Raw genomic sequence first — 72,089 nt, 5'->3', positions numbered from 1 at the left:
CCTCAGCCCTGTGCTCAACACCAGGTTGAGGTAGACTCTGAGCAGTCCTGGTGAGGCCTAGGTCAGTCCTGATGTCTTCCGGGGGGCCTGGAACACAGAGGTACTCAGGGGTTCTAGAAGGAATGTGTACGAGGAGGCTCAGGGGAGTGATGACTTCTCCAGGTATGTTTTCCCTTTACAGGGAGAGGAGTAATACTGAAGACACAGAGTTATTATAAGGGTCAGCACTGCAGAGTCTGGGACATATCAGGTACTCAACAGATTCTAGTTTGAAAAGCAATTGTTTGATCAGATGTCTGTCAAATGAGTACATATTATTAATAAAAAGAACAAAGACCGAAGAGGAAAACAGCTCTGGGGGAAATGGGAACAGAGAGACGACACCAAAAATTAAAATTAAACAATTTTGATATGACATATGGCTTGTAATAAATGTAAAATTAGTATATAGTTGGCTTTTTTTTTAAGAGAGAGAGAGGGAGCACGAGGTGGGGGAGGGGCAGAGGGAGAGGAAGAGAAAGAATCTTAAGCAGGCTCCAAGCCCAGCTCAGAGCCTGACACAGGGCTCGATCTCACAACCCTGACATCATGACCTGGGCTGAAATCAAGAGTCGGATGCTTAATGGACTGAACCACCCAGGAACCCCCCTCCCCAAATTAGTATATAGCTTTAATTTCCAGCATATTACTTCAGCTGCCTTGCAGCCCTCCATTGCGGGAGGGTTAGTCCCCTGAGAGGATGAGCGACAGGGAGAACAGAACAGCTGCTGCATGAGGAGCTGAAATGAAGAAAGCAGGAGGGGGAAAGAGGACTGATGTGAAAAAGGATTAGAAGGATGCCTGAGTGGGCAAAAGGACCATCCATTCGATTTGCCTGGCGATGCATGAGGTGTTCTGATTTGGCTCATGTTGCCAGGGATATGCACAACACATCTCCTTACCTTAACTGCCACCCCTGAGTCCATCCCTAAGCCTTACGCTGCCCTCTGTCCCCCATTTCTACCTTCTGTCCCCCGCTTCACTCCATCCTCCAACTGGGTGAGGGCTGAGAATAAGTCTGTTTTTCCTCCTTGCTGGAAAATAATAGAATTTTCCATTTGCCCGACACTATTGTAAGCACTTTACATTTATTAAATCACTTAATCCCACGGCCATCCCATGCAGTGTGTACCATTTCATCCCCATTTTCGAAGAGGAGGAAGGGGGTAAGTAACCTGCAGAGGGCACACAGCTAGGGGCCGAGCTGGGATGCGAGCCAGGGCACTCTGGCTCCAGGGTCCTAGGTCTTAGCCACTGCTGTCTGTGGCCTTTCAGTGACAGCACACTAAAAGTTTGTTTGTGTTGATGGATGCTTCCAAATTTCGCTGCATGGAAGCAGGGACATCAGAAAGTCACAGAGCCCCCCAGTGGTATTGGCAGTGAATATGCACCTGGTCTTTCTTTCCCCCTCTGAAGTCCTGCCTCTCTTCCTCGGGATTCTCCCGCTCTTCTCCTCTTTCCCTTTTTCCTTCTCTCCTTTTATTTGCTGTCCCAATTTTCCATCCAGGCCTCAGGCCTGCCAGGGGAGGCAGCGTGATGAACCTGCCCCAACACCAACGCTCTGTTCCCCCGAACCGAACAGGGGCCCAGCTCTGCCGGGACCGAGCTGTGTGTGTCTCTGAGTTTCCACACCGAGGAATGAAGGAGTCAGGTTGGGAGAGAACGAATACTTATGTTTAACTATGTCATTTTATGATTCCAGTGATAACCAAGAGCATTTCTCTGACCCCTGTGGCAGAACATAGGGGACAGCTGGTCGCACTCTAGGTGAGAAAGAATGAAACACTAGCAGTAGGATAACGAAGTTGTTGGCTACAAGAGTGCCTGGCACCAGTGTTATCTTTGTCTTAATATTCTACGACTGGGCAACATGCATCAGGGTCCTGATGTGGCTGTGGTGAATTGAGCAGTTCTTTTTTTTTTTTTTTTTTAAAGATTTTATTTATTTATTTGACAGAGAGAGACACAGCAAGAGAGGGAACGCAAGCAGGGGAAGTGGGAGAGGGAGAGGCAGGCTTCCCGCGGAGCAGGGAGCCCTATGCGGGGCTCGATCCCAGGACCTGGAATCATGACCTGAGCCGAAGGCAGACGCCCAACGACTGAGCCACCCAGGTGCCCCAAATTGAGCAGTTCTTAAAGCCCTTCTATTTGAAAAGGTATGTAATCCATTATGGTCAAAAAGCATAGTTGTAAGGGTGGGCAGCTTCTAAGATGGTGCCCAGTGAGCCTCTCTTCCTGGTGTGCATGTCCTGTGTCATCCCCTCCCCTAGTGTAGATGAGAACTAGAGACTCATCTCTAACGAACATAATATGGCAAAAGTAGCGGGATGTCACCCCTGATATTAGGTTACAAAAAATTGAGGCTCCTTCTATCTTGCCATCTTGCGCTTCCCCTTGCTTGCTGGGAGGGGAGCCAGCTGCCATGTTGTGAGCTGCCCTATTAGAGGCCACAGTGAGGGAGGCTCCTGGCCAACAGCTCGTGAAGAGCTGAGTCGTGCCTCGGCCATCTGAGTGCGCGTGGAAGCAGGGTGCCCCCAGTTGAGCTGTGAGGTGACTCCAGTCCAGGCCTTGTGAGAGGTCCTGAGCCAGAGGACCCAACTCATCTGCCCCTGGTTTCTCAACCCACAGGAACTGGGAGATGATAAGTGTTTCTCATTATAAGCTATCAATTCATCACTGATACAGTTGTTTTTAAGTGCATTTCAGAACTCTGAATTCACATCTGACCGCACAAATCATGACTATTTCCTGGATGGGTGAGGGCCAAATGGATCAAATGGTAACTGGCATAAGATGCGGATGTGGTCTGGGTAAAGAAGCAAGTGTGGAAAACACATGAGACAACAGTGTGACTTGTCCGAGGTTAACTCTGACGGTCCCACACCCCAGAGCCTCACTTAGCTCCTACAGCCAAGCCCAGGGTCTGCCGTCCACTGTGACCACATAGAGCTGCTCATTCCTCTTCCTGGATGCCAGCCACAGCCTCAGCTGGGCCACACCTCTTGCAGCCTCAGAGCGGGTGACTGTTACCACCCTGGATAATGATAGGATGTGCTGTCACGGATGATACAGAACTAATAAGGGGATGTGCCGTTTCATGCATCACCTACCCAGTGAGCACTAGACAGTCCCCACAGATGCAAAGCACCAGTGGCTCTCGTGCCATCCCTCACCATCTGCCACATAACCACAGAGTTCTGTGTGCCTGCCTGGTGCCACTTGGGCACGTGTCGGAAGAGATGTGCCACCCAGTCTTCGCCTGGTGCTTAGCAACACAGTCCCCCTACACCTATCTAAAGAATATAACGCTCCAGCAATTGGAGGAAAATGTGACCTTAGTGGTTGCCATCTGTGGATTTCTTCTCTGGAAGCTTGTGAGTCATTAGGACCTTCTGCTTGGCTCAACCCACCCCCATGGTTGGGGAACCAACTTGGAAAGAGGAGGAACATTTTCAGTCATAATAAATGTGTTCCTTGGAGCCAACTTCTCCATCTGTTCAGTCTCTATCTATAAGAATTTACATAGGTTCTGGTGAATGGATGTGAGACTAGCTAAGGTCAATGTGCAATCAGCCACTGCACATGGGGTCATTAGGGACAGCAAACTGTTGTTCTGGAAAATGGAGATACTGAGAAACACTCTTGATATGTGCCCTTCATTGCTGGCTTAAGAGGGAACAGATGACAGGTACAATCAACATGTATTCACCGAGGAGACATGAAAGGAAATGTCTTCAGAAATGATACTCTGAGATCTAAATGAACGGTTGATCCAAAGGCTTTCTGATTTGGTGTTTCAGTTGAATTTTTTCAAGAAGAAAAAAAGGTGTTAGGTTAATAGACACATTGTATGTCATTTATATTTTCTTTTAGGCCTTGATTTAAATTTTACTTTAAGGTGTTCTACTATTTTTAAATGCCAGATATCTATAGGACATAAGGTTATTCAGTACCACCCTGCCCTGGGCCTCATGCTTTAGAAGGCCCTGCTCTGGCCCATCAGAGCCCATGTCACCCCCTCCTTCTCCTGGGCCACATCTGGGGATCCAGGATCTCCGAATCTCTTCAGGACCTGCAAGGGTCTCCTCCTCATACTCCTAACAGAGAACTGCTCTGCTGGTGGGCAGAACTGCAGGCCTGAAGAGTATACACCTTAGAAGTTCGCATCACAAGAAAAAACAAATTGTAACTATGTGTGGTGACATGTTAACTAGACTTATTGTGCTGACAATTTCACAATATATGCAAATATTGAATCATATTGTCTGCCTGAAACTAGTATGTTACATGTCAATTACATCTCAGTGAAAAAAAAGTAACTACTTTTTGTGAAGTGATGGATGTGTTAACCTTATTGTGGTGATTGTGTCACAATAGATAACATGTAGCAAAATAGCTCATTGTACACCTTAAACAGACATGATGTTATAGGCCAAATGTATCTTCATAAAGCTGGAAAACATTAACAACAACAACAAAAACTGGAAGTCTGATAAGTGGCTGATGCGTGGTGTGGACAGAACATGGCCACATGGATTGGGGTGTTCACCTATGTCTGCTTGAGGCCCTTGAAGGTTTATGACTAAGCCAAGGATGGGCCATGGGCTGGGGCCTGGGGCTGTTCTCGCCACCACATTCTGACACAGAACTACGAGAACTCTAAGTTCAAATGTGGATGTCAAGATCTTTATGAAGGTATCTTTGTCAAGACAGGAACACAGAACATATCTTATTTACACATGTGTTATGTGGACCTGCAACTGTATTCTTTCCCCAAGCACCCCTCCCCCATATATTAGGGGAGAGCCTAAAAGAATCTATTTCTACTGTAATGGGTATGCTGGTGTATTAAAACATACTGTTAGAATAATGAGGTTACTTCTGGATTTAAGTGATTTTGGTTTAGTAATGGTTCATACTTAAATGGATCTAATCTTAATTTTTTTTTTCTTAGCCGGGGAAGGAGAAGAGAGGCAGAATTATTGTTATAATAAAATTTTCTTGAATTGACTAATTTGATATAAGAAAGTGCTTTCCTAGTGTTCTTCCCTAGCTTGAAAAACTTACTGGGTTTTCATCCAAAACCTGTACTTAATGATAAATGTGTTTTTGCCCCTTAATGTTTTGATTATTCAGTTGGTTCATTGTCCAGGACTGTTGGTTTCTTGTTGTTGTTGTTCTTTGTTGTTTTATTTGAGCTGTTTTCATCCACCAAGAGTTTCTTTGAGATAGGAAGAGGTGGTAAAAATCAATTCACTTCACTTCCTGCTTCATTCTACTTGCTAAAATTAGAGGACCTTTATGTTAATAATTTAACACCTTATGGTATAACACAACATGAAACTATCATGCAAGAGTTTAAAATAATGAGACTGGGAAATGAGGAAAATATTTATAAGCCATACTTTAAATGAAAATAGTGGAGCACAAAATGATATGTGCACTATTATTGCAACTCTAAAAAGCATACAAGAGAAAAATCACATGCAATATGCTAAGTTCTATTAAGGTGTCAGAATTATGGGGGATTTTTAAATTAGGTTTAATAAGGTTTGACCAAACTTATCTTTCCAATAAAATATTTTTATTTAAAATTGGTCTCATCTCCAAAGCAGTAAGGAAGAAGTAAAACTTTCACTATTTGCCGGTGACATGATACTATATATAGAAACCCTCAGGACTCCACCAAAAAACTACTAGAACTGATAAATGAATTCAGTAAGGTTGCAGGATACAAAATCAATATATAGACATCTATTGCATTTCTATACACTAATAATGAAGCAGCAGAAAGAGAAATTTTAAAAACCAATCCCATTTACAATTGCACCAAAAACAATAAAATACCAAGGAATAAACTTGACCAACGTGGTGAGAGATCTGTACTATGAAAACTATAAAACACTGATGAAAGAAGTTGAAGATGACACAAAGAAATGGAAAGACATGGATTGGAAAAACAAATATTGTTAAAATGTCTATATTACTCAGAGCAGTCTACACATTTAACGCAATCTCTATCAAAATATGAACAGCATTTTTCACAGAACTAGAACAAACAATCCTAAAGCTTGTATGGAACCACAAAGGACCCGGAACAGCCAAGACAATCTTGAAAAAGAAAAAACTGCAGCTCTCACAATTCTAGACTTTGAGTTATATTGTAACTGTACTTAGTAAGTTATATTGTAAGCTGTAGTAATCAAAACAGTATGGTACTGGTCAAAAATAGACACACAGATCAATTGAACACAATAGAAAACCCAGAAATAAACCCACAATGATATGGTCAATTAATCTTTGACAAAGGAGGAAAGAATATGCAATGGGAAAAAGACAGTCTCTTCAACAACTGTGTTGGGAAAACTGGACAGCTACATGTAAAAGAATGAAACTGGACCACTTTCTTTCACCATACACAAAAATAAACTCAACACAGATTAAGGACATGAAACCATAAAAATCCTACAAGAGAGCACAGGCAGTAATTTCTCTGACACTGGTCATAGCAACATCTTTCTAGATCTCTCTCCTGAGGCAAACAAAAGGAAAGGAAACAAAAGGAAAACAAAAGCAAAAATAAAACTATTGGGACTACATCAAAATAAAAAGCTTCTACACAGTGAAGGAAACAATCAACAAAACTAAAAGGCAACCTATGGAATGAGAGAAGATATTTGCAAATGACATGTCCACTAAAGGGTTAGTATCCAAAATATGTAAAGAACTTACATGACTCAACACCCAAAACCCAAATAATCCTATTAAAAAATGAGCAGAAGACATGAACAGACATTTCTCCAAAGAAGACATACAGATGGCCAACAGACACATGAAAAGATGTTCATCATCACCACTTAACCATCAGGGAAATGCAAATCAAAACTATGATGAGATTTCACCTCACACCTGTCAGAATGGCTAAAATCAACAACACAAGAAACAACAGGTGTTGGAAAGGATGTGGAGAAAGGGGAACCCTCTTGCATTGTTGGTGGGAATGCAAACTGGTGCAACCACTGTGGAAAACAGTATGGAGGTTCCTCAAGAAGTTAAATATAGAACTATCCAGTAATCCCATTATTGGGTATTCACCCAAAGAATACAAAAACACTAATTCAAAGGGACACATGTGTCCCTATGTTTATAGCAGCATGATGTACAATAGCCAAGATATGGAAGCAGCCCCAGTGTCCATCGATTGGGGAATGGATAAAGAAGATGTGGTATATATTTGCAATGGAATATTATTCAGCCATGAAAAAGAATGAAATCTTGCCATTTGCAACAATATGGTTGGAGCTAGAGACTATAATACTAAGCAAAATAAGTTAGAGAGAGGCAAATACCATATGATTTCACTCACAAGTGGAATTTAAGAAATGAAACAAACGAGCAAAGGGGAAAAAAAGAGAAAGATAAATCCAAAAACCGACTCTTAACTATAGAGAACAAACACATGGTCACCAGAGGGGAGGTGGGTGGGGCGATGGGGGAAATAGGTGAAGGGGATTAATTAAACTGAATTATTAAACTTCTCTTGATGAGCACTGAGTAAATACATGGAACTGTGATTCACTATATTGTACACCTGAAACTAAGATAACACTGTATGTTAACTACCGTGGAATTTAAATTTTTATTTTTTATTTTTATTTATTTTTCTTAAAAGATTTTATTTATTTATTTGAGAGAGAGAGAATGAGAGAGAGCACACGAGAGGGGGGAGGGTCAGAGGGAGAAGCAGACTCCCCACCGAGCAGGGAGCCCGATGCGGGACTCGATCCAGGGACTCCAGGATCATGACCTGAGCCGAAGGCAGTCACTTAACCAACTGAGCCACCCAGGCGCCCGAATTTAAATTTTTAAAAATGTAAGTCAATGAAAAAAAAAAAAGTTGGTGTCTTTTCTCACTTTTCTTTTCCTTCTCTTCTCTCCTGTCATGCCCTAAACCAGACAGTGGTACCTTGGCCTTGGCACTGAAACTCGGAAGTAAGGCAGCTCATGGTCCTACTCCAAAGCCCAGGGACAGCGTGTCCCATGAATATGTGCCCTGAGGTGAGAGGGGCCTCTGCGTTCTGGTGATCTTCAAAAGATGGCCCAGAAATAGAACGCACCACAGTCATCTGACCCTACACTACAGGAAATATTTATCAGTGAGGCAAAGACTAGGTGCTTGCCTAAAGAACTCTCGGACATTCGGCCCTTTAGTGATTGTCTTTGGAAATGTGCAGTATTTTGAAATGGAAAAACCTAAAGGCAGAAACAAAAAACCACACAGGCTGAATACTTTGATATACTTTTGCTCATTACTGCATGCGTCTGTGTAAATGCATACAAATCCTATGTGATTTAGAAGGTATTTCTGATTAAAAAGCAGTATGAATGAGGCTTAATTTTTTAAAATGCCCAGATAGATTTTTGTCAAGTAAGATAGGTGTTCAATTCACGGGTACCATTTTGGATGAGTTAAATAAACAAATAAATCCTCACGACCATATGATTTTCCATTGTTAATCCGGTCTTACAGGTGACAAAACTGAGCCTTGGAAGAGTTCATAACTTCCTGAAAGGTCATATATTTGAACTGGCTTGTTTTGTTCCAAAGTCTCAGTTATTTCCACCACAGTACTAGTAAAGAAATTAATTCTATAAAATTAAACATATACATATATCCCAGAAATTACCTATTTTCCATATAATAGAAATTACACGTTTTATAGACATAACAGAATGCATGTATTACATATATAAAAAACTGAAATTATATACACAGCCACACATATACTGGCCCAGGAATACAGTTCCCAAAGAGAGGTCGCACTGGGAAAACCACTGATAAAACCGCAAAGCTTCCCATGGTGACTCTCTTTGAGAGGCACAAGGTCTGGTACTTTGGTGTTTTCATCACTCTGTTTTATTGTAATTTCTTGACTATGTCTGGCACATATTAGATGTTTAATAAATATTCGCTCGATGAACAAATGGACCATCAGCACAGAGAACTCATGGGCCTCTGGAACCGTGGCCTGTGTGCCAAGGGGAGGAGGACTGTATAGCACAAGGAACAAGGAGAACACCCTGCTAAATAACAGTAAGTTTAAAAACACATTAAGGGGCGCCTGGGTGGCTCAGTCGGTTAAGCGTCTGCCTTCGGCTCAGGTCAGGATCCCGGGGTCCTGGGATCGAGCCCCGCGTCGGGCTCCCTGCTCAGCGGGGAGTCTGCTTCTCCCTCTGCTCCTCCTTCCCCCAGTCCGAGCTCTCTCTCTCGCTCTAAATAAGTAAATAAAATCTTAAAAAACAAACACATTAAGCACAAAGATAGCACCAAAAAAACATCTTTCCTCAGCTACAGAGGAAGATTAAATCCCTGGGCCTAGGACAACAAAAATCAATGTATTCTCGGGAAACTGTTCCTTCCCCGCCTGCCACAGTTTCTGCCCTGTAACCCAGACTAAACTCCCTTTTACATTTCTTGAAGGAGTAGTCTCTGTGTGAAGGGAATAGCCTCCACAGTCAGGACCTGAGGTGGGAACCCCAGGAAGGTCCATGCTGCATTTCTTCAGAGCTACGTGGTTTCATTTGCACAGTTAGCAACTACTGCAACCTAACGGAAATATAATATGCTACATACCTTAAAGTATTTTTTAGGCAAAAATAAAACATGTAGGAGTCTACAGTTTTCATTCTTGTTATTTTATTTTCTTATTATTTTACTTTATTTTTTAAGATTTATTTACTTATGGGCGCCTGGGTGTCTCAGTTGGTTAAGCGACTGCCTTCGGCTCAGGTCATGATCCTGGAGTCCCGGGATCGAGTCCCACATCGGGCTCCCTGCTCAGTGGGGGGTCTGCTTCTCCCTCTGCCCTCTTCCCTCTCGTGCTCTCTCTCATTCTCTCTCTCTCAAATAAATAAATAAAATCTTAAAAAAAAAAGATTTATTTATTTATTTGAGAGAGAGAGAGCAGGGGGAGGGGCAGAGGGAGAGAGAATCTCAAGCCGACTCCATGCTGAGCACAGAGCCTGACATGGGCTCGATCTCATGACCATGAGATCACAACCTGAGCTGAAACCAAGAGTCAGATGCCTAACTGACTGTGCCACCCACGTGTCCCTGTTGTTTTATTTTAAATTCAATTTCGTAAAGTTGTTTAAAATCATTTGGAAGCAAATGATAGGGAATGTAATAATTCATGTGCAACAAGACCATTTATATCCTCTATTTTTATCCCCAAAGTATGATACTAAGTATAACAGTATTAACGTGTTTAGCAATGCAACATATGATACAATTTAACAGAATAATAAAAGATAATGCAGGAAAATAAAAAGAGGTCCTCTCAGGTGATTGCACCATCCTTACAAGGATTGGGGGGGGGGGAAGAGTGTTGTACAACTTAGATCTATGACATTGTGTTTGAGAAACACACACTTTGATGTTAGAACTATATATTTCAGAAAAAATGATCAATTTAATGTACTCTCCCTCAGTACCTTAATTTCCCAGAAAAAATAATAGCAATTACCAATTAAGCACCTGCTATATTCAGGCACTTTGACTTACATTATTCTTAGTGCTCACGACACTCTGCATTTTTCAGGTGAGGAAACTGAAAGGGAGATTAAGAAACTTGGCTAGGGCCTCACGTGGAACCCATTCAAGTTTCAATAAAGACCTTCATCTTGGGGCACCTGGCTGGCTCAGTCGGTTAGGCATCTGACTCTTGATCTCAGCTCAGGTCTTGATCTCAGGGTTGTGAGTTCAAGCCCCACATGGGGCTCCACGCCGGGCATAGAGCCTACATACATACAAACATACATACATAAAACGAATACCTTCATCTTAACACAAAACCTATTACCTCCCATGGGCTAGGTGGAGAAACTGGATGGAAATCTGGACATCACACCAATCTTGTTCCATTGGTATACTTCCAAAGTGTGTAGGATATCACTCACTGTATTATTTTTCTGACATCCAGATCTTCCTAGAATCTTCTAGGACAAATTCCTTAATATACTGAAATCTCATCAAGAGTTAAAGTTAAAAGGGGCACCTGGGTGGCTCAGTCTAAATTAAACATCCAACTCTTGATTTCAGCTCAGGTCATGATCTCAGGGTCGTGAAATCGAGCCCCGCAAATGGCTCCCTCTCAGCGGTGAGTCTGTTTGAGGATTCTCCCTCTCCCTCTGCCCCTCTCCCCACCACCCCTGCACTCACTTTCTCTAAAATAAATAAATAAATCTTTGAGAAAATAAGAGTTAATGATGCAAAAAGGCACTTAACAAATGTCATTTAGATGATGAAGTTTTCCCATTTTAGAAAAATAAAAGCAAATCTTACAGAAATACAGCTCTTGCGTGATACTGGGAAAGGATACAGTCGCCATCACAACCAAAACCTATTAACTGCATCCAATCTCCCCACCCCCAGCTACGATATGCAAAGCAGTGGAAGGAGTCTTGGGCTGGGAATCCACTGGCTCAAACCATCGTATTTAACAGGGTGAGGTCATACAAGCCTTTGGATTTGTTGGTGCTGTGCCTTTCATATATTCCTTGTGGGGTGAAAATGCTGGCCTTGCCAAACCCACAAGACAGTTGTTAGAATAAAATGAAGAAGTCTACTTGAAGGTGTTTGGGAAAGTATATAAATGCTGTACGCAACTATAAATAAATGTGTACAAATGTATTACTATAGTTATTATTCATTGAAGGTACAGAGCTCCTCACCCATAAATTTACTAAAATAAGACATACCTTTAAGGTTGTAGGCAGCCCACTAAAAAGACTCGATTGAAAAAGTGACAAAGAGCCCAAGTTAGGGGGCAGTGATGAGGAAAAGATGGTTTTAGGATGAGCAGATACCGATCAGAAAGGGGTAGATAAAAGCTCACATTTCAAACAAACAAAAAAACCCTTTCTTCTGTGCCCAGAGGGTTGTCTTTGAGCCCCTGTCAAGATGAGAGACTCGAAGATGCAGACGCAGATGCTGAAGCAGTATTTACCTCAGGCTGTAGGTGAGAGGAAATGACAGGCTTTGTCATCTGTGCAATTTCTATTGTCTGCAAAGGGTCTTACTCACCCTGAGGAAAATGATGCCTGCCACCAATCTACCTACCAGCACAGGGAACAGCCCCATTTTCAGATTTTAAAAGTAAACTGTCTCAGAAAGTACTTTTAAAAGCATTTTCATTTTTCCCAGCTCCCCATAATGGTTTAAGGCAGATCATTCAGTTAAACCTAACTTAAGACAAATATTAAGGATCTTGTAAGAGAACCACATGGTAAGTTGAGTTGGGAATACATAATATATTTAGTTAAAAATAAAGAACGCTACCTTATTTCAATTATGTTACCCCATGAGAATTTTCCTTCATGCTTGAAACAGAAGCACGTCATAGCTTTATTTACATGTTTTAAGACTGTAATCAGACTTTTGCAGATATTCTCAGATGACTCCAGGGCATACAAGATCTTTTTTTTTTTTTTAAGGTTTTATTTATTTGACAGAGAGAGACACAGTGATAGAGGGAACACAAGCAAGGGGAATGGGAGAGCGAGAAGCAGGCTTCCTGCTGAGCAGGGAGCCTGATGCGGGGCTCGATCCCAGGATCCTGAGATCATGACCTGAGCCGAAGGCAGACGCTTAACGACTGAGCCACCCAGGTGCCCCAAGATCCTTGTTTTTAAAAACATAATTCTGGCTGTGAAATTATTCTAAAGAGAGCTGCTGGAGTTGAGCTGATGATCCTGTTTGTGATGAGCTGGATGGAGTGGTAGTTTTCCACACACTATTGCCAACATTCGGAACGCTGAGTCTGAAGATCAGGACATAGCTACTTACCCAGGTTCACAAAATAAGAATGACGTAAGCCTCTATCACAACATTCTATACTATCTAAACTTCATCAAAACCTTTGAGGCATATATTTCCTTCTTCTGTATGCATACATAAACAAATATTTGCATTAACATGGCCAATACTTCTACAGGTTTTGAGCGTCAGCACTAGGCACTTTTCACATAATTCAACACAGGAATTGAATGCCTAAGGGCATGTTTAGATATGTATGGATTATTTGTATCCTGATACCAAAGGAGCATTCATAATTAGCAGAATAACAGCACCTGTGATTTGCAAGAATGTGGCTTTAACAACTGGAGACACAGAAAAAAACTGATTTTTTAAATGGTTCTTAATTCTAGTATTATTTTTAAAACTTGTGTTTTTAAGAACAAATTTGAAAGGCAGGGAGAGGTGTGGAGTTGTTTTACCTAATGTTTTCAATTCGAGTCTTTTAAGAATTCCTTAGATTGTTCATGCATGTTATCACAAACACAAAAGCACAATGGCTATGTTTGTTACCCTAGAACATTTGTTTTTAAAAATGTGGTCCAACTGTACAAAACGTAGGAAGAATGATAAGACACTTTCTTTTGTAAGATTCCTTTATGAATCCCAAGGATTGTGTCTCTTGGCGTAGAACATTTGGTGATTTTTGTTTTTTTGCTTTTTAATACTCTGTTCTGATCAAGGCATGGGTTATTTTTAATTGCATTCACAGTTCTTTCTAAATTATTTTCGTAAGTAATTTAATTAAAATGCTGCATTCAATACTATTTTGGAGCAAGGTGTGTTGGGAATACATTGTAATGTAATTAACATAACCTAAGATGACATAGCTTTCCTTTCTTCTCAGATAATTGGATGGACTTTGGGATCACTGTTAATCACTTTGTGTTTTACGAACACTGTTAGTAGCAGTATATGATATAAGAAAGAGTGCTGCCAAGTAGTAATTGTTATACTACTTTATTCTTCTATAAGACAGTACATTTGTCTTGGTTTGATCCTTGAAAATTGCCTAAATAATACAAATCAGGCATTTCAATGTGATGTGTCTTTGATTAGAATAAAATATGTGAAAGGGTATTACAGTATTTATGTTAGATATAACTTTAAAAAGACTGGCATCACCCATGTTCACACCATGATCTTTAACTTCCCGTTGGTAATGAGAAGGTTACTTGCTTTTCTTTGGGGAAAGATAGAGTCTGAACTTAGCAGCAGTCAAGAACTAGAAGACTTTTCTCACCATCATCATGACCATTAGGTATAAAAGAGAGATAATGATAGCACTGACCTGACAAGCTCATGGTGACAGCCACTGAATGGCCATAAATGTCAGCTACAATTATTACTGGAACTCTCAACCATTTTGGCCATGTAACCTGTTCATATTAATCAGACTGAAATCTTTAAAATATATCTCAACTCTATATTGTCTAGAGGTGAGGAATGAATCTGAATTAATGATTTTTATCATGAAAGTAAGTCAACATTCCAGTCAATGCTTTATTTTCAACAAATGAATTACCCGAACTAATAATACCTCTCTGTGGGGTGTGATGAATTTCAGCCCACTTGCCTCAGCTGAATAAATGCTCTAATGAACAAGGCGATCAGTGTGACTTCTGAGAGAGACACATTTATCAAACCCTTGGACCAGCGCATGCAAACAGTTTAGTCTAGGGACATCTGTACTCTGTGAATCTTTTTGAACGGTAGATAGCTCCTGCCAGGAACAGAACAAACTGTTTTTTAATGTGACCTCCCTCCTTCCTATTTCCTAGTCCTGAAAAGAGCAACTGCCACAGACTTGGTAAAAAAAAGTGAGATTAAGCGAACAGTTCATTTGTAATTAAACTTGGCAAAAAAAAAAAAAAAAAAGGAAGAAGAACCGGGAGCAATGAATGCAACAGGAATTCCTGTTGGGATGAACTGGAAATGGTATTTTGCAAATGGTGTAGGCATCCTAACTCTAGTCCAACTAGACTTTCAATTTCTGGTGGAAGAAATTCCTTATTTGCGTTTTGTGGATTAGGAGCTCACAGTTTCTGAAAGCGAGCAATGTTGGTATTTTGGGTGGGAGAGCTCTTCATCATGAAGGGCTTTCTTGTGTGCCCGGTCCACAGCGTGACATTCACTATCTCTGACTTCTGAGGTACCAAACGCTGATGGTTCCCCAGACAATTTCTCCTTACTCCCTTGCATTTTCAGGGATATGGGTAATACCACCACTAGCACAGAACCACTGTGGTAGACAAGGGCATAAAAACTGTGCACAGGGTTTGATGTTGGGATTACACGTCTTCCCGTCTAACCTCTAACCCAAGAGGTTAGATTCGGTTAAGTGGGGGTATGAAGTCACTTTGCAACATTTCAGGAAAGGACATTCTAGGAAAGAGGGATGGAAAGAGTTGTGGTTAAGAAAATGGATGCATCTTAGCTCTCCCACTTCCTAGCTGTGATGTGTTGCACAACTACTTCTAACTAAGGGAGGGATAATGGTGATCTTCACCTCGCAGGCTTACTGGAAGGATTCAGCGTGCTGTGTCACTTGGCGCAGCTCAGCTCCTGGTACGCAGCAAGCCCCCAAATGTTCCAGCTGTGAGGCATAAAGCTAGCAAAGTGGGAGTTTATGCCTTTAATGGAGGTCATTCACAAGGACCAAGAATTTGTCAGAATAATGTACATTGGAAGAAACAAAGGTAAATTAGGGCAGCCTCAGAAAAAGCTAAAAAAATAAGGCAAATGGCAATTTTCTACCACCAGAAATAGGTCTTACTTGTTGTCCTGTTAACTGCTAAAGAAAAAATAAGAGTGTGTTTTCATAAAATCACAAGGCATGAGATAAGCTTTCATGTTTATTCTTTTGTGCCATATTTTATTTTTTAGACAGCATAGCTCGATCTCACGACCCTGAGATCATGACCTGAGCCGAAATCAAGAGTCAGATGCTTAACTGAGCCACCCAGGCACCCCAATTTTATGCCATATTTTAAATTCATGATGGACTCCTGTTTAAATTTGTACAATTCAGGAACTCTACACTGAATGGTTCACAATTGCTCAGCCTAAGTCAAAATGTTTTGTTTCATTAGTTATGAATTCAGTTTAGGAATCCACAATGAATACATATGGAAACACAGAAAGTGTGCGTTCTTATTCCTAAATTCTTGATCTATCAAATGTATTGTGCACCTAATATGCTTTTCTTCTCTAAAATAGCCTGTAATTCATGTTTTGACTGATTGAGATTGAACTCTAATCCAATTAACACATCTAATCAGATATAAATTCAAAGCATTTTAAGTCAGAATAACATAAAATGCTAAAATGTCACTCAGTAACTGGTAAGTTACTCAGTGCCTGCCAATAAAATATCATCTGATCCAGAATCCAGGATCTGACTTTTTCCTAAATGAACAAAATTCCTAGAGCTCTAAATACCTTTATGCCAAAATAATACAGTAATAATGTGATATTTAATACATACACATGTTGTTGCACAATTAGTATTAGCACTTTAAAACAGGTGTTCACTGCCCAAAGATAACAATAACCCAGAACTATCACAATCATGCATTCTAGTAAGACCATTAAGACAATATTGCAATTATTTTTCACAATCTATAGCACCCTGTCCGTATCTCATGGGCCAGGTCACTGTGACATTACTAGTTTGATAATTCACAAACTGGAAAATCATGTTATCACCAGAGTTGCAATCACTGTATGTACGTATTTCTATATACTAGCACCAATTAGAAAGTGAAATTAAAAAAAAAAATTCCATTCACAATTACATCAAAATGAATAAAATACTTAGAAATAAATTTTACAAAAGGAGTGCAAGATTTGTACACTGAAAACTACAAAACATTGCTGAGAAAAAAAAGTTTTAAATATCCAAATAAATGGAGAGGTAGTCCATGTTCATTGTATGCCTCGAAGGACCAAAACCACTGAAGACTCAATATTAAAATGTCAGTTCTCTCAACTTTATATATTCCATGTAATCCCTATCACATTCTAGCACGTGTGTGTGTGTGTGTGTGTGTAAACAAGCTGATTCTTTTTTTTTTTTTAAGATTTTATTTATTTATTTATTTGACACAGAGAGAGAGACAGCGAGAGAGGGAACACAAGCAGGGGGAGTGGCAGAGGGAGAAGCAGGCTTCCCGTGGAGCAGGGAGCCCGATGCGGGGCTCGATCCCAGGACCCTGGGATCATGACCTGAGCTGAAGGCAGACGCTTAACGACTGAGCCACCCAGGCGCCCCGATTCTACAATTTATATGGAAATGCAAAGGAACCCAAAACGCAAAAATAATTTTCAAAGAGAACAAATTGTTAGAATTATATTCTGCTTTCAAAACTTATTATATGGGTATAGTAACCAGAACCGTGAGATACTGATACAGGAATAATGTATCGATCAATGGAACAGAGTCCAGAAACAGACTCACGAATATAAAGACAACAGATTTTTGACAAAAGTACAGATGCAGTTCAATGGTGAGAGAGATTTTTTTTTTCAACAAATGATGTTGGGACAACTGGCTACCCCTACACACACACACACACACACTTAAAGAATTCTTACAATTCCCTAAGAAGAGACAAATATATAAAAAGAGAAATGGGCATAAGATTTGAACATTTTAACCAAAGAAGATACACAAATAGCTAGTAGGCACCTAAAAAAAATGCTCACCATCAATAGTCATTAGAAGACTGCAAATTAAAACCATGGTGGAACACCACCACAGATCCCCGAGGATGGCGATCATCAGAAAGACAATACCCAGGTCTGGTAAAGATGTGGAGAGACTGGAACTCTCATACATTGCTGACGGCGGATGTAAAGTGATCCAGACACTTTGGAGAACTGCTTGACTGTTTCCTGAGAAATTAAACACGCACACACACCATACAGCTGCAGCAATTACACTTCCGGATATCTGTTCATGAAAAACGACAACGTATGTCCTCAAGGAGGCTTGTATGTGAATTTCAGAGCAGCATTACTCATCACAGGTAAATACTGGAGACAATTCCAATGGTCATCAACTTGTGAATGGATCAACAAATGTGGTAGATCCCTACAATGGAATACTACTCAATAATAAAAAGGAGCCAACTCCTGATACATGCCACAACCTGGATGAATCTCAAAAACATGCTAAGTGAGAGAAGCCAGATACAAAAGATTACATACTGCACAATTGCATGTGTATGTAATATCCAGAAATGGTAAATCTATACTGACAGATCAGTGGTTGTCTGGCGCTGGGGACAGGAGCAGAGAATGACTACAAACAAGCATGAGGGAACTTTTGGTGGTGGGGGGGGGGTGATGGAATTGCCCTAAGATTGGATTATGGTGATGGTTACAGAACTGTATAAACCTACTGGAAATTACTGGATTGGACAGTTACGATGGATGACTTTTTGGTCTGAAAATTATACCTCAATACACTGTCAAAAATAAAGGGGAAAAAAGACACTTCAAGTGAAATAGAAATTGATCTTCAAATACGGGTGATGTAAAGGGTGAAGACCATCCTGGAATAAAGATGGCAGAACAATGAATAATGAACTCTTGTCCCTGGCTAATTGGGAGAGAAAAATGAAAAACTTAAAAATATTTATGATTTTCTTTTTTACTTCATTATTTAACTTTCTAACCGCCTTGGTTTCCTTAGGTAGAAAATAGGAATAATAGTAGTACAAGGATAGTACAATATTCACAGGGATAGAATGAAGACTAATGAGATGCTGGACCTAGGGCTTTTGGTATAATGCTTGGCATATAACTGCTAGGTATTAGCTATTAGCAATCATGAAAATATTCAGGTTTCCTCTATAGATGTGAAAATACTGAACAAAACACATCTATGTTTCTCTAATTCCACAGCTATGAAATTTCCCTAAATGTAAAAACAGAACCACAATTATATCAACTTTGTCAAAGTTAGTTGTAATAAAATTATTGATACTGGATAAATGTTGTTTTTTCAATCAGATTTTTAAAAATAAATCCATTTTCAAGGCATACATTGACATATTTTAAGAATACAAAATGATTAACAAAATGAGATGTATCTACTGGCATGAATGAAAACTAGCTGATTTAAATACACAAGTTTATCAAGAAGCATAAATTGTGTGCTAGACATCAGTTAAATCTTATACAGTGAACAAGAAAAATATAATATCCTAACTTGTTTCTTCTAACTTATTTGACCATTGTTTATTTTTATAAATTATCACAGAATTATAGGGTTTGAAAGAACCTAACTAGGCCATTTATCCCCTTCAGAATTTTCTCTCATAAAGAACTTATCGTACTTTAAGTAAATAGTGCAATGAAGAACCCATAACCTACTTGGTAGCAAGCACTCATCTTTCAGAAGAGTGTTCTTTACTTCTGTTCTTTCCTGGAAAGAAATCCACTTTGCTTTTGGAGCGTGGGAAGTACTGGTTTCATTATAAAATGAGGGGTATTATCAGGTGAATTACACAGTTCTTCAGATAACCAGGTTCAAGTACAAATGGGGACAAGAATGATTGAAAACTGGTACACCACCGAATTGGGTGTTCTGGGTTCCCCTTTTGTTGGGACAGTGAAAAGAGCTAAAGAATCAGGGACGGGGACATGGGGACATACTCAGGTGCCACGCCATGTAGTTTAAGAAGCGGTGGCCAGCATACACTTGTAAATTTTGTACTGTTCAAGAGGGAAATGATCAGCCAAGCAAAAACAAGGACAGAGAGTTAACTTCCGCTGTAGAATAGATGAGCTGCATCATGTTAGGGGAAGAGTGACCTTATGGTAAGGTGCCATATGTAAACTGCAGTACATATTACCTTATTGTGCCTGAAATGTTTTATTACAAGCAAAATATTTCTGGGTATTCATTCTGCCAATTATTTGTATTTTTCTTACATTCTAGTTGCACAAAAATATGCAGTATTTGTGATCTGAAAGGACTATTTTACAGTATCTTCAGAAACCACTGACATTTTCATATTTACTTAGATTGTCTAAAAACCGTGTCATTCGGATCTTATAGACCTGTATTTTTAGCCACATTACTAGCACTGATACTTGTGAAATACTCAAAACTGTGCCTAGAATTATTTCTAGAGCACAGCAGGTTAGGTAACATTTTGAGCTTCCAATGAGCTTTCGAACTTCTGGGGTCCTAGCCACTTCGGTGATTAGCAGCTCTCTGGAAGGGGAAAAGGGGAGGCAGCTGTCCATAGCTGCTGCTGGCAGGGAGGCTCAGGGGGAGCCCAGCTATTCCATCACTGAAACAAGGTTGGGAGCCTCCCCTCCATCCCCTCGGGCTGCACGCTTTTTGTGACTTCCTTCCCTCTCCGAAGAGTCCCTTGACATCTACTTTCTCCTGGATGAAATGCGGTGTGGGAGGAGAAAAGGCTCACAGGGTAATTTTAACCCAGGCCGGGCTCTCTCCACCCTCTGGGGGAAATCCCATGCAGCCCATATGCCTCTAGGGACAATCCTATCTGAGGTACTATTTTTAATAAAGAATACTATCTGCGGTAAGAACAGAACTGAAACATGGCCAACATACCCTTTATTACAGAAATAGGAATTCTGAGACACTCCAAAAGGCCTGAGCATCAAAACAATTTTTAATCTTTTTATGTAACTTATGAGTTGGAGAATTTACTACATTTTATTTTTCTTCTTTGCTTCTTTGAAAAGAGCAGATAATCTACCAGTTTAACACTGGCAGACTGAAAACTCATTTTCACATCTCTTCCCATCTTTTGCAGAATTTGGATTGCCACTAAAGAGTAAATAAAATTTTCAAGCTAGCTTTTCTCATTTTCTAAATGAAATATCCAAAGCCCAGACAGGCTGTCCCCCCTCCTCCAGTTCACAAACAGGACTTTGCATCAGAGGTCGGATTAGCTTCCAGACTCTCAGCTCCCCACAGCGCTCTGAACCATGCCTCACTGCCTCTATGAATTCAAGTTACAAAGAAGCAATAGAATCATCTAGGCAGTGAGGTTTAGCTTTAGTTGATATGTACAAAGCAAAAGGCATTTACCTTTTTTCATTTTCCTTGACCAATCTATACATGATGTAAGGATTTACATGGCAGATAGATAACAAAGCAAAGATGAATTTGGTTGGCATAAACAATGATTTGGGTTGGTATATATACAACCTCCACGAAATCCAGGTTAAAGGAGTTAATCAGATAAAACATTTTTTTAAGCACACTGTCGGCAGGTATATTCAAATGCTTACAAGAGATGGGAAGCTACATTTCATATGAACAACAAAAAAATTTAAAAACGACATTAGCCCTTTAACAATACATTATTTCAATAGTTTATTTTTGTTAATGATAGGGATATCTTCTCAGTAAATTCAAATAATTTTGTAACAGTGAATGATAAGCTAGAGCTAGAAAAGTTAACACCTAGCATTATCTTGAAATTTCAGGGGGGAAAGTGGTTGATTGGAGCTTCACCTTTCTTTCTGAACCAAACGATACTGACTGAAATAAACACATTTTGAAAAGAACTGTATCTGGTTCTTTCATATTTCAAATGTAAAAGTCTTCTGATAGAGAAAATTCTATTTTTCTGTACCTGTTTAGATGATATTCCAGTAAAAGTCAACACTTGGATCCTAGGATATAGCTAGTGAAAACAAAAGTGATGGAAATTTAAGAAGAAATTAGCTTTTCCCCATGACAGAAAATCAGTATCAAATACATTCAACATGATTATGGTGACTAAAGCAAAAATACCAAGTATAAGATGATAATAGTTCTTGTTTGGCACATATATTAATAAATTTTCAAATATCAAACAATAGAACAGCAATATCTACTAAAACCAACTAGCACAATAAGACTCCTAAAGCACAATTAATTATTCACATCATAAAAAACTAATTTCCATATGAATTCTGTAGGCAAGCATACCCTCCGTGCTGTGCAAGCTGGTCCAAGCACGTACTTTTCCAGGATTTGCCAGTATTTCAAAGTAAACTCATGCTGAACCCAACTCCTAACTGAACTCACTGATCTTCTGATCAGGCCCTCACTTATGAAAATATACACACACCCTTATCACAACTTTGAAAAGAATGGAAGGCCTTCATACATGTCAGTTTTTAGTTTTATCCAATCATTAATTTTCTGCAGAGTTGTTTTTTCTTGAGTTAATATTTTTGCAAGTTTTTTCATTTTTTCTTCATTTCTTTCTATGTACTTCAACCCTTCCAGCTGCAGCTGATTGAGCTTTTCATTTCGGCTTTCATCCAGAGGTATGTTTTCACACATTACAGGATTAAATCTAAAATAGGTGTCAGGAGGTAACAGACCATCAAGCATTACGTGGACTTCTGTTAAAACAAATAGAGAACAGGGTAGATAAGAAAATTGATTTATTCTGAAAATTGATTTATTCTGCAATGACCTAATTTTATCCTTATTTAAAATTATCTTCTTTGAGGGCAAATTACAAAGCCTATTTCATCACTCCAGCCAATTAACAGTCGGTCCAAGGAATCCATACTAATGACTATAACTACAAAATGAAATTCATCTCCCAAGATCATTCATATAATTCTGCTAATTAGAGTACTTGCTCCTGTACTCTATTCTCTGTTTCTGGTCATACTGTTAGCCACTGCTGAAATGCCTTCCCAACTTTCCTTTTCGTGTTTTATAATTTTTGGTATCGTCTTTACTGAGGGTTAATTTACATACAAAATTCACCAATCTTAAGTGTATAATTTGAGAAATTTCGACAAATGAGTATCTTTGTGTAATCACACCAGTCATGACCGAACATTTCTATCACTCCAGAAAGTTCCTTCATGTCTTTTTATAGTTCCTCTTCTTATTCTTTGCCTTTTCTAGAATTTCATATAAAGAGAATCAGGAGTATATAGCTAGCTCTTCTGTGTTTAGCTTCTTTTACTTAGCAACATGCTTCTGAAATTCATCCCTGTCATAGTATGTATCAATCGCTCCTTCCTTTTTATTGGTGGGTAGAATTCCACTGCACAGAGAGACCACAATTTTTTCTTTCCAGTTCTGGTTCTCTTCAGTTTTTAGCTAGTAGGAATAATCCTGCTGTAAGCATTTACATGTACATCTTTCTGTGGATACATAATTCCATTTCTCTTGAGGGAATACCCTGCGATGAAACTGCTGGGTCATATGGCAAAAGCATATTTATCTTTTTTTTTTCAACTGACGTATAGTTGATAGACAATGTTACATGTTCATCTTTTTAAGAACTGCAGCACTATTTTCCAGATGGCCATATCATTTTGCATTCCAACCATTAATATATCAGAGTTCCCACTGTTCCACATCTTTGTCAAAACTTGGTATTGTCAGCCTTAATTTTAGCCATTCTAGAGGATGTGTAGTGGTACCTTCTGGTTTTACTTTTCATTTCTCTACTGACTAATGGTGTGAAGTCTTTTATGTACTTTTTAGTCATGTGCACATCTTCTTCAATGAAGTGTCTGTTCAAATATTTTGCCCATTGTTTTTTTTAGTGAATTTGTTTATGTGCTTTTTATATATATAATATGGGAATTCTCTGTATAATTTGGATCTCTTTATATATTTGGTTCTGATAATGGACCAGATACATGTTTTGCTGTATTTTATTAGGTCTACAGCATTTCATTTTACTAAAAGTGTCTTCTGAAGAGCAAAATCTGTACTTCAGTAAAGTCTAATTTATTTATTTTTTTCTTTTTTGGTTCATGCTTTTTGTGTCCTATCTAAAGAATCTTCACCTAACCCAAGCCATTAAGATTTTCTCCAGGGTAGTCTTCTAGAAGTTTTACAGTTTTAACTCTTTTATTTAAGTCTATGATCTATTTCAGATTAATTTTTGCATATGGTGTGAAGGGTCAAGGCTCACTTTTTTTTTGAATATAGTTAACCTCATTGTCCCTGTACTTTTGGTTGAAAAGACTATCTGTTCCCCATTGAGTTACCTTGTCAAAAATCGTCTGAGCTGACACGTATGGATCAATGTATCATTGATCTATATGTCTATCTTTATGTAAATACCACAGTCCCTTGCTTACTGGAGTTTTAGTTTTGAGATCAGAAGGTGTAAGTCCTCCAAACTTTGTTCTTTTTCAAAACTGTTTTGGTTCTTCTACGTCCTTTGCATATCCATATAAATTTTACAGTCATCTTGTTAAATCTCTACCCCAGAAAAAGGCTGTCTGGATTCTTACAGCAATTGCATGGTGTCTAGAGACCAATTTGTGGTGGGTCACTAAAACAACACTGAGATTTCCAATTCATGAGCATGGTGTATCTACAGACTTTTTCAGAACTTCTTTAATTTCTGTCCAGTAATGTTTTGTAGTTTTTACAGTTCAGGTCTTGCACATAATTTAAAACAAGTAATTCCATCAGTGTTTAATATTCTCATGCTATTATAAATGATGTTTGTCCTTGTATATATTTAATTTCAATTTCCAACTGCTAGTATGCAGAAATACAATTGAGTTTTACTGACCCTGTATTCTCCAACTTTGCTGAACTCATTTGTTAGTTCTAGGAGCTTTTTAATAGATTCCTTAAGATTGTCAACATAGACAATGGTGTTATCTATAAATACTTACTTCATTTCTAATCTACCTGCCTTTTATTTCCTTTTAGTGCCTTGCTGTACTGGAAAGGACCTCCAGTACAATGCTGACTGGAAGTGATGACATATTACTCTGCTTCTGATCTTAAAATAGAAATTATTCAGTCTTTCATCATTAAATATGATGCCAGCTCTAAGGGGTTTTGTTTGTTTTAATAGATGCCCTTTGTTGGGCTGAGGAAGTTCCCTTCTGTTCCTAACTTACTGTGAGTTTTTATTATGAATGGATCTCAAATTCTGTCAGATGTCTTTTTTTTTTTTTTTTTTTTTTTATTTGACAGAGACAGACACAGCGAGAGAGGGAACACAAACAGGGTGAGTAGGAGAAGGAGAAGCAGGCTTCCTGCTGAGCGGGGAGCCTGATGCGGGGCTCGATCCCAGGACCCTGGGATCATGACCTGAGCGGAAGGCAGATGCTTAACAACTGAGCCACCCAGGCGCCCCTGTGAGATGTCTTTTCTGCATCTATTGAAACCACCACAAAATTTTCAATTTTTCAATTTTTAGTCTTAAATTAACATTTCATTGGTTTTTTTATATGTTAAACCACTCCTGTATTCTTGGGATGATCCTACTTGGTTATACTGTATTCTCCTTTTTATATATTGCTGAATTCAATTTATTAGTATATTTTAAGGATTTCAGCATGGGAAAACTAATAGGGAATTGGTATTTTTATGTATTTTATAATCCCCCCACCCCCCGCCGGTTCTGGTGTCAGGGTAATGCTGGCCTTATAGAATGAGCTGGCAAGTATTTATAGTTTTTGCAAGTTTTTATGTAGAATTGCTATTAATCTTATCAGCTGTATTTTTCATTTCAGATAGTATATCTTTCACCTCTAGAAGTTTGATTTGGGCCTCTTTTATATCATTCATTTCTCTCATCATATTCAAGTCCTCCTCCAGGGGCGCCTGGGTGGCCCAGTTGTTAGGCGTCTGCCTTCGGCTCAGGTCATGATCCCAAGGTCCTGGGATCGAGCCCCGCATCGGGCTCCCTGCTCGGCGGGAAGCCTGCTTCTCCCTCTCTCACTCCCCCTGCTTGTGTTCCTGCTCTCGCTATCTCTGTCAAATAAATAAATAAAATCTTAAAAAAAAAAAAAAAAGTCCTCCTCCAGCCCAGTAAAACATGCAAAGTATGTTTTTAGTAGTTACTGTAATGTCTTTGTCAGCTAGTTACCTATCATCTGTTTCATAGCTAGGTCTCTTCCCACTGACTGGGTTTTCTCTTAGTGAAGGATGTCTTTTCTTGCTTCTTTGTATGCCTGGTCATTTTTTATTGGACACCAAACATTGTGATTTTTTATATTTTTGTGTGCTGGAATTTGTTGTATTCCTTTTAATATTGTTTGATTTTATTCTAACAATGGACGCTATTAACTGGATTCAATTTGATCTTTTTGAGGGCTGCTTTTAAGCAGTGTTAGGGTAGATCCACAGTAGCCCTCAGTCTAGAACTAATCTGATGCCACTATTGAGACAATACTCTTCTGAGAACTCCACTGCTTATCTCGTGCATTACAAGGTCCTTCTAATCAACTTGATAAAAATCTGAGGTCCTATGTGAGCTCCTATGTGAGCTACTCTGGGTCCTATGTGAGCTCCAAGAACTGTTTTGTCTGGTGGTTCTTTGCCCTGCCTTGGGTAGCTTCCTCACATGCATGCACAGATCAATACTCAAGGGGGACACCCCTGCATGTCTCTGGAGCACTCTGAAAGGCTGCCTCCTCTGTTGTATTTTGCCCACAAATTCTAGTTTCCTGGGCCTCCATGAACTCCAACTCTGTATCTGGGTTCACCCGTCCTTTGCTACAACCTACAAACTCTTTTCAGGTAGCAAGCTGGGCAATCGCAGAGATTACTTCATTTATTTTCCTTCTCTCAAGGATCACGAACCCATGCCACCTGTCATCTAATGGCTGAAAACCACTGTTACATTCAGTTTGCTAATGGTGTAAGGTGGGAGGAAATATATGGCCTCTATCATTTTATCATGGCCAGAAGTGGCACTCTTAACCCTCTTCTAAAATCTCAAAACCCCTATCATCCTTTAAGACCTGTATCAAGTCTAATTTGCTTTTTTTTAAGAAGATTTTATTTATTTATATGACAGAGACAGCGAGAGACAGAGAGCACAAGCAGGGGGAGCTGCAGGCAGAGGGAGAAGCAGGCTCCCCGTTGAGCAGGGAGCCCGATGCGGGGCTCGATCATGACCTAAGCTGAATGCAGACGCTTAACCGACTGAGGGGGTCCCTAGTCTAATTTGCTTCTTGTGAACTGTTTACAATAATCTAGTTTCATTTTCTTATTCCTCCTCTTAATTCACAGTCTTAATCGTCTACAACTATTCACCATTTATTTAGTAACTGATAATGCATTAGATTGAGCTAAATGAAATTGCAGTTTTTATAGGTCAATAACCATCTAGTATCAGCAATTACGTGTTTTACTCAAGTTTGTCATTAACAAGGGTGTAAGTATGCAGAAATAGCATTACTCGTTTCTTGAAAATTTCAAATTATTCCATCATATGATGTGCACCAGATACACATAAAAGTATTCTGAGACTAGCTGATTAAAGCTTTTTTTTTCTCAGCAGATTGCTTAAAATAAGAATATTGTACAGACCTATAAATATGCTTTTTATTATGTTATGTTAATCACCATACATCATTAGTTTTTGACGTAGTGTTCCATGATTCACTGTTTGCATATAACACCCAGTGCTCCATGCAGAACACGCCCTCTTCAATACCCATCACCAGGCTAACCCATCCTCCTACACCCCTCCCCTCTAGAACCCTCAGTTTGTTTTAGAAATATGCTTCTTGATAATGATGGTGTTAATTCCATAGTTTAATGAAAAATATTAAGTTAAGAAATTTTTTTTACCATTTTTATTATTATTTTTTTAGAGAGAGAGAGCATGCACAAGTGGGGGAAAGGCAGAGGGAGAGAGAATCTTAAGCAGGCTCCATGTTCAGCACGGAGCCCCATTGGCAGGGCTCAGTCTTGCAACCCTGAGATCATGACCTGAGCTGAAATCAAGAGTCGAATGCTTAACTGACTGAGCCACCCAGGCGCTCCTCTTTTACTATTTTTAAGTCACAGATCAAGCACTATTCAATTTTAACTGTTCACTTGCATGTACATAAAAATATGCCACATGTATATGTTAATATATTCACATATACATATCTGAATATATGTATATGAAGCAATGTCATGTCATCTTTAAGAAAATTGTTTTATGATGCTATAGGCCATTTATTTCACTGCAGACATTCAGAAGTTTAGTATTCTAGGTATAAGTCAAATGCATTTGTGCTGTGATCTAATAAAAATGTTATGGGAAGGGCGCCTGGGTGGCTCAGATGGTTAAGCGTCTGCCTTCGGCTCAGGTCATGATCCCAGGGTCCTGGGATCGAGTCCCACATCGGGCTCCCGGCTCAGCGGGGAGCCTGCTTCTCCCTCTGACCCTCTCCCCTCTCATGCTGTTTCTCTCTCGCTCGCTCTCTAAAAAAATAAATAAAATCTTTAAAAAAAAAAAATGTTATGGGAAAATAAAAGAGAAAAAAGAGTATTTTGTTGATTTGACAAAATTTCAGATAGTGAAAAATCCAGTATATAAGCTTCTTTTGGGTTATCATTTACTAGATAAAAGTCCTTAGTGGGGAGTTTAAGATCCTCATGTGGGCGAAAGACTCGGCCAATAACACAATGATATGAAAAGAATGAGATTCAGAAGCAAGGGGCTGGTAAGTGATAACAATTCTTTTTAAGAACTGAATAACAGATTTCACAAAAGACTTAAAAATAAAATAACAAAATAAGGAGATCTAGACCTCCAGGCCCCAACTAGGCATTCAACAAACACTCACTGACTGCCTACTATGCGGGGGGCATCACAGTCAACATGGTCAACTGGACAACCGCCCACGTTACATTCTTGTGGGATAGAGACATAATAAGCAATGAAACAAGCAAATATGTAACACACATCCATGTGATGAGACAAATGCTCTAAGTCAAAAGAGAGAGAGAGAGAAAGAAGCAGGGTAAAGGGTAGAATGACGTAGTGAGGGGGCACAGAAAGGAATCGGCAATGGTCTCTCTGAGGAAGTGACATCTGAGCAGAGATCTGAACGAAACAGAGGAGTGATGCAAGCGTAAATCTGAGGGAAAGAAGACCTCACACGGAGAGGACAGCAACTGCAGAGGGCCAGAGGCAAGAGACTTCTGGGCCAGACTGAGAACAACTTGGTGAGGAATGGGGGAGGAGATGTATGCAAAGGCTAGGTTCAAAGGGCCTGCTGAATTTCAGTGAATGAGGCTTTTGGGTTTTGTTCTAAGTATGACGGAAAGCCTAGAGGACTCTGAGCAGGGTAAAGACATGATGTATATTTTAAGAGTCTCCAACTGAACCTTTGTGCTAATCCAGCTGTAGATACTTCTCCAACTGTATATGGGCACGGTAGTACTAGCACGCAGAGAAAGTAGAGTCTCCATTCGAGGGTCACTTAGAAGAAATGAGTGGGGAGAAATGAAAACAAAGATTTGCTCCCCTCTGCTTCCTGAGCCCCCCATACAGACGTAACATACTTTTTCGTAGGCAGCATCAGCATATGCTACCAAACACTGAACTCTGGAAGTTAAAGTGCTTTAAGGTGGCAAACAGACAGACTAACCTTCTGTATCTGTGGCACTGTTGATAACATTAGACAGTTTGGTCTTCAAGCTCGTGTAAGTCACGGAGTTCCTCACATCACTCTCGTAACGCCCAGTGCCCAGGGACACTATGCACTCTAATGGGACGTCGGGCCAAAGACATTTACACTCATGCATTGCTAGCGCCGAAGGGTTATTCAGAAGCAAACCTCCATCCTGCAAAATACAGTGCAGAACTCTTAAAAGTGAAATTCTACTTTACAAATATGAAGACAAAAATTGTATTTTAAACAGGCTGAAATGTACTTACAAGGAGAGCTTAAGGATTGAACAAAAAATTGAACAAATTACTTGAAGACAAGAAATTCCTTTAAAGTGAATTTATTTTATATACTACAGCTTCAGAAAAGGGTAATGTGAAAGCTCACTGGCCTCATTAAGGTTTCTGTTCCTATTATGAAATCAAACTTTCATAACTTTTAACTTCTTTGATTGCTTTGCATATTTTTCTCAAACTACTAAAATGAACAAAGTTATTTTTAAAAGATAGTATCTTTGGCTAGTGGTTACTAGAGATATGATATAAAACCTAACAGAACTGTGGTTCTACCAAACAATTAAAACTAGCTCTTCATTCACAAGTCAAATATAACCAAATTAATTCAACTAATTTAACTGAAACTTTATCAACCATACAATTTTTTAAGTATTACATTCATTATAATGCAGATATGATCTAAACGAGGTAGGCAAACTTTGTATTTCTAAATAATAACTATTTTGAAGACTTCAGGAGGAAAGAAGGGTAAAACATGCAGACAGAATACTGTTAAACCGTAGCAGAATAAAAGTATATAACTAGCCTTGCACTGCTGGGACAAACCTCACTTGCTATTAGTGTAACCATTCAATTTTGAAAAGCGACAAGTGTTAGGAGGTTACTCCTTCTAAAAAGCCCAAAAGCCCGTTATCATATGCATATGGCATTCATCCGTAGTGTGCAGCTTTATGATGCCTCTGGGGTAACAGAGATACACAGGGCTATGTGGATTCCCAGAGAAACGGTTTCATCACGTGTCTTCACTGCTTGCTCTAGTCTCCATTTTCCAGTAGGTTGTTTGCTGCCATTTCCAATCTAATCTCTACCTTTCCATGATGTGCGATCTCCATCACTAACTACATCTTTTCAAAAGAATGTGGTTCATGTTTCAATGTTTATGACTTTCATGAGAAAAGGCTATTTATTCTTTCAAAAGACATTTCTTGTCAATGGGGGCCCATTTATTCATGGGTCCACCGTATTTCAGGTCCTTCACTCTTTTCTTAAAGTTCCTTTGCGGCTGAGATAAGCTTAAGTCGGGATGGTCTCTGAGATCTAGAAGACTGCAGACAGCTGGCCTGTGACTAGCCCCAGGCCCGGGACACAAGAAAGGGGGGCCCTGGTTTCATGTCATCTGCCCCTGACTGGTAGTAAGTGTCCTGAGGAGAATGGGGCTTCTCTCTTCTGTCCCTTGTCTAGACTCAGGAAGAGGGAAACTTGTAGCTGGAGCAGAATGACGACACAGTAGCACACGTGCTAGCATTAAACTTCTCTTTATTACGGGTTCACCATACTTAATTTTCCGTGTACATCTTAGTAAAACAGCTAAATGCCATCGTAATATAGTTATATCATTCCTAAACTCAAAGCAGCATGGCAGAGAATGCACACAAAAGATCAGAATCCTAAACTAAAAACACATCACAGTGCAAGTTAACACTGTGAGAAGTAAAGCTTCTCTGACACCAAGCACACAGTTTCAGTTCATTCATTAAAAGCTTAAATGTCCATCTACTCTATGCCAGGCCAAAGAGCATGTAGTGACTACAGTTTAGGGACTGCTATCCTTGTGTGTTTGAAGATGAACTGAGACTGCATCTGCTGGAAAGATCACTATGGAGGCTGGGATGTTTTTAGTGTTTTTAGAGGTACTAGGCCCACTTTCTTCAGAGAACCAATAGAGGTTAAATTCACATGTCATTCTAAACTCCACCATGCTTCTGTTCCATTCAATAATGCCATTCAAATCTCTGAGCTTCCTTGCCACCGACACAGTCGTCCACTCCTCCCTGACATCTTAAACCCTTCCACTGGGCTGTATGGATCTTGTTCCACAGCTACAACTTCCAAGGTAACGTCACCTTCTTCTGAATGCTCTCTTTAACAGAGATGTTGCTCTTCCCTAATGTTGTCTCCCAAGTAGCTGTTGATTCTTTCCTATCTCATATACCTTAGTGGTTAGGAGGGAATGGTGTCCTATTTGTTCTTTAGTGTTCCTTCTAGACCATTACTAGTTCCAATCCACTTAGAAAATTCATATGCTTTAAAGGCCCAACTACTGGCCCATGCTACCATCACTGCTGTCATCTATCAACTTCTCATTCAACAAATTGTCCAGCACCTGGCCCATAGGCTTCCTTACTATCCCACGCAGAAAAGGGTAGAGATTCATCATACCACATGTGACTTTTCATCTTTAGAACACCCTAGACTCTCAGTTCCTCAATCCTCTTATCTTCAAAAACCATTCTTCTATCTGTTCCCCAAGGTCACACATTAGCTCTTGTTACCAAGATAGATGTAGTCTTTTGAGTTTGGTTTCTTTCACCTAGAATAATGCTTCTGAGATCCATCCATGTCACTGGACAGCCCAGTAATTCATTGCTTTTTAGGGCTGAGTAATATTTAATTACTTGGATGTATCAGTTGAAAGGAACTATTTTTAAATTTAGTTATTTTTTTATTTTTAGTTATTTTTTATTTTTAAATTTAGGTATCTTTATATATCTGTTGAAAGTCTTACATTGTCTATTTGTACCGTTTGTTTTTATTTTTAGTTATTTTTTATTTTTACCTTTAGTTATCTTAATATATCTGTTAAAGTCTTAACATTGTCTATTTGTACTGTTTAACTTTGTAGAACCCTACTAGGATTCCTTAAATGTAGGTAGTAATAATTATTCCCTAAAGGCTTCTAATTTAAATTTAATTTTAATTTAGTCCTTTCACTTTATATTTTGTTTTCAATTAATAGGACACTGGAACGATATCCATCATATAATAGAGGTAACATTTCATTTCTAATTCAGCAAGAATTTAAAAAAAAAATTTAAGATTTTACTTTTAAGTAATCTCTACACCCAATGTAGGGTTCGAACCCACAACCTTGAGATCAAGAGTCCTATATTCCCCCAAATGAGCCAGCCAGGGGCCCAAAACTACTTTTACCTTAAATTCTATAGTTATACTCTACATAACTTTTAACCGTCTTGGTATTTTAGATGGAACACTCCTGCACTATTTTATATAAAAGTCTACCAAGAAGGATCAGAAGAGACGAAAAGGGAAGAAAAGATAAGAAGGGGCAAATGAGGTTTAGCAAGAATTGATAATAGTAAAATCACTCCCAAATTAAAAAGTTGTCAGGTTTCCAATGGTTTTAATAGACATGTCAATAAATTCCTGTTCCTTAAACTTTACTGCTTTGCATCACGTAAGTGTGGAAGTTAAGATTTTTAAGGTGCTCACTCCAGTCTATGCAGAGGCACGCCGGCCCTTAACTCCCTTCTTAGTCCACTCCTGTCCATGCCTCTTCTATCAGGAAGTCATCGGGCTAATGGTGCGACCATGGTATTAGGTATTCATATTCATAGTTATCTATTTATTGTGTTATTTGGTTTTGCCAGGCCCACTGCTAGATACTGCAGTAAAACAGACTTAAAAAATGAACTGACTGAAAAATTTGCTATTTATCTCTCAGAGGTATATAGAGAATTGTGTTTTAATAGCAATACATCATACATGTACTTACTAGCCTAAAATTTAGGTACTTTTGATTGCTTTTAATGTACATTTAATCATTTCAAATCATACAGAGTACCTACCAGAAAATAACCATTGCACAATGGGAACTTCTCCTAGTCATCTCACTCAGTTATTATTTTTTTAGAGTTTTTAAAAAAATTCTGTTTATTATGGTAAAATGTACAAAACATAAAATTGGTCCTTTTAAGCGTTTTTAAGGTTACAATTCAGTGGCATTAATTACATTCAGAACGTTTTACAACCATCACCACTATTTCTAAAATGTTTTTATCACCCCAAAGAGAAACTCTAAAACCATTAAGCAATTCTTCCCCATTTTCCCCTCCCAATCCCATTTCTGTCCTACCCAACTATTCATTCTTTAGATCTCAACTGGAGTGGAAATGTCTTTGTAAAGCCAATCGTGACAGAATAAGCCACATCTTCTGTATTTCTTAACGCTATGCATATTTTCATTATTGAATTTGTTTTTTTTCAAGACTTTATTTAAATTCAAGTTAGTTCACATATAGTATAGTGTTGGTTTCAGGGGTACAATTTAGTGATTCATCAGTTGCATATAACACCCAGTGCTCATCACAACAAGTGCCCTCCTTAATACCCATCACCCAGTTAGCCCATTCCCCGCCCACCTCCCCTTCATCAGCCCTCAGTTTGTTCTATAGTTAAGAATCTTATCGTTTGCCTCCCTCTCTGTCTTTATTTTTCCTTCCCTTCCCCTAAGTTCATCTGTTTTGTTTCTTAAATTCCACATGAGTGAAATCATATGGTATTTGTCTTTCTCTGACTTATTTCACTTAGCATAATACTCTCTAGTCTATCTGTATGGTTGCAAATGGCAAGATGTCATTCTTTTTGATGGCGGAGTAATATTCCATCGTGTATGTGTGCCCACATCTTCTTTATCCATTCATCTGTCAATGGCCATCTGAGCTCTGGCCATAGTTTGGCTATTGTGGACATTGCTGCACAAACATTGGGGTGCATGTGCCGCTCCCAATCACTGTGTTTGTATCCTTTGGATAAATACCCAGGAGTACAACTGCTGAGCCACAGAGTCGTTTTATTTTTAACTTCTTGAGGAGCCTCCATATTATTGAATTTATCATCTTATTATATAACTGTGCTTATATTCTTCTAGTTTGAGCTGTTTGAGGCTATGGCCCAGGAAACACAAACAATAAGCTGGCACTTATTAAAACCCTTATGTCCCTCATGGTTAACACAGTGCCCGGCACTGAGCTAGCAGTCACTACATTTTTGACCAGTTATGCTGAAAATTAATAGTTCTGGCCTGGCAAAAGCATCATCTGCCAGATGCTAGGCAGGTTCTTTCTGCTGAAAACACTATTTACCTGGAACATTTATATGAAATATCATAATTCCTCTTAGGTTAATGTATTCTGAGTTCTGGACATAACCTTTCAAAATGTAAATAAGGCCTAAGAGAAATAATATATGGGAATCTGTCATCAAAACCTTTACTGTAAATTAATTTACCAGGCTCTTTCTCCAAAGGCAGAGAATGAATGATTTAATTTTGGAGGTGGAGATGGAAAAAGATCAGAGAGAAGGGATATGCATATGTCCAAACTCATCAAACTGTATACATCAAATATGCCCAGTTTTTTGTATATCAATTATATGTCAATAAAACTGTTAAAAAGAGAGAGAAAGAAGGGTTAATTTTGTGTAAAACATTCCATTTCAAGATAAATATGATGCTACTTGGGCAGGGGGAGAGAAGTAATACTTGGAAAGCTACTCAAAAAGAATTCTTCTCACTTTATAATTTTCTAGGACATGTAATAAACCTGGTAAATACCATAATAATATTCTTCTCTTTATAGGCAAAGGCAAACGAAATCTACAAATCTACCTACCCACACCTCTTAATTGTGGCATTACTTTCAATAACTGCTCAGAGTATTAGTCTAAATTTATACTCTACATGGTTCCAAAAGGATATGAAGTAACTTACATTAGAACATGTATCAGACATGACAGTTAAAAGAGATTTTTAAAATGAGTCTGTAAATAACTCAATCTAATTATTCAAAGAGCTTAGAATAAGAGGATTGTAATAAGTAAGTACCATATTTTAGTTTTAAACTTCTTAACAATTTCTGAAGAGTTGGAAAGGAACTTCACTTGAATGTTTTTTTGTTTAAGCAATCAAGATCATTCACATGTTAGAATATCCTAAACAATTTTTCACAGCGTCTTGTGAGTAGAAGAATATCCCATTTCTTCCTCAAGTTTGGAAGAGAACATGCAGTAAGAAAATTTTTTTTTTTTTTAAGATTTTATTTATTTATTTGACAGAGAGAGAGACAGCAAGAAAGGGAACACAAGCAGGGGGAGTGGGAGAGGGAGAAGCAGGCTTCCTGCTGAGCAGGGAGCCCAATGCGGGGCTTGATCCAAAAACCCTGGGATCATGACCTGAGCCGAAGGCAGACGCTTAACAACTGAACCACCCAGGCGCCCCAAGAAAAATATTCTTAAAAACAGGGTTTGCTTAGAATCCAGATTTCATGTGAATATTAATTAGATGTACAAATCTTCCTGGAGTTAATTCAGTGATTTACATAAAAGTATATTCTCTGTACATGTGGTTATATACTTTACATAAACTTTATATAATAAATTATTTTATTCTGTAGCTCAAACCTAACTCAAAGATTATGGTCATCAATATAAAAATGGCTAAGCATGAAAAGAAATATCACTAGTCTAAATGAAATGGAAAAAAAACCACTGAATTACTCTGGTTTGTTATTATGTACTGAATTAAACTTTAGCACTATTTCCACTTAAAGAATAAAAAGCAAATGAGACAACTTCTTTTGAAGTCTGGGAGCATATGATCTGAAATGCAGTAACTTACATTTGAGACTTTCATTAATATTTGGCATAACTGCAATTTTGTAGCATGACAACCACCTTAAAATATGTTATAAATCTTAACTACTATTTTGAACACACTGTCTAAATTATTTCTCCATTTACAACCTGGTAAGAATAAGAATAAGCAGAAATTGTTAAAAACAGCAGGGTACATTTTAAAATAAAAATTTTAATTTGACCAGTAAGTCTTGAAATCAATGTCAGAAAAACTCTACAGCTAGCACTTTCTGCCTTGGGTAGGTGGAAGAAAGAGAAAGGCGAGAAGGGGAAGTGCCTTACATAATTCAACAATGGCTGATTTGACAAAGTAAGAAATGGTCTGAATTGACTCCAAAGACAAAAGGAAACCTAGGTTAATCTCGTAACTACAAAGATTATGACATTACTTCTAGAAATACAGAAAAAAATGGGATAGCGGGGCATAATATTTAAAAATATGTCTAACATACAATAAAAATATAGGAGAAAATAAAACTGATAAAAGTGTTTTAGTTATTATAATACTGACACATGTAAATTAAAAGTATATAGTTGATATGTAGTTCATATACAAGATCTATGTATGAGCTTTTGAATGACATCTGAAAATCCTGGTCAAAATAGTTTTCTCAACATATACTTAAATACCAAAGAAATAGAACACAAATACTTCACTGACTAGAGAGGACAGTTAAGGTTATTAGCTCTATTGAATGAGATTGATTTTGGGTGGGATATTATTACAAAAACTAAGCATCTATAAAACATATCTTGGAAGTATGAGCTCAAAAGCTTTAGTGACATTTTTTATCATTTACTATAAGTTATGAGTTAACATTTCATAATGGGAAAAACTTGACAGAGGAAACATTTATGATAAATAGGTCTCCATTAACAGAAAAGGAATAAATTGCCAGAAATAATATTCAACTTTATACATCATTTAGCCATAAACTTAGAAGCAGTGTAATTATAGGTAGCATCCCAATCCTGTCACTTGACAGCCGTGATCCTACTCTAGGTACTTAACCTCTCTCAAGACTTCAATATCTCATTTGTAGAAGTGGGACTAACTCTATCCACTTCATAAGCAGTGATGATTAAATGAGACAACGCATGCAAAGGACTATATTAAGTGTCCGGCACACAGCTAACTTAATGTTTACTGCTATCATTTTATTATATTATCTCCTTCAAAATATGTCACCCCACTGTCAAACAGATTGAGTTCTGTGTTTTCAGGGACTGTGTTTTATTTTTAATTTTTATTACATTTTGAAAGCCAATCCTACATACCACATTTTTCCATCAATAAAATCGTAATTAGCTATGAATCACATTATATAAAATAACAAAGACAAGCTTTCCTAAAATGTGCTCTCAAGTCATAAGGCTTGTTGATTTAAGAAAAACAAACAATAAATAAAAACATTTTGCCACATGTAAACATGAAGAAGAAATCATGGTTGATCCCTCTGCGACATTTAATGAGTGCTGATCTTTAATCACATAAACTTTTAAAAGGTAGGCCACAGTCAACTCACCTGGTGAAGATCATCCCCCAATGCGTACTCGGCAAAGTAGCCGGGAGCAGCCGACGAGGCTCTAATGGCCTGCCACATTTTATACTGACAGCCTCCCAAGTAGTGTGAGTTGATTCCAGGAAAATGACCATAGTTTCTGAACACAAAAGCTTTTGGCGTTATCCCTCTGTTTACTATGGTACTTACTGCAGCTACCTAGTAAAGTAAAAAGTGAACAATACCCACTGTAAACAGCAGTACCTGGGATCTGTAGAAAATTGAGTATTATTTAGTAGTGTGAATGAACCACCTACAACTTTACCCATAAAGATAAATGTATAATATAAATATGATCTTAAGCAAAGGGAACCAGATTTAACCAGGTATTTCTTTATGGGACAGTAGATACAAGGACTGAGATAATTTTGAGAAATGTATTGTAAGACAACAGCACTAAAAGATATTATTGGACTACATGATTTGATTAGCCGTTTAAAAAGACATTAGGAAGGCATAAATTTGCAAATCTTTATATAATAATCAACGTAGCAGTAGTAGCAATGAATACAAACTACTCAAAGAAGAAGAAATGCACTATTTTCATAATATCATTTACAAATTAGTCTTTGCTTCTGTTCTCTTTGAAAGCATTACGACTTTAGTAACTGAAACTAACAATATACACTATTTAGGCTTTCTTATCATACTTAATAATTGGTAGCTAGGTAATTTTTTATTAAATAACTAATACTGACCACCTTGGGTCTCAGATTTTATCAATGTAAGTTGAATTAATGTAAAATGTGTTGTACTGGTTAATGACCTCTAATATAAACTTAAGAAGCTGAAAGGTATGGAGGAGGCCAAAGTTATTAGGGTTCCATGCCAAGCCCTGCCAGGGGCTTGTCTGCTTTGCTATTTTATAAACCAAAGGAGATATCCCCAGATCCTGTGAGCGATCCGAATGTCTCCAGGCCACCGTGGGTAAGAGTTGGTCATACACCAAGATCCAGGGGGTCTTTCTATTAATTGGACTAGAGACAGGCTGAATTAAGAATCGTGTGGGAAACATGATAAACCCATTTATCATGAGTGAATTACTTTTTGAGGTGGCTAAAGTTCCCTTACACCTATTCTAGTCTTTTATTTAAAGTTGGCAACTCCTATGACTGAAAAACAAACAGTTCTGAAGATGCAGGGAAACAAACAAGGGGCATAGAGTGCACCCTGGGATCTCCTCCAAAAGAGCTGCGTGCATCTCATTAACATGGCCTCCAAGGCCCTGTGGTCTGATTCACCTGCCACTTCAGTCCCATTCTGCATGCCGCCCTTGAATCCTTAGGCTCTGGTCTCCTGGGGCTCTCAGTTCCTGTGCCTCTCCATGCCTCCTCCCGCACAGGTCCTTCCCTTTGCCAGCACTGCTCCTACTCATCAGCCTGCACACTGAGATCTCAAACCTCCTTTCCTTAGAATAGCCTTCCCTCCTGTCCCTGTAAATATATGTTTTCAGAGGTCTGTTTTTGTACTCGACAGCATTTATTTCAGGGAAACTACCTCTCGTTTGTATGATTACCTGATGAATGCCTACTTTGCCCTACTGGACTATAAACCATGTCTGCATTTACTAAGGTCTCCAGAGTGCCTGGCACAGTGTTGACACATTGGGCTCAGAATTAATATCTAAAGAATGAATGATTTTTGAACAAGCAAGAGTGAAAGAGAAATAAAGGGAGCTGAATTTGATTTTTCACGGTTACAGCTTGTTATCCAAGAACAAATACAAGCTACAAGGGATTCTAAAGTCCATAAATGCTATTCCTTAATCAAATAACAAGTATTATTAAAGAACACAGAACTCAAGCAATACTCAGATTATTAGGTTTCAGACAAAATAAATAAAAAGAGGCCACATGAGACATATCCTTGTGGCTTTACCATTTTTAAAATTGGGATTCCATTTGTATGTTAATCTAACATATATCTACGGGCACATAAAATTTCTTTTAAAAAGTCTGGGCAAGGAAATGCTACAATTTTTCTTAAATCACTGGATTTGATTAACCTTATGATAAAATAATTCTTCCTTATTTTCAGTCGTAGTCTTTCATGTTCTTAAACTTTTTGTTACACTTTTACTGGCTATAGGAAGAGGTCTAATGCTCACATCTTAGATCTTCAGAAAATGGCCCAAGCAAGATGTAAGGAATCAATATAATCTATTAAGAGGTTCCTAAGAAATGTTTCTCTTCAAACTGAGGGTTGCTGGAGTGGGGGGTGGGGTGGGAGGGATGGGGTGACTGGGTGATAGACACTGGGGAGGATATGTGCTCTGGTAAGCGCTGTGAATTGTGAAAGACTGTTGAATCTCAGATCTCTACCTCTGAAACAAATAATGCAATATATGTTAAGAAAAAAAAAGAAGAAGAAGAAGGTAGCAGGAGGGGAAGAATGAAGCGGGGGAAATCGGAGGGTAGACGAACCATGAGAGACGACGGACTCTGAAAAACAAACTGAGGGTTCTAGAGGGGAGGGGGGTGGGAGGATGGGTTAGCCTGGTGATGGGTATTGAGGAGGGCACATTCTGCATGGAGCACTGGGTGTTATGCACAAACAATGAATCATGGAACACTACATCTAAAACTAATGATGTAATGTATGGGGATTAACATAAGAATAAAAAAAAATTCTCAAAAAAAAAAAAAAAAGAAATGTTTCTCTTTGTAATGGGCCTTTAGAACAAGTGTTTTCGCCTAACCTTCAATTCCAAGTTGGTATTATATTTAAGACTCCAAACTTACCTTAGGACATGTAGGGTTTCTTGCTGTTTCAATCATTAGTGAGGATCCCATTCTATCCCTTTATTAGAGGAGGAAAATTAAATTATATCAAAATGATCGTATCTCCTAACATCAGGGAACATAAATATGCAAACACTGTTTGCTCAGGACTTTGTTCAAAGTACTATAAGCGACAAAAAAGAAATATAAAAATCTCTTCCAGGCACCTGATAGTACAATTAATGCACATATAACAATATATAGTTGAGGTGGAGCTTGAGAAGGACACCAAAAAATGACAAAGGAACACATTCAACCCCGACTAAGGGGTAAAGAAAGGCACTGAGGCAGAATAACCCAGCTGTTTTCAGGGTCCTCCTGAGGGATAAAGGAGCTGTGTTGAAATAAAACTGCAGAAGTATGAAGACTAGTAACAGAGTAATCTAAAAACCAGATCAGGACATTTAGACTTTAAACTTGGTCTAGCAATACAGAGCCGATGTCACTCCTACAAAATGCTTTTTAAATCATCCGAGTTGGGCTCTGAATTACTGCAACATTACAGATCTTGTCCTTGGGCAGCGATTTCCACAATTCCATTTTATAAAGGAGTTTTATTTCACAGCAGATTTTTTCCTGACTTAAAAATGTGTATATTTTCCCCTGTATTGGGTATAAAGACTATGTTTTTTGCCAACTTGCCTCAATAAGAAAAAAACATGTTTCTAATGACATTTTTTCAAACAATATTCATGATTCTCAAATAGAGTATTAGTGAATTTCACATACAGGTAATATGTACAAATTAGGTGGTGATCTACCCTTTATAATCTTTCATAAATATCAATGTAAAATACTTTCTAAAGTGGACAAGATCTTTGTCTTTCCAACCTAATCTGTGTTTCTTTTAGGATCTTTATCTTTTCACAGACATCTTGCTGTAAAATCGGGACAGAGACCCTGGCAGCATGTTGCCTTTACACTTCAAGCAAAGTTCACATTTTTTTTAAGCCTTGATTTTATAAACAGAGGTAAAATGCTTTAGTGCAGTATGTTATGAATATAAATTTGAAGAGAAAGTCAGGAACATTAATTGCTTATTTCAGAGAAACTGAAAATACCAAAAAAAAAAAAAAAAAAAAAGCCCTCAAAACTGCTAGATTCCACTGATAAACACAGTGTCCCAATAACACAAAATCATTATCACAGTTAAAAAAAAAAAAAGGCACAAATATGCTCTCAATAAATAAGAGGGGGAAAAAAGACAAAAAAAGGCCAGAGAGTAGATGTGGTGGATAACAATAATGACCCTCCAATGAATCACACTTCTTGCTATCCATACCCTTGTGAAGAGTCCCTTCCTACAGGCCCTATGTTTGAGTGGCTGTGGCCAATGGGACCTCAGCAAACATGCCATTAAAGAGGCCTAATAACTATTCATGCAATGGGGCTTGCCCTCTGGAAACTCAGACCAGTCTAACAAGATGAAGTCCAGAATGAGAGTGACCATGTGGAGAGAGAGACCGGTGTCCCAGCCACCTCAGCTGTGGTGTGTGAGTGAGTTTAAACAAGAACAGAAGAAACACTACACCACAGAATCAGGTTGTTTTAAACCAGTAAGTTCTGGAGGTATGTTGTACAGCAAAAGTAGAGAAAAAAAAATATAACTTGTAGGGAAAAAGTAGGGGATTAGTGAGGATCCCATTCTATCCCTTTATTGAAGGAGGAAAATTAAATTATATCAAGTGATTGTAAAAAAACACATGTCCATTTATAACCTGGTCTCAATTTTTAAAAAGGCAATTGTAACTTCTACATGCAAATCTCACAAATGAACTAAAAAAAAAAAAATAGTGACTGGAATTATGCACCAAAATATTAACAGTGGTTATCTCTAATTACTGGGATCAATATTTTAATATTCTTTTTAATTTTTTTCATTTTTCAAATAATACGCACATATTATTTATAGAATCAAACATTTAAAAAAAAATAACTTACTTAAGAATATTTTCCCATGTTTGACTGTCATAAAATGCATGGCTCCAACTCATTTTGACTGTTCCAACAATGACATTTTGTGAAAACACATCAGATCCTAATTTTCGGTAAAGTTCCTCACATTCATCCAAGGGCATATGAAACAATCCCAACATGAATGCTAATATAGCACCTGAAAGAAAGAATGCTTAGTTTTTATCAGTGTTGACATTACAGTACTTCTTCCTGAGTCACAGACCTGGTTAGAATTCTAGCTCTGAGGGGCGCCTGGGTGGCTCAGTCGTTAAGCGCCTGCCTTCGGCTCATGTCATGGTTCCGGGATCCTGGGACCGAGCCCCACATCGGGCTCTCTGCTCAGCAGGAAGCCTGCTTCTCCCTCTTCCACTCCCCCTGCTTGTGTTCCCTCTCTCACTGTCTCTCTCTCTGTCAAATAAATAAATAAAAATTAAAAAAAAAAAAATTCTAGCTCTGATACTTTCTGTGCCATCTGGGACCAACTATTTAACCACTCACAGCCCCAATTTTTTCATCTATTAATAACTAAAACTGGGGCACCTGGGTGGCTCAGTCAGTTAAGCATCTGCCTTCAGCTCAGGTCATGATCCCAGGGTCCTGGGACTGAGACCCTCATCAGGCTCTCTACTCAGCGGGAGTCTGCTTCTCCCTCTGCCGCTCCCCCTGCTTGTGCTCTCTCCCTCTCTCTCTCAAATAAATAAATAAAATCTTAAAAAAAAAAGGTAACAACAAAAAAAAAAAGGTAACTAAAATTTATAATGTTCTTATAGTAACAGGGGTAACACATGTAAAGGGCTTTACCCGGGCTCAATAAGGACTAAATAAATGTTAACCAGTGATATGAAGATTAATTTTAAAATATAGGATTGCTGTACATCAAATAATACATAATTAAGGTATCATGGTCAATGACGTTCTTTCTAACCTTAATAAATTCCTTCGTTTTAGTCACAGAATACAGTATATTTGACAACTTACCAACTCATTAAAATAATTACTCCTTTGAGTTGGTCCAGGGAACTAAACTAAGTAAAGAAATTAGGTCTCTGGGATATCATTTTAAATAGCTGAGTTCATGTCCTGGCTGCACTTGGTAGGACACACTGCCACCTAGTGTACCTAACTGGCCTAACCCTGAACTAAGGAGGAACGTACGGGAGAACGCTTCGGGGATGGGGACAAAGACAAACACAACATCACTGTGAGATTGCGAACAAGGAAAAAACAGGAACTCATTATCGTAACGTATTTCAAATATTGTATGTATTTTGTCATACTTGGTCTTATTCTTTTTAGTAAAAGATAAAATAGCTTGTTTTAAAATAAATTGACTGGCATAACTATATAATAGAAATTACTTTTTTCAATTTGCAGAAAATCCCTAATTAACACAAGAAATAACTTGCCAAAAACTAAGTGCCTTTTAAGTAGAGCTATTATAAAGATGAGCAGATATTTTAAAACTAAATTTTATTAAACTGGCAAGGATATTATTACCCTTAAACTAAATCTATTAACTTTATAAAAACTCTAAGTGCAAACAAAATTTCTACATTAGAATATACAAAATGAAAAAACGAAAGGAAATTATAAAGCACTGTATTAGAAGTTAAGGTTAACATAAGCCGGAAGACAATGGAAAAGATATATTGTGATAAACACAGAAATGTGCGTATTACATAAACTGATACTCTACTCCATGGATGAATCTCTGATTTAAAATTCTCTTTTGTGCCAAAGCAGGATGTTAGCTTGTTTAAATGTGTGAATTGCTAAGAACCACCACAAAATTTAATAGAAATGGTCTGGGTAAAAGCTTCAAAAAAAGTGCTAAAAAAACATTAGCCATAGGAAAGGTCTCTTTTAAGAAACATTTCCACAGTTAAATCAAATTGGGAAATAAATATTATTTTCCTATCCTGAGAGTCACGATGCATTGTTAACATACTAAAATATCTCAGAAGTCCTTCTGTAAAGAAACCTGCATAACTTCCTTTAACCCAACAACTTCCTGTAACCTAACATCTTGAGGAATTAGTGTTCCATGGAACATTATAAGAAGCACTAATTCCTTATGCTTTTGAATCATTCCTTTAACTGCACTCAGTAAGTTTTCACAACTGAACATCAATTAACATGCCCTTTGGGCATATTTGTCATACTTGACAGAGATAAGGTAGAGAAATCATTTGATTTTATTGCTAGTGGTCTTTAGAACTATTTTAATTTAAAAGAATGAGAAAAAGAAATAGAAAAGAAAGCTTATGAACATGAAGTGGGAAATTATCAGGTCACACAGTAAAATATACAGCAAGGATTCACAACCCTGATAGTCCCTGAGTGTTACCTAGGGGATAAGCAACAGCTATGGGTATCCTGAGGGGCTTAATGCATACATGGGGTGGGCCTGGATGGATGGATGGGTGACAGAGCTGAAGTAAGGAAATAGAAAAACAGAAAACAGAACAAAAATGTATCAGATGGTGATTCAAGGAAAACTAAAAAATTATTCAGTAACAATCGTATTCTAAACTGCCAATTTCTTCTATACAAACATGACACTACAATTTTAAATGTATCTAGCTGTATTAAGAAGTAGGCTTTTAAACACATAGATTCTCACATTTATCAATTTAAATTCTGGCTTTAAACAATCAGATAAGAAACTGCTAAACGTCCAATTCTTGATAGAGCTCAGGTCCTGATCTCAGGGTCAAGAGGTAAAGCCCTGCCTCAGGCTCCGTGCTGAGCATGGAGACCACTTAAGATTCTCTCTCTGCCCCTCATCCCTACTTGCACAGGCACACGCTCTCGCACTCTCTTTCTCTCAAAAAAACCAAAAAAAACAAAACACCATCTCCAAATGGTAACTTATTCCCAATAAACATTTTATGAAGTTCATTAAGCCAATCAAAGGATTATTAATCATCAAAATATAAAATATTCATCACTTCAGAGAATGACCATGATTTTAAATGCATACTGTGGGGACACAGGGCTTCCATATAACAATAATTACCTGTGCTCACACCACAGATGTAATCAAAGAGCTGATGAACTGGCTTCTGAGTAAGTTCAACCAATTTTCGCAGTGTCTGAAGAGCAACCACACCCCTACAGAGAAAAGGAACAATGAAAATTCCTGTTTCAAGGAAATTAAATCTTGAATAAAACAAGCCTACAAGTTGCTTTTCTAGCTTATATGCTAACATGAAAACTGATAATATAAATTAACGTCAGTAAAAACTGCCTGTAGTAAGATCACTTCCAAAATTCCAATATCTAAATAATGGTAGAAAACCTGTTATAGCAGCATGTTTTACATTTATTTTTTTTTTAAAGATTTTATTTATTTATTTGACAGAGAGAGAGAGACAGCGAGAGAGGGAACACAAGCAGGAGGAGTGGGGCAGGGAGAAGCAGGCTTCCCGCCAAGCAGAGACCCAATGCGGGGCTCGATCCCAGGACCCTGGGACCATGACCTGAGCCGACGGCAGATGCTTAACGACTGAGCCACCGAGGCGCTCCATGTTTTACATTTATATTAGTATCTCTTTGCGTAAGACTATAAAGATGTGAACGGAAGGTATTTTTTTTAAACACCCCAGACTGTGGGAAATACTTAAAACCTGCACTCAGTTTTGGAACATCGTATATTGGTTTCCTCTCCCTGCAATGTAAGTTGGCTGCCTATGCTTCTATACATTTTTGTTTTCTGCATTTCGCTAGTCATACTTTTAAGAGTTCTTTTATTTATTCATTTTTTAAAACCTTCAACAACTTCAAGACAATGCCCCTCATTAGGGATGTACTACTTTATGCTGCTTACTTTGCTCATTTCTGGATCCCTGCCAAAGGCAGCAAAGAGCTTGATGATGAATGTGGAAATGAAAGGGGCCAGGAGGTGTAGGCTAATTCAGGATGTGTGTAACATGTGGACAATTCTTAATGCTGGGAGATATACAGAAGCAATGAAAGGGTCTAAATCCAATACAAGATGTGGGGCAGAGAGGTAGTGGCTATAGTCAGGCACCGCCAAATACAACCTAGAGTGTCAAAGTGTCCTTTGATACCGCTGCTAACAGGAAATCACTAGAAAATTAGACATTAAAGTAGAAAACCAAAACTGCTGATTTTTTTTTTTAACTTTAAGAAGTAATGTGGATTTGAAGAGAGGTAAAAGAATATGGTTTATCAAAGAGATACATTATGAAATCAAAGTGAGACATGAAGAATTAGAGATAATGCCAGATAAATATATTTAACAATGTGACCTCTATTATCTTATAAAAAAGAAATAAAACATGCACATACATACTCATGCAAGAAAAAAAGATTTAAAGAAATAAGTCAAAATATTAAAAATCTGGAAATTGTGAGCTATAATTTTTTGTTTTGCTTTTCTTCATATATTTTTCTTTTTTTTCTCCCCCTCCAAGTTTATGTGTATAATCAGGAAGAAAACTATTTTAAAATGCTGCACTTATAAATTAATTCAGGTCAAACTTAGAAATAAATACACTTGCCAGGTTGATTCTGCTTAACACTGTAGGGGGCTCTCATATACAAAAGAAATAAAAGGTATGGGTTCTTTTTCCCCCAAGCCCTCATACCTTACTCCTCTCCACACAAACTTCCCATCCTGGCTGCCTTCTCATGTCCCCCTCAAGCAAGGCTTCTCAGCAGCCACACGTGACATTTTGGGCTGGACAAGTCTTTGCTGTCAGGCTAGCCAGTGCATTGTAGGGTTTCAGCATCAACTGCCCTCTTGCCCCCAGACGCAAGTGGTGGTCCCCCAGCTGCAACAACTAAGAATGCCTCCAGACACTGACAAACGTCCCCCAGGTGGCTAAACTGCCTCCAGTGGAGAACCGCTGATCTAAACCTCCCTTCATCCTAACCCACGGTTAGATTTCCCCAAATGTCTTCAACTCCAATTTCCTCCCTGAATGACTAACAAAACTCCTATTCTCTAAAATCAAATACTTATTGGTCCCAAAGCTCTTTTCAACATACCTCCCTCACTCTAAATAGATAGCTGCATGTTCTTGACTGTTCCTTCAGATCTCTACTCAAATGTTACTTTTTCAAAAAAAAGGTACAAACATCCAGTTACACAATAAATAATACAATAAATACGTCCCCGGGATGTAAGGTACAACATGGTAACATAGTTACTAATGCTATACTGCATATTTAAAAGTTATTGAAAGAGTTAATCTTAAATGCTCTCATCACAAGAAAAAAAAATTAACTGTGTGGTGATAGATGTTAACTAGACTGTGATCATTTTGCAAAATAAACAGGTATCAAATCATTGTGTTGTTAATATAGTTAAGTCGGTATCTCAGTATTTTTTTAAACTGAAAAAAAAAAGAAGTCATAGTCATGATCATTCTCTAAAATAGCACTGTTACTCTTTATCACTTTGCTTTATTTTTCTTCATAGCACCCCTTACTATTCAAAAAATACATTTTTGCTTTCTATTTGTTCTCTTTCCTCCTCTGGAATGCTAGTACCATAAAGACTTGGATTTTGTCTGTTTTGCTTACTGATTCCTGGATCCAAATCAGTGTAAAGAACATGGTAGGCACTCAAAACCTGTTAGCTGACTCAATGAATGATTCTATACATTTATAGATGATTCCTTTCTATCTGCCCTGATTCCTTTCTATCTGCCCTGATCTTAATGGCAGAGAGGACTGGCTTCTTCCTGCTCCTCAGTAAAATTCCTTACTCATTAAACTGCCACTCTCCTTACTTCCCATCCCTTTGAACTAATTCTATGAACTAGAATGATCCTCTCCAGTACATTAACACTGTAGGGGTTTAAATCCAATCTAGACCCCTTTATCTATCATATAAATGATGTTCACCTTCTTGAATTATTTCACTTCCATAAGAAACATACAAAAGATTTTTTCCCCCAAAGATTTTATTTATTTATTTGACAGAGAGAGACAGCGAGAGAGGGAACACAAGCAGAGGGAGTGGGAGAAGGAGAAGCAGGCTTTCCACGGAGCAGGGAGCCCAATGCAGGGCTCAATCCCAGGACCCTGGGATCATGACCTGAGCCAAAGGCAGACGCTTAACTGACTGAGCCACCCAGGCACCCCACAAAAGATCTTCTAAGACTTTTCTCCTCAATCAACCCAATCTTCATTTGCCAAATTAGCACTTCTATTTGATGTGTAAAGTCTTATATTCAACATGTTTGAAACAGAACTGTCTTTCTCAATACCAATCACCTCCTCCCATTTCCCTGCAATTCTGTCCCAGGCATCCATGGGGTCTACATTTAAGAGCGCTCTTGACCTCCTTCTGTATCCAATCCCACTTTTCTTCAAAGTTTTCTTGCATATTTTTCCTTCCTCCTGCTTCCCACTGCCACCACCCAAAGCTGTTATTTTATTGTCCTCTGCCTAGATCATTAAACAGCCTTCTTCCTTCATCACTCACACCCATTATTCACGTTGGTGTCAAAATTAAAAGAATCTGGCTGACATACAGGACTTTAGAATTTAACAAAAAGATAAGGGTAGTATTTGGACATACAAAATGGTAACTGGCAAGGCAGGTCTATCAGAGAACGAATCAGAGAGGCAAAGTAATCAAAGAACAGTAGGCATGGCATGTACTATCAATTTCAGAGGTAAGACTAGAGATGGCAGGAACTAGAACCCAAGCTAGAAAATCTGGGGGGAAAGGTTAACACCAAAGGATCTAACCAACAAGCAGTAAGGAACGAGGCAAACTAATAAGAAGCACCAATGAACTGCTGACAGTAAGAATGGAGTCTGATGGTGAAATTACCTTCTTCTGAGCTAAGAATACATTAAGTATCTCCTGTGTAGCAGCAGAACTGGCATCTGCAGGTGAGGATGTGGGGAGTCAGAAAGTTACTGATATAGACTCCTTTTATAGCCATCACTTTGTTTTGTTTTGTTTTAAAGATTTTATTTATTTATTTGAGAGCCAGAGACAGAGCTAGCCAGTGAGAACACTGAGAGGGGAGAAGAGGGAGAAGCAGGCTCCCCACTGAGCAGGGAGCCCGATGGGGGCTCGATCCCAGGACCCTGGGATCATGACCTGAGCCGAAGGCAGATGCTTAACCGACTGAGCCACCCAGGCGCCCCTATAGCCATCACTTTATTAAGTGACTAGCTGACTGATAAACCTGGGTAAGATAAATATAATAAAAGAAAGCTAACATTACAAAACTTTGCCAACATTTTTTAAATCATGGTTGATACACTGTCCTAAACTAACAAAAAGGTCTGAAAAGACCAAACTGAAATAAATACTAGGACAAATTAAAATAAAAGCAAATTCAGGTATATGTTAAAGAAGCTCTTGGGGTGCCTTGAGTGGCTCAGTTGGTTAAGCTGCTGACTCTATTTCTGCTCACGTCATGATCTTAGGGTCCTGGGATCCAGCCCTGTGTTGGGCTCCGCGCTGAGCATGGCGCCTCTTGAGATTCTCTCTCTCTCTCCCTCTGCCCCTCCCCCCGCTCATGCTCACTCTCGCTCTAAATTAATCTTAAAAAAAAAAACAACAAAGAAGCTCTTAGATTGATAAAATAATAAATTAAGAAAAACTATTTCATGTTTTATTTTAAAAATTTGGTTTTACAATGATATAGTTACTATAATTACACAGAATCAGTTTTAAAAAGTTCTAAGGCTGAACAGGATCTCTAGATTTAAAAAATCATTTTTCTAGCTTTACCTTGTTCCTCCACCATCAATTGTAAGAATTCGGATTCCTCTTCCTTTCACTGGATCCACATAGCCAATTAAGGCCAAAATTTCCCTAACTGCAGCCTGAAGAGTTTCATCCTTAATTTGTCTCAATCTTAGTAAACATGGAATAATTTTCTCCTGTATTGAGAGAAAAAATATTTTACTGCTTTTGTCAAATCAAGAATGAAAATGTATGATTATTTTTAACCAACCTATGTAGATCATCACATATAATCACAGTGCCAGTGTTTATTACTTTCTCAATATCTTAAATGACATTACTTTTTAACACAGTAATGTCGATTAATATTTAAATTATATTTCTTCTAATATCTAGGTTAAAAATTAACCTCAGTCCAAATATTTTCTTTAAAAGATTCAATGCTTAATAATTAGAAAAAATATAATTCACTTAACACAAATTTACAAAGTATTAATTGTTAACACAAAAGGTTAACATTATAAACTGTATAAGCTATTTTCTCCAAATCCTAAAGATCAAACTTCTTCATAGTAATTACTGGAAATTAAACTTATCAAAAGAAAAACAAACCATCTTGTGCACATGGGATATAAGGGTAGCTCATAGTGAAATATAAACAAATGTCAATAAATATAATTAAGGTAGAAGGCAAAAGCTGACCATTACAACAAATAATTCAGATTCAAATTCATTCATTTAAATGGTTAGTTTATTTATTTTTTTAAAGATTTTGTTTATCTGACAGAGAGAGACACAGCGAGAGAGGGAACACAAGCAGGGAGAGTGGGAGAGGGAGAAGCAGGCTTCCCGCTGAGCAGGGAGCCCAATGTGGGGCTCGATCCCAGGACCTGGGACCATGACCCGAGCCGAAGGCAGACGCTTAACGACTGAGCCACCCAGGCGCCCCTTAAATAGTCTAAACAAAACTAGGACTCCAAGACTCTAAGTGTTTAACTTCATATTGCCGACCAGAGGCAAGAGCTTAAATCCCAGGGTTCTATACTGAGTTTACCAGAGATTCTCTAGGTTCTGTACACATAAACCTCTTATCCGGTTGGAACCCCAGGTTTAAGGGAATAGGTGACTAGCAGCTATACTTGTGCTATGTAACTTCAGTAAATTAAAAAAAAAAAATCCCAATGTATCACTCATTTGTTTCTTTTTTATGATAAATAAAATCTGAAAAAATATTGTTCTAAATTCCTTTTCAGTTGGGTGGAGCTTGGGAATGTAAATTTCCATTTCTGGTTAGAACAGTCTCTTTCCAAGAACAATTAGAAAACTTTAATAAAAGACAAAAGAAGTTCCATCTGTTTAAAAGCACAAGAGGGCTGGTGAAGCAATGAGGACAGGAGGAGCTAAGAATCTGGAGAGGAGATAATTGCTAAGAAGTGAGCTCAGGGGCACCTGGGTGGCTCAGTCAGTGAAGCGTCTGCCTTTGGCTCAGGTCATGATCCCAGGGTGCTGGAATCGAGTCCCACGTCGGGCTCCCTGCTCAGGGAGGAGCCTGCTTCTCCCTCTCCCCTCTGCTCATGCTCTCTCTCTCAAATAAATAAATAAAATCTTTTTTTAAAAAAAGAAGTGATCTCATAAACTACAGCCTTTCTTCCCTGAGGTATTTACTTATTTGGGGAAGAAACTGAAGACTGAATAACTGGGACTGGTTCAGACAGAGGGCTATAAACGGAGGACCAAGAAACCAGCTGAGTTAAAAGGTAACTCAAAGAGTGGGAAAATACATTTACAAAAAACACAGTTATTGTATATTACTATTATACGTAATATATACATGTAATATACACCATATATATAAAAACTTTTATCCATAATATATAAAGAAATTCTCCAAATCAGTAAGAAAAAGCTGGTCAACCCAAAGGAAAAATGAGTAAGACCTGGAACAGGCACTTCACAAAGGAAGTATACAAATGGCCAATAAACACTGGAAAAGGTGCTAAACTTCACAGTTATCAGAGAAATGCAAACTAAAGCCACAATTTAGTATCACTAACCATCCAACACAATGGCTAAAATAAAAAAGATAAAGTGTTGGGGAGAAAGTAGAACCCACCAGAAGGTCGACACAATTTGGCGAAAAGTATAAATTGGTATAAACACTTTGCAAAACCATTTGGCAGTATCTACTTAAGATGAAAATAGGTATACTTCATGACCAGGACCACTACTCTTGGGTATACACTCCCAAACAAATAAAGACCTGTGTTTTCCAAAAGATACGTCCTGGAAACACTATTCCTAAATACTCCCAGACTGGAAACTATCCAAATGTCCATCAGTAAAATGGATACAGCGTCCCATATTCATACCACAGGATACACGACAATGAGAATGTTTCATAACCATACCCCACATTGAAGGTTCTCACAAATAATGTCAAGTGAAAAAAACAGATATGAAAGAGCACAAGTTGTTCCATTCCATTTGTAGAATGTGCAGAAAAAGGCATGACTAATCTAGACTGCTAAAAATCAGGAAAACTGGTCTAATCTCTTTGGAGACAGTGATTGGAAGGGGGCATAAAGGGGTGAGGATTATACAGATGTTTTCAATTTTTGAAAATTCATGGAGCTGTGTGCTTACATTTACTTTTCTGCCCATGATATTTTTATAAAAAGTTAAAATCACAAAATGAACTTGGGGACCCTACCAAAGTTGAGATGAATTCACCATTCAAAAAAAAGAGAGGGGGGAGGAAAAAAATTATAGAAACACAATTTATGAAAAACTAGGAATTCATAATGATAGCTTAAAAAAATGCCAAAAAATTCATGTCACCAATGAGGCAGCTTTTAAAGCATCTCTTTACTTTGAAAATTGGTGACTAAGTAAAAGGAAACTAAACATTTTTCTTGCTTATCCTGTGAAACTGGTCTTTGAGTAACCAAATAGCTTTAGCTGGTAAAGAAAAGCTCTACTTTTACAGAAGAATGTCAATTACAATGCAGAAGGTGTGGCAGAATTAGAAATTTATCATTCTGCAACCCTAATGAAATGACTAGTTCTGGTAACAATTAGGTTAATGGCTGATGGGATTATGGTTCTAACCTAAATGTCCAATAGAAGATCAAACTGTCATCTCCCTAATCCAGTGGTCAACCTTGGTTTTTCAACCAATTATGCGTGTTCTGATATGATGGAAGATGAGGCACGTGGCATCATATACAATGTGCTCTAACAAAAACTGTTTAACTCAACCAAGTCTTTATATTTATATTCCAGTGTTCGGCAAATACAAAGGAAGAAGGAATACATCAAATAACACCAATGAGGAGGAAGCCACGTAAATCCACAAAGTGAGCCATTCTACAAGATAACCAGCCTGGTCTCTTCAATTAGCTTTTGTGGATAAGGAGGAACAGGGCTGTAAGTGACTTAGGGGAAATAACCAGATGATATATAAATATGGTCTAGACTGGGACCTTCATTTGGACCCAATTAGTTACACAAAGAACATTTTCAACTTGGGTATAGGATGAGATGACAATTTACTGATACAGAGAGGTGTACATTACAAACTGAAAAAACAAAAAACAGACTAAAAAGCAGTACATATTGAATGACTTTATTCTGGTATATTATATATATGCATAGAACATTTTCTAGAGAAATACCACGGTAGACATTACTAATGTTCACCAATATCCAATTTGCTTCTCCTTCCAGGCACAAGAAGACAGTACTTCTCAGGCCAACGCAATTGCACAGGATAAGTAAGTCGTAACTAGAAGAAACCTGTGGCACTTGCTGCTGAAAACTCTTACCCTACTAAGAGTGATCACGGAGGCGTCGAACGCAAACATACGAGAACAAGATCAAAGTAGCCACCACACAGAGGTTCACTGTCCTGGAGAGTCACCCAAACCCCCAGGCGATTTTGCACAAGGGACAAATAAGCTCCTGTTGTGTTAAGCCACTGAGGTTTTGGTATTGTTTATTAACTCGGCTTAATCTGATTAATACAAATAGACACTAATACATTTACAGTGGTAATCTCTGGAGGGCAGAAATATGTTATTCTTACTTTCTCATTTTTTAAATTTTTAAAAAATTTTTTACAAAGTTTATGCTGCCCTTTTTTTAATAATAAAAGGTTACTTCTTTATTTAACAAATAGTGAAAGGAGACTACCTTCACCAACAATGAAAAAAATCATCAAAGGCAATTTCCTAGATGTGGCTGCCATAAATGTAGCACATCAAATACATATATATACACAGGAGGAAACAAGTCTATCAAAGATAATTCATTCTGATTTGGCCACCATAAATATGATTCACAAAAACGTGAAATTCATACAAATGTTTTAAAACAAACAATTCTAGCATTTTTCAGAAGCTCAATTCTTTCGAATAATGAAAACTTCACTGGGAAAGTTCACATGAGAGTGTGCATGTTAACAAGCCTTAATTTATCAAGTTCATTCTTTTTGAGATGCTTCTTATTTAGGGAAATGATAAGAACTTTTTAAAGACTATCCAGATTTTCAATCATACTTGATCGGAATATACATTCCTACAACACATTACTCCTTGGTATTGAAGGGTCCTTAGACGTGATCAGTAAGCAAAATAAAAGTGCCCTTAAAGTTTCTACTAGCATGACTATTCATAATAGACTAAGACTGGAAAGTACCAAACAATTCATCAGTAGTACCATAAATAAATAAATTGTAATACATTCACACCATGCAATATGAAAGCAACAAGAATGAATGTTCTATAACTACTCACAACAATGTAAATGATTACTACCAACATGATGAATGAAAAAACCCCATCACAGTAGTTTGTACAAAAAAAACCCCAAAACTAATCTATCTAAACTAATTTGAGGAGATTGTGACTGAAGGGGGCACAAGGGAGGTTTCTGAAGTGCTGGTAAATTGTTTTCTTCATCTGGGTGCTAGTTACTTGAATGCGTTTAGAGTGTGAAAAATTCATTGAACTTGATTCCACTAACTGCAAGTTGTATTATATTTCAATAAAACATTTTTTTAAAGTATGCAATTCTATTTTAGATCGCTGCTTTCAGTATATCCCTGAAATGTTAAATAGACTTAAAAGCATATCTACCTTTGGAAAATTTGTCTTTTAGGTAAGAGATTAAATATCTATGAAAGATAATTCCCAATTTTATGAACATGAAATTCTAAAGTTTAGCTTTATAATGTATGAGTCAAACAATTATACAACAGACAATCATACAAAGAAGGCAACCTTAAAGACATAACTCTTCAGCAAGATGGCTGTCAAAAAATGGAATAAATATGAACTAAGTTAACTTAAAATTTTCTGAATGGCAAGTTAAAAACAAGTATTAACAGATCTCTAATCAAATGTTAACATAATCTGTTCATTATATATTTGTAATTTGTTGATAAATATTACAAATAATCTTAGCAGTGCAGATGGAAAGAGACGCAACCATATCATTCATGTTTTATAGTATTTCTCTGGAAAGAGTCTATTTAAATGGGTCTAAATTACCTTCACTACTTTATATTTGAAAAAACTGAGACCAAGAAAAGCTAATCATTTTATTAATATAATTATCAATCCAATTATCATTAAGATCATTAAAATGTTGACTTGCAAATACAAAAAGATCATGAAATAAAAATTAGCAATGGTTTTACTTATGAATTACACCTCCTGTCTTAAAAGTAGTTATATAGTATAAACACATTTAAGAAAAATTTGGCAACTATTTAGCAATTCAATGAACACACTGAGATTTATCTTCTATTTTAAAACGTTTAATCTCAAAGTATAGATAGCAGTATCAATAGCATAATTTATCATCACAGAATAAAAGAGTATTTAGCATAATATATATAACAGAATAAGTGGGGCAATTACTGACTCTATGACACATCATGTGTATGATAAAAACCATAAAAATATTTAAATAAAAAAATGAAAGGTATTGCCTTCTCCATTTTAAAAAATGTATTAGTATTTTTATTCCAAGACAAAACCAGATTAAATAAATTAGAATTACCTTGACAGCCACTCCTTTTCCTTCAGGAAATTCTAGAAGATGAAAAGTCAATTCTTCAACCCTGTTAATGCAGAGCTTTGGGTCAGCTGTTCTTCTCAATGCCTGAACTAATGCCCGAGTTCTGTTATCAATACTCACTCTTGCAATAATCTACAAAGACATATTAAAATGTATATGATTAGAATGTGAAACTTCTCTAGTAATACCAACACGTGATTAAGTTTCTTAGGTCCCATAGGGAAATGAAATTTATGCATTTGACCAAAATTAAAATGTCAAGCGACACTGATAAGACTTGCCTTTTCTCGCTGAAGAGATAACTGCTTCTTCTCCTCTGCACTTTTGTCTTTGCTGACGGGTTGCTCAGCTTTAATAGCCTCTTCCTGTTCTTCTGGCTGACTCTTTGAATCATACTTTAATTTGGGGACAAGTCCACCAATATAACCACCTACTAAAGCTTGGACACCTTCGGTGGGACGAGAAAGAAAGTTAGCAATACTTTGTTTAGTAGAAAGTGGAAGAGCCTCAGGTGTCCCACTGGCACTTGTAGGCTTGTCCACAGAATATAAAGAAGATTCTGAATCTAGCTTATCAGTCAGGACGCCAGGATCTGGAGAGCTCAATTTCTCTTCTTCAATCTTTTTATCTTCAAGTTTGTCCTGGAAATGTTTATTTTCCTTTTTTTGAGACATTCTTTCCTCCCGTTTGAAGTATGAATTAATATGCTTTGATAAAAAGTAGAATGACTCTCCAAATCTTGTGGTTATACTACTTGTGTAACGAAAAAGGCTTTGTTTACCTATATCTTCATCTTTATCTAGAATATGACTTTCTGAAAAAGAACCCTTTTCTACTGATTTGTCACTGTATTTTTTCAGAGATTTGATGGCTTGTTTAATGCCTGTCTGTTTTAACCAGCCACTATCTGATACTTTTCTTAATATTCGAGAACTTGGCTTAAATTGAGCTAAACGTGAGATCATTTCATTCTGAGTGCCAAAAACAGCCTTTGAAACAGAGTTCAAAGTACTTTTAATACGGGACATACGAATGCTCACTTTTGTAAGTCCCTTCGGAGTAGAAGTGCTAAGTTTCAAAATTCCAATATGTAAACCATGGTGGCTCGGAAAGTAACAGTGCTTGCTGCAAGAATGGGCTTCACTTTTGGTCAATTTACATCTTATTTTGCTTGTATGAAAACCTCTTTGTAGACTGACGTGGCTTATCCTCCAGTAATGTTTAGGTGAGCATAAGAAATGCAGTTGCTTGCTTCTCTGCTTCCCACAAAGACTTCTTGCATTACTAAGGAGGTAAATATAATATATATCTATAGTCAAATTAATAGACATAACTTAAAAATCATTTATTTTCTATATGTTATGATTTTCACTTCATTCCTGAATGCTTCATTTAAGAAATGCCATAATTCATGGTCTTACCTGAAATCGCAAGAAAAAAAAAACATTAGGATTCAAGGTAAAATTGAAACTGGGTATATGATAAAATACATTTCTACTTGAACTAAGCAACTTGTCTCAAAAGAAGACAGAATAACGTATTTCCATTAGGGATAATGTAGATTTGACTTTTAAGCTCACAGAAAACAATTCATTTTTCAGTACAGAATTCAGTGAAAAAAGAAAGTGAGTAGTAGGATGTTTCTAAGAACAAATTTAGAGAAGCTACCAAATACATAAATTTTCCTACAACACATAACTAAATATGCAATTTAGATACTATGTTGTTTTTCTTCCTTGTCAAAGTTTTGATTAGTTTATGTGACACTAGACTTTAACAGGCCAGTTTATGGAGAATTAGATGAAGAAATACAAACAGTAAAATTATGAAAACACCCTTCACCACATCAAAGAAAAATACCAACTAAAACATATTTTGTTCTTTCAATAGGTAAAAATGTATATGGTTGATAATATCCAGTATTAATAATGGGCTGGAGAAATGGGACACATAGGGCTATTTGACAGTAAGTAATACTAAATACTATCTATCTACTATCTATCACAATTTTTTTTTTTTTAAAGATTTTATTTATTTATCTGATGGAGAGAGACACAGCGAGAGAGGGAACACAAGCAGGGGGAGTGGGAGAGGGAGAAGCAGGCTTCCCGCCGAGCAGGGAGCCTGATGCGGGGCTCGATCCCAGGACCCTGGGATCATGACCTGAGCTGAAGGCAGACGCTTAACGACTGAGCCACCCAGGCGCTCCTATCTATCACAATTCTAAATGCACATATTTTTTGATCAGCAATTCCACTATTAAAACTCTATTAAGAATCCTACAGAAATACTTGTATAAGAGTGCAAAAGTATATATACACATTCCCTAATGCACTGCTTGGAATAATAAAGCAATGAAAAACAACTCTAAAGGTCTTCTAGCAAGGGATGGCTCAATAAATTATGGCACATACATACAGCAGAATGGGTTACCATATAATATTCTGTAGCAGTTAAAGGAAACTAGATCTGCATATCCTTTATAAGTACTATAGTGAAAAAGGCCAGCTGCAATACTACATGCACGATACACATGTGGAGATACAAAGAGGTAAACAGGTAGATGTTAGGTAACGAAAGACAGCAAAACCTATACATGAAGTTTAAATGCGTGGCTGTCCACATATGGCGCGTGCACACACACATGCACACGCACACACAAACACACAAACACACAGATTCTGAAAGGGTAAGCACTAGTTTGTTTATTCTTGTGAACCAAGGAGGGAATCAAAAGAGAATAAGGAGAGGTGCTTTTTCTTTTTCCTTTTGTATTGTATTTTTTACAATGAGCAGGTATTACTTTTATAATTAGAAAAAGCAAACAAAAAAGAAGAAAAAGCAAATGGTTTAAAACATTTTAACAGACGGTGTCATGCGAATGGGGAGAGTGGATATCCAGGTAAGTCCAAAAAATAAAAAGACACTAAAAAGTGGACAAAGTTAAAAAGGAATTCAAGTGGAAAGTTGAGAAAAGGAGAGAATTTTAGATAGTGGGGGAAAAAAATAAACACAAAGACAAAAATGCATTTAAGTAAGCACACACAGTATGACCAAAAATTGCAAGCAGTCTAGTTTCACGTCAAGACCTCGAGAGAGTAATGAGAATAATGAGGGAGAAGTAGAAGATGATATTGCAAAGATGGTTTTGGGCCAGATTATGAAGGCTCTTACAAATCTTGCCAAGGAGATCGGAGATCAGACTGTCAATGGAGTTATTTTAAGCAAAGGAATGACACTAGAAAGAGGATTCCAGCAAATCTCTGACAGAATGAAACAGGACAGGACTGAGAAAGATAGAAACCCAGAAGCCACCATGACTGTTCAGATTATAGTCTGAACTAAAATCTTTCTAAATCGCATGTGAACGTATTATTTTAAAATACCCAATTTTACAGAGAGGCAAAGAGAAAAGAAACCAACCTATCTGCCTTCCCAGCTTTTCTGAATTCCTCAGACTTATGGTCAATGAATAAGCTGAATTAACATAAAAGCCCCATAATCCCCAACACAGAAATATTTGATAAAATACAATTAAAGTACTTGTGGAATAAAAAGCTATGCTCAAAACCAAGAATGGACTCCCACAACTCAAGAACAAAAAAACCAAATAACCCAATTAAAAAAATGGGCAAAGAACTTGGACAGACATTTCTCCAAAGAGGATAAACAAATGGCCAACAAGCATATGAAAAGATGCTCAACATCACTGATCCTCAGAGAAATGCAAATCAAAACCAAATGAGATATCACTTCAGACTCATTAGGATGACAATTTTAGGTAGAGGTAAATTTTATAATACTTGTTTTTATTACAATAAAAAAAACCACCCCAATAGTGGTAAATCCATAGTTGAGAAATCACAAGCCTGGATCTTCTTCAGTCACATTGCCTTGAATGGTGCACAAACCCTAAGCAAATGAAAACTAGTCAGAGCTGGTGAACCCCAAGGGGGTTCAGTAGAATCAACTAAAAGTACCATGAAAGGGGGTGCCTGGGTGGCTCAGTCCATTGAGTTTCTGACTCTTGGTTTCAGCTCAGGTCTTGATTTCAGAGTGTGAGATCTGCACTGAGCTGGGAGTCTACTTGAGATTCTCTCTCCCCCCCTCCCTGCCCCTCCCCCGCTCTCAAGCATGTGTGCTCAAGCTTGCTCTCTCTCTTACAAATAAATAAATCTTTAAACAACAGCAACAAAAAACTACCATGAAAAGATACTTCCAAAACTCAGGGCAAACGGGCTATTTTACTTGACATGACCAAGAGAAGAACGGAGTTGACATTTTACTGGCGACCTGAATTAAGTTAAGAAAATCTGGGGAAAAAGCATTCAAGACAAAGGAAAAAGCAACCAAGAACAAGGGTAGAGCCTTGACTGACATCCAGAGTTAGAAGAAGTCTTCCCAGAAAACAAAACAACACAGGTGAAAAGATATCCTGAAAAAATCAGGGTCATGGAAACCAATACAACAGCAAGTTCTTAAAAGAAGTGCATAATGAACAAAGTAAAATATATACTGGAGACAGTAATGTGCTCTGTCTACTCAAGACTAGAAGAACAACCAGGAAGTTGAAGGTAAGTAAAAAACAGGGAAAATGGTGGAAAAACGGGCCCAATAGTCAAGCAGAAGACAAAGCTATACAAGCCTAGACTACGGTAATGGGTCTGCATTGTTTCTTTCCAATGACATAATTCTCATGACCAATTATGAATACACCTAACAACAAGGCACTGAAATACAGTATATAAAGCAAAAAAAAAAAAAAAGGAACAATTACAGGAAGACTAGACAATTTCATGATCATAATATTTAATACACCTCTTAGAAACTACAATTATCAAGCAAAAATTAATAAACATAGAAAACTATCAAAATCAACACGCTTAATTTAACTGCTCCCAAATCACACCAGTAAATGCACATGAATAGTTTTGTGAGTAAATTCCGCTGGAACAAAAGTTAGACTGCAAAATGATAAACAGAAGAATGTACAGTGGTAGGTGCCATCATCTACTGAGAAAAGAGCAGAGAAGACTAGGGTACCTATTTATAGGGTAGTATAAATACAGTGGAGGAATAAATACAATAGGGAGGTTTAGACCAACCTCTAGGGAATGCAACTGCGTTTTAACTTGAGGAAATAAGGGAATTCCTAGGTGGAGGCTCAGCTGAGGATAGAAAGAATGAATCTACACAGGACTTCCCTTAGTTATTGCAATAATGCAGGCATAAAGTGACAAGGGTTTGAATTAAGGTAATGCTACTGTACTGGAGAAAGCATTATTTTGAGCCACACTTTGAAAGTGGGGAAAGAGCAAAACACGGGACTTGGTAACAGGGAAGAATGGGGTAAGGAGAAGTAGTCAAAACAACTCAAATTTTTATTCAGAGACACACAGAGAATACCATTTGTGAATATGAGATGACTGGGAAGGGGACCAATTTAATATGAAAGAAAAATCTCTTGGATGAAGTAACATGGGACATTTAAATGGAGATGTACTATAGGAACACAGGCTGTGGTTTATGTCTGGAGTTACCAGCACAATGACAACTAAAAACCTAAGACTGGTTTTACACACACATGCGCACGCGCGCACACACACACACACACACGAAGGTTTATAGTAATAATTCCTAAGAATTTGGGGATCACAGCTCCTCTTCCTTGAAAAATGGTTATTTGCATATATATACTATATTTTCCTAACATTTCAGGACTCATGGACCTACGGAAGTATTCCCTGGATTTGAAATTTTAAAACTCTGGTTTCTTTAGAAAGAAGAACAAGGGTAGAGCCTTGACTGACATCCAGAGTTAGAAGTCTTCCCAGAAAACAACACAACACAGGTGAAAAGATATCCTGAAAAAATCAGGGTCATGGAAACCAATACAACAGCAAGTTCTTAAAAGAACTGGATTATGAATAAAGGAAAATATATAACATAGGAGGGGCACCTGGGTGGCTCAGTCGTTAAGCGTCTGCCTTCGGCTCGGGTCATGATCCCAGGGTCCTGGGATCGAGCCCCGCATCTGGCTCCCTGCTCAGCGGGAAGCCTGCTTCTCCCTCTCCCACTTCCCCTGCTTGTGTTCCCTCTCTCGCTGTGTCTCTCTCTGTCAAATAAATAAAATCTTTAAAAAAAAAAAAAATATATATATATAACATGGGAGAGAAAGATTATAACTAAGACATGACATGACAGAAAGGTGTCCAAGGCTAAGAGTTCTAACTGACCTTTTCACAAATATGTGTTCCACAAGTGAGGCAATATGTACCCTTCAGCACAATTCCTTTGTGATTACTGAGCAAAAGAACAACTCAGTACAAGCTGTATTTTAATCAACTTTGCAAGTGATGCAAATAATTACATCAACTAGTCAACTGATCTTTTCCCTCAACTTCACTATAAAGACACTCTCTCAAGATTTTTATATAGATCTAAGAAATAGAAAAGCAATATCAACATTGAGAAAAAGTTTAATAATAGAAATTATGAAATAAGAACATGTTCTTATAATGAAAGTACAAGTAAATCGCGCAATTTAACAAGATAACTGCAATGGATTTGGAAACAACTGCCTCATAAGAGGCATCAATTCTCGGCTCACAGTTTAATACATTTTTTTTTTAACTCTGGGATTTAAAAATTCTATTTCACTGTTTTAACAGCATTTCCTCAGCACAATGAAGCATACTTTTGTCAGTCTAAAATCTCAGCAACCAGGAGTATATGCAAGAACCAGATGCAACTGTTACTGGAAGTAAAAACACCATTTTAAAGAAGATAGTCCCTTATGGACACTTCTACGTTTCCCCTAGAAGTCACCACTTTTTTTTAAGTTATCATTGTATTAGGCGTAGAAACCAGGTTCCTCCCAGCGTGATGACAGAAATAACAATGACGGGGAACACTGCAACACAATGATTCACACAGCTTCATCTTTGAAAAAGCACACACCTGAACCTGCTGAAGCACCAGCAGTGGAGGGAGGGAGGCACTTAAATGCGGGTGGGGTTAAAAAGCCGCTGGTAACTAAAACATCACGCAGCAGAATGACCCGGTGCACTGAGAGTGGAGGACGATATAGAATAGGGAAACCGTTTTGACAGTCACCACGGAACTGCTGGAGAACCCTACAGTTCAGGGGCAGCCAAACACACTCGGGGTAACCGGGCTGGGAATAGTGGGGGTGGGACAGAAAGCGCGCGGCGGGACCAGGAAACCAAAACAGCTTGCGGGTCCAGGCTAGCAAAACCCGTGGGGGATGCGGGGGCGGCGGGGGCGGCGGGGGCGGGCACCGGGCACCGCGCACCAATCAGCCCCGGGTCCGCGGCTCCTTCCGGTGCCCGGCTGCCTCTTGGAACCTTGGTCCCGGGACCTCCTCGAAGCCGGGCGTCTCCCCGCTCTCTTACCCTGCAAGTGCCCCCCGAGGGCAGTTAAGAAGGGCCAGACAAGTGCCCGGGGAGAGCAGGAGCCTGCCCTCTTCTCTAACCTATCGTCCCGCCTCTGTCCCCCCGCCGCCACTCACCGGGATGCAGGCCGCAACTACTTGGGCGGCAGCGGCGACGCGCCTCTGTCCCGCACTGACGTCCACACACTGGCCGACCCGCATCAGCTGAGCTTCCAACACAAACAGAAGAGCAGCGGCCGGGGCGCCACCCCCATAGCTCCGTCCCGCCCCAGCGGAAGTGACGCACGCGCGGGCCGCGTCTACCCGCCAGGCCGGGAGGAGCCCCTCCGCTCGGCTCCGGCCTGGGCCAACCTGTCAATCGCCGCTCCTTTTCCCAGACATGCGCAATAGAGCCTGAGTGAGCGACGGGCGGGGGACGTGCGTGCGTGCACGCGCCTGCTTGCGCCGGGGAGGCGCGGCTGGGTTGGTGGGGGCCGTTGTTTCACTCCGTGTGCTTGTCAACCGGCCTCCATCCTCACGTCCCTGAGGGCGGTGTCTGCGCGCTGTCCAATCTGCGGAGCTGGGGGCTGCGTTCCCGTCGGCCGAGAGGGTGGCGGGCGGCCTGGGCCGGGGCTTCTACCCCTCTGCTTAGCCTTCTGCTGTCGCCATTCCTGGGCATGGCCACCGCGGCTAAGTATCACTGGAAAGCCCTTCCACATGTATTATCGTATTGGAAGTTAGCTTGTGACATTACCATGTACCTCCCACAAAAGGTCCCACACTTCACACTTACATTTTTCGAATTCTGACATTGTATGCATACCAGATGAGCAATCTACAGCCTCACAGCAGATAGGGCCCATGGGCTGTTTTTGTACATCTGTGAGCTAAGAATGCCTTTACATTCTTCAGTGGTTAAAAAAATTAAAAAGTTCCTTGCTCAGCGAGGAGTCTGCCTCTCCTTCTGACCCTCCCCCCTCATGCTCTCTCTCTCTCATTCTCTCTCTCTCAAATAAATAAATAAAATCTTAAAAAAAAAAATTAAAAAGTATGCTTCGGAACACATGCAATAACATGAAATCCAAATTTCAATGTCCGTAAAAAAAAGTTTTATTAGAACACAACCATGCCCATTCCTCTATTCAAGCAACTTTCATGCTTACAGCAGTGAATGTGAGTAGTTATAACAGCTTCCTTTATTCTCTTGAACTGACCTTGCAATTAAATCATGGTCAGGAAACAGAAAAGTAGCCTGCACTAGACTGCAACCTCGAAATGTTACCAAGACTTAGACTCTTTTCCCTTAAAACTCACCAGCCTTTATTTTATTTTTTTTTTAAGATTATTTATTTATTTATTTGACAGGGAGCACAAGTAGGCAGAGTGGTAGACAGAGGGAGAAGGAGAAGCAGGCTCCCCGCTGAGCAGGGAGCCCGATATGGGACTCGATCCCAGCATCCTGGGATCATGACCTGAGCCGAAGGCAGACGCTTAACGACTGAGCCCCCCAGGCGCCCAAAACTCACCAGCCTTTAGCACCCTGTAAGATTATTGTAAAATCTTTAGGGGAATTGCATGAACTGTCAAACATAGTGGATATTAGATGGATATCTCTCTCTCCCAATCTCTCTCTCTCTCTCTATATATATATAATTTTTTTTTTATTATTATGGCAAGGAAGCCATCTTGTTATCTTACTAGGCTCTTGGGGCACAGATGGCTGGATTTTGTACATCACAATGCCTGAAGCACATGATTCAGACATGTTATTTTTTATACGGTAGTTAAAAGATGTATGCAACAAATTAAACTTTAGAGGTGTTTGGAGATAACTTTAGTTCTGGAGTGATGCTTCTCCCCATTGTTAAAAAAAAATTATTCTTCCACTTATTAAAACTGTAAGAAAGACCTTATTGCTGTAGGTGTCAAGACTATTGCAGTAGGGAAGAGAGATTGGGCTCAACTATGACAGCTGGAGATGCACAGCAGATGAGCAGAGTGAGAGGGGTCAGTGGATAGAAAATTACTAAGAGGGAACATCAAGCGTGGGAGTGATTCTTGCTTAACCGATTTCACAGGATTCTTGCTGAGGACAGGCCTGTGAGGTCATATATCAAAGGTGGGGGATGAGGAATTTGATCAGATATCAAGCGTGGTCAGATAGAAAGGGTGGGAGATTCTCTCCAAACTGACTTAGCAGGATTCTTACTAAAACTGGACTTGGCAGGCCAAAGACAGGGTCCAGGCAGGAAGACTACCTGAGAGGAGGATTCACAGATGCCTAAAGTTTGGTCAAACAGAAAGTCTTTGTCACCATCTATTCTCCCCTTGTTTTTCTTTATTCCCTAATTTAGTCAGGCTTCATCAAATATCTAGATTTTTCTCCCATGTCAGAAATTTTCAAATAATTCTCAAGTCCTTCTCCTTCTTTGCCCTTCCCTTCCCTCCCTGTCTACCCCCATACACCTTTAACAGTTGTGAAGTCTGATGATTCCTACTGCCAAATCTCTCTCATCTTCCCACTGGCTCTGCATTGTCATTTCCACTGTATTAATTTAGGCTTTCATCCTTGAGACACAATCTTATCCAAACTGGTTTTCCAGGCTGTAACTGACCTCTAACCCAGAGCCATTCTTTTCTGTGCGGCCAAAGTAATCTTTCTAAAGTACAAATCCAATCATGTGTTGTCCCTGATTAAAAAGTTTTTGCTGTCACTTCATCTGCATAGAATAAAATGCATAGCCTCCATAGCAGGTTCCAACCCCGCCGACCTTCCAGCCTTAACTTCACCACAGGCTGCTCTTTACCCTTTTTTTCTATTAACTAATAAGTTCTGGCTCATAATACCTGTTAAAGAACATCTAGTCTCTTTATTGTTCAAACAAACTTAATGCTGTAGCCAAAATAAATGTAGACATCTTGCTGTGAGGTATTTCTACAAATCACTTCAGGGAGGGATATGCCAGGAAATAATTCTAGAAGAATAGTTACTGTGGTAGGCAGAATAATGGCCTCTTAAAAAATGCTCACAACCTTCAACCGGTTAATATATTATGTTCCCCAACCATAATATAGTTCTCCAAATACCTTGTGCCTTTTTGTATTTCAGTGACTTTGTTTATGCCTCCTTCAAAACCAGAAAAGCCTACAAAACCTAAACATACTATTACCATACATCTAGCAATCCCACTCCTTGGTATTTATCCAAAGGAGTTAAAAAATTATGTCCACACAAAAACCTACACACAGAGGTTTATAGCAGTTTTATCCATTATTGTCAAAACTTAGAAACAGCCAAGATGTCCTTCAGTAGGTGAATGAACAAATAACTGTGATACATCCAAACAATGGAATATTAGTCAGTGATAAAAAGAAGTGAGCTTCAAGCCATGGCAAGATGTAGAGGAAGTTTAAATGCTTATTACTAAGTGAAAGAAGCCAATCTGAAAAGGCTACATACCAACCATATGATCCCAACCATATGACATTCTGGAAAAGGCAAAACTATGGAGGCAGTAAAAAGACCAATGATTGCTAAAGGTTAGGAATTAGGGGAAAGGGAGATGAATAGGCAGAACCCAGAGTATTTTTAGAGCAGTGAACATACTCTATTAAGATACTATGATGATGACTACATGTTACTATACATTAGTCCAAACCCATAGAATGTACAACACCAACAGTGAACCCTAAACTATGGACTTGGGGTTATTACAATGTGTCAATGTAGATTCATTGATTGTAACAAATGTACCACTCTGGCGGATGTCCATAATGGGGAAGGCCATGCATATACACGGGCCCAAGGTATATGGGAAATCTGTGTATCCTCCTGTCAATTTTTCTGTGAACCTAAAATTTTCTAAAAAAATTAAGTCTTTTTTTTTTTAAAATGTTTTATTTATTTATTCATTAGAGTCAAAGAGAGAGAGAGAAGCAGAGGGAGAAGCAGGCTCCCCGCCTAGCAGGGAGCCCGATGTGGGACTCGATTCCAGGACCCTGGGATCACGACCTGAGCCGAAGGCAGATGCTCAACCATCTGAGCCACCCAGGCGCCCCCCAAAATTAAGTCTTTAAAAATTTAAAAAGAAAAAACCAGAAAAGGCTTATCTTACTACTTCATAGAGTAAATCATTTCTTCCATTTGTGCTTGCTTCTAGTGCCCTGGCTGCACAGTATTGTAATTCATTCATTTATATGCCTTTGAGTTTCCTGTAGGCAGGAAATATAACAAACATATTTATATTTGTAAATCCTCCAGATCTAGCATAGATACCTAGCAAATAGTAGACCCTGTAAAATTCTGTATTATTGAATTAATTTTTAATTTTATTCAGATTACTAGTTAAAAAATTTTAAAAATTGGTGATTTTTTTTTAAGATTTTATTAATCTTAATTAAGAGACAGAGAGAGAGAGAGAGAGGCAGAGGGAGAAGCAGGCTCCCAAGGAGCAGGGAGCCCGATGCGGGACTCGATCCCAGGACCCTGGGATCATGACCTGAGCCGAAGGCAGACGCTTAACCATCTGAGCCACCCAGGCGCCCATAAACTGGTGATTCTTTTGATGTCGGAAAAAGTTTTAGGAGAAAAAAGAATTTCAATTACTTTTTAAAAAATGTTTATTTAAAAATTTTTGAATTTCAATTACTTTCAAACAAAATAAATTCAGTAATGTGCAAAATAGGAGATTATCTTGTGTTTTTAATAGGAGACTAATAATATTTAATAGCCTTCAGGAAAACATCATACTTGGAATAATACGAAATACAATAATTGTTCAAACCCATTTTCTTTTGCTGCTAGATAAAATAGACATCTGCTTTGCTCCTGTATCATTGACTGACTGTTTTCGTTCAATTTACAAGATTGACTGATTGTCTATCTTAGATCTTTCTCTTCTGTAAACCCATAGTCAACCCTTTTTTTCTATTAACTAGTAAGGTCTGGCTCATAATACTTGTTCAAAGAACGTTTAGTCTCTTTATTGTTCAAACAAAACTTAATGCCATAGCCAAAATAAATTTAGACATATTGCTGTGAAGTATTTCTCCAGATCACCTCAGTAAGGGATATGCCAGGAAATAATTCTAGAAGAAGAGTTACTTTGGTAGGCAGAAAGAATAATGGCCTCTTAAAAAAATGCTCATGCCCTTAACCTGTGAATAAATTATGTTACATGGCAAAAGGGACTTTGCGGAAGTAATTAAGATACAGATTTTAAGAAAAGGAAATTATCCTGGATGGTCCAGGTGGGTCCAATCTAATCACATGTTCCCCTAAAAGTGGAGAACTTTCTCAGGTTGGAAGCAGTAGAGATTTGGCAGAAGAAAAGTCGGAGAGATTCATGGGTGCTGGAGTGACAGGAAGAAGTGGGGACAATTTAACAAGGAATACAGATGGCCTTAAGGAGCTAAGAGATGTTCTTGGCTGGCAGCCAACGAGGAAATGGGGACCTCAGCCCTATAGCTGCAAGGAACTGAATTATGCCAAAAGCTAAATTACCTTTAAAAAAAAAAAGATTTTATTTGTTTGAGAGAGAAAATGAGCGAGAGGGAGGGGAGGAGCAAAGGGGGAGGGACAGGGACAAGCAGACTCCCTGCTGAGCGCAGAGCCCCATGGGGGCGATCCCAGGACCCCAAGACCATGACCTGAGCTGAAACCAAGAGTCGGACACTCAATCGCTCAATCGACTGAACCACCCAGGTGCCCTGTAAAAGCTAAATTACCTTTAAAAGCATGTTCTCCCCCAGAGCCACCAGATACAAGCTGACATCCTGGTTTTCACCATATGAGACCTGGAGCAGAGGAAACAGCCAACCCTACCTGGACTTCTGACCTACAAATTGTGACATAATAAATTTGAATTGTTTTAAGTCACTAAATGTGTGGTATTTTGCTTCAGCAATAATAGGAAATTAATACAATTGCCTTTATATCGTTTGAGGACAGGAAAGCAAGGACTTTATCTGTTTTAATCCTTAGCATCTAGGCCTGGCATTTAGTAGGTACTCAGTAATATTTGATGTGTGCATCTCGAATGAATCAGAGTCATTGCTTCAACAGTTATTTACTGAGTCTCTACTATGCCTGGTGCCAAGCTGTTTGCTAAAAAATTGAAAAACCTTCACAGAACTCATGGAGTAAGTTTAGGTAATTATACTACTAATGTGGAAAGAGCTCTAATAGAGATATGCACTTGGTATTATAAAAGCTCAGAGCAGAGATACTCAGCCCAGCCTGTGGGGTTAGGAAAGACTCACTTGGGGAGAAGACTTCCGAGCTGAGTCTTAAAAGATGAAGTCGTTAGCAGGGCAGATGGTAGTAGTGGGGGTGGTAAAGTTGTGGAGACAAGGAAGAGAGTTTACAGAGAGAGTAGACATCGTGGTCAAAGGTGATGAAATGAGAATCAACACAGTCATTGAGCGCTTGCCAGAATTCATGAAAGGAACTACCTACCACCAGTTCCTTGTTGTTAGTCCTGGAAATGGGATGTAAGCATTAGGTGAGCGCTGAGACCGAGCTTGGCCTTGATTTTCTAGGTAATCGGAATCACTGTCAGATTCTAGGCAAAAGAATAATATGATCAATTTAAGTTTTGGGTTCGTGTGTGTGTGTGTGTGTGTGTGTGTGTTTTGAGGAGGGGTAGGGGGAGATAGGGAGAGAGAGAATCTCAAGCAGACTCCCAGGCTCCATCTCATGGAGGAGGTCACAACCCTGAGATCACCACCTGAGCCAAAATCAAGAGTTGGATTCTCAACTGACTGAGCCACCCATTTAAGTTTTAGGTAGATTCCTTTTGGCAGGGGCGCCTGGGTGGCTCAGTCGGTTAAGCGACTGCCTTCGGCTCGGGTCATGATCCTGGAGTCCCGGGATCGAGTCCCGCATCGGGCTCCCTGTTCGGCGGGGAGTCTGCTTCTCCCTCTGACCCTCCTCCCTCTCATGCTCGCTCTCTCTCATTCTCTCTCTCTCAAATAAAAAAATAAATAAAATCTTAAAAAAAAAAAAAAGATTCCTTTTGGCATCATGAGAAGGCAAGATGTGAAGATGAGCAGTCCTGTTATCTTGTGTCATTTTCCTATTTAATCTATTAATAAAATCATCCATTCTTCACCCCACCATCCCAAATTGCCTTAAAGAATTTGCCTATCTATATATGCAGTCCAGACCTCTTTATCAAGCTTGAACCAGTTTATCCCACCTTCTGCTGGGACATCCTCAGAGTAGCTAAACCAGCTATATGAGGTAATTTTCTGAGTGAAGAAAGAATAGTATTATTCAGAGACAAGTTGTGTCACAGGTTTTAGCATGAGAGTAATAACACAAAATTAAAATCTTAAGGACACACAAAATTACATTTTTTAAGATTTATTTATTTATTTTAGAGAGAGAGAAAGAGAGCACGAGTGGGAGAGGCAGAGGGAAAGGGAGAGAGAATCTCAAGCAGACTCTCCACTGAGCGCAGAGCCGGACAAGGGACTTGATCTGATGACCTGAGCTGAAATCAAGAGTCGGATGCTTAATCCACTGAGTCACCCACACGTCCCCATAATTATATATTTTAACTTGCTTTTGAACATAAGTTACATTTTACCTTTTATCTAATACTTCTGTAGATTATTCCTTGTCTTAATAGTTATTTGTAGGATAATGGGCTTTACTGCCAATGTTTTGTAGCAAAGTATCAGTATTTGTGTTGTGTAACTTCACAATTAATACAGTATTGGAGCGCTAGTCTTACCACTGAGTGGTTGTGAAACTTTGGGTAAATAACTTGTGCAAGCCTCCCTTTTCTCATCGGTAAAAGTTCTTGGAATTGCATCTAAAGGCATTATGATCTGTGGCCAGGGGCTTAGGTACTTTGATCAAACAGCATGGTCGCCTCAGACTCCTCAACAGTGCGCTAGGGTGTTGGATCTTTCAAGACAACAGCAGCTCCCACAGAACCACAGAATTTGTCTGGGAGAAAAGTTTTTCCCAGAAGCAGAGGAATGCAGGGAAGAAAAGCAAAAAGGCGGGGCCACACGGCAGGCACAGGAACACTGGTTGGAAGGATGAATGAGTCAGTACCCAGATGCAAGAGAGTAAGTAGCTCTTTTCCTTCAATATTTTTTATAGTCTCTGAGAGTTTAGAGGTTGCTCAGGGACTAACACTGTCTGGGAAGTACAGTGTTTGTGGTAAGCAAGGACTCTGAAGTAGGTAGCCTTAGCTCATCCCAGTTCTAGCTTTGCCATTTACTTGAGTAAATTACCTAACTTTTTTTTTTTTAAGATTTATTTATTGGGGCACCTGGGTGGCTCAGTTGGTTAAGCGTCTGCCTTTGGCTCAGGTCATGATTGCGGGGTCCTGGGCTCCCTGTTTGGTGGGGAGTCTGCTTGTCCCTGTCCTTCTGCTCCTCCCTCCCGCTCTTGCTCTCTCTTTCTCTCTCTCTCAAAAAAAAAATTTATTTATTTATTGGGGGGGTGGGAGGGAGGAGCAGAGGGAGAGAGAGTCTTAAGTAGACTCCACACTGAGCATGGAGCCTGACCCAGGCTCAATCCCACAACCCCAATATCAAGACCTGAGCTGAAACCAAGAGTTGGATGCTCAACGAACTGAGCCACCCAGGCATCCCAAATTACCCACTTT

General features: G+C 38.5%; 1 protein-coding gene across 3 annotated transcripts; it reads right to left on the bottom strand.

Annotated features, from left to right (window-relative positions):
- Positions 1–20,528: 20,528 nt before the first annotated feature.
- On the bottom strand, positions 20,529–63,737 carry PNPLA8 (patatin like phospholipase domain containing 8). 3 transcript variants are annotated; one of them, XM_035020334.1, is made up of 10 exons: positions 63,601–63,737; positions 56,351–57,490; positions 56,052–56,201; positions 50,034–50,185; positions 45,324–45,418; positions 42,290–42,461; positions 40,310–40,367; positions 37,533–37,727; positions 29,258–29,453; positions 20,529–22,282 (listed from the first exon to the last, which is right to left on the bottom strand). In XM_035020334.1, exons 2-10 carry the CDS (start codon positions 57,398–57,400, stop codon positions 22,008–22,010), a joined length of 2,343 nt encoding a protein of 780 aa, XP_034876225.1. In that variant the 5' UTR covers positions 57,401–57,490; positions 63,601–63,737; the 3' UTR covers positions 20,529–22,007. The 3 variants fall into 3 exon arrangements, with proteins under 3 accessions (XP_034876225.1, XP_034876226.1, XP_034876227.1); XM_035020335.1 differs by having other exon boundaries at positions 56,351–57,353; positions 63,601–63,732; XM_035020336.1 differs by lacking the exons at positions 20,529–22,282; positions 29,258–29,453; positions 37,533–37,727; positions 40,310–40,367 and adding an exon at positions 41,439–42,000.
- Positions 63,738–72,089: the final 8,352 nt, after the last annotated feature.

The sequence above is a fragment of the Mirounga leonina genome, unplaced genomic scaffold (genome assembly GCF_011800145.1).
Source record: "Mirounga leonina isolate KUSES-001 unplaced genomic scaffold, KU_Mleo_1.0 Mir_174, whole genome shotgun sequence".
NCBI lineage: Eukaryota > Metazoa > Chordata > Mammalia > Carnivora > Phocidae > Mirounga > Mirounga leonina.
This window is presented reverse-complemented; position numbering and strand designations above follow the sequence as displayed.

Bases quoted from the DNA above. Each gene is read 5' to 3' on its own strand.
- PNPLA8 (XM_035020334.1), bottom strand. From the start codon at position 57,400: ATGTCTATTAATTTGACTATAGATATATATTATATTTACCTCCTTAGT. The intron at 56,202-56,350 runs GCAAGTCTTATC...ATGTCTTTGTAG, and splicing joins TATCTCTTCAGCGAGAAAAG to ATTATTGCAAGAGTGAGTAT. The intron at 29,454-37,532 runs GTGAGTTGACTG...TGTATTTTGCAG, and splicing joins TGGGGGATGATCTTCACCAG to GATGGAGGTTTGCTTCTGAA.